The sequence below is a fragment of the Bison bison genome, unplaced genomic scaffold, assembly GCF_000754665.1.
Source record: "Bison bison bison isolate TAMUID 2011002044 unplaced genomic scaffold, Bison_UMD1.0 scf7180017864518, whole genome shotgun sequence".
Classification (NCBI taxonomy): domain Eukaryota; kingdom Metazoa; phylum Chordata; class Mammalia; order Artiodactyla; family Bovidae; genus Bison; species Bison bison.
Window position 1 is genome coordinate 13776295 of NW_011495071.1, and position 64265 is coordinate 13840559.

The 64265-nt window shown below is 51.1% G+C and overlaps 1 protein-coding gene across 1 annotated transcript; it reads left to right on the forward strand.

Moving 5' to 3' along the window:
- Positions 1–3429: 3429 nt before the first annotated feature.
- Positions 3430–51719, forward strand: USH1C (Usher syndrome 1C (autosomal recessive, severe)). Its single transcript, XM_010830522.1, is given in 27 exon segments — positions 3430–3553; positions 15140–15207; positions 15990–16133; positions 16276–16414; positions 20673–20781; positions 20909–20933; positions 21110–21167; positions 21463–21557; positions 22980–23064; positions 24006–24065; positions 24227–24283; positions 24581–24723; positions 25769–25834; positions 26433–26557; positions 30756–30805; positions 34605–34757; positions 35780–35896; positions 36455–36937; positions 40138–40257; positions 41400–41450; positions 44174–44215; positions 44679–44732; positions 45069–45168; positions 48115–48221; positions 48686–48688; positions 49587–49642; positions 50524–51719. Coding segments are annotated over 27 exon segments (2673 nt in total). The 5' UTR covers positions 3430–3517; the 3' UTR covers positions 50651–51719.
- The last annotated feature ends 12546 nt before the right edge of the window (positions 51720–64265 follow it).

The window sequence follows — 64265 nt, forward strand, 5'->3', positions numbered from 1 at the left end:
TGGCTGCCCCTCCCCGAGGGAGGTTGGATTCAGATCACACTCAGCGCTAAGTCCCTTGGAGGAGCAAGGAGGCAGGCAGTCTGTGCAGCTTCCAGCATCCCTTGCTCCTCAGAGATCCCTGGTTCAGGAACCTGGGTTCTGGAAGCCCCTTACTGGGTTCTTGGAGACCCAGGATGCTGGTATAAGTCTGGTCCTATGCATTCCTTTTACAGACGTCCCAGGAGGCGCAACTCAGTGATCAGTGGCAGAGCCATGGCTCAGGCCTGCAGAGTCCTAGCCTGTGCTTACACCATTTTCCACTACAGCTTCCTGGGTCCCCAAGACCCCACTCTACCCCTAGTTTTGAGCTGGGGATCCAACCTCTAGAAGCTAGATCATGCCTTAGTCCTCTGTGTGTCCAGCACTAGCTCAGGCCCCAGTTCAGGATATGTTGACTAACAGAAATGCCTTACACTCAGATATTATTGGTTCCATTGAGGCCTGACTTTGACAAAAGCAACTTTAGTTTTGTGAATAAGATACACTCTGCCCAGGAAAAATTTTGGAATGGTAGAAATGTGGGCCTGAGAGCCTTGGGAAACTTTGCATCTTTCACTTGGCCAACTAAGTGTTAGAACACCAACCAGATGCCAGGCCTTGTAGACGGTGATGAAGATAGCGTCAGCCCTCACAGACCCCTGGGCAGAGGTGTATATTTGGGATGCTTTACTCATTCATCCTGTCAACAAATTTATTGAGCATCTACTCCTCGCCACACACTATTCTGGAAATATAGCAGTAAATAAAGCATGGATAGCTATCTCCACACAGCGTATTTGAAGCCATGGGCTTAGGTGGGACGATGAAGAGGAAAAAGCCAAGGATGGAACCTTAAAGAACACCAGTTAAGAAATGGGTGAAGGCAAGACTGTCTTAGAGAAAGCTTGAAAAGGAACATTCATGGTGTAATAGGGAAGGACGAATCTGACTCCATATTGAATCTGTTTCCTTTACTTTAACCTTTGTATTCTGTTGCTTTTGCTCTAAGTCAAAAATGTAACCAATAGCGTGAAATATACAGGATAACCAATTTTCAGGGCTCTGACTATTAAAGGTCTAATACTTTCCCACTCATATAGAGATAAAAGTTTCAGAACAGAGAATAACATTTGTCTTGTTTGATGCTTACAGGAACATTGAGACCCAAGCTATGTGGACAGCTATAAGAACAAAGGTTTCCAGCATTAAGAAGTTTGCAACATCCAACCACACTCCCTCCCCGTTTAGTATAAAAGATGCCTGCTTTCTCTTTCAGTATAAAGAAGCCTGAATTCTAACTCAGGGAAGATGGTTCTTTGGAACTCTAGTCCACCATCTTCTTGGTCTACTGGCTTTACAAATAAAGTCACCGTTCCTTGCCACAACAAGTCATCTCTCAGTTTATTGGTCTGTTGTACAGCAAGCAGTATGAGCTTGGGCCTGGTATCCATGGGAAAGGAGAACCAGGACTCAGTTTTGTCCCTAAAACCAAGAGGGAGGCATTTAGAGAAGAGTGTCTGTGTGGGCAATGTTCAGGTAAAAGAAGGATTAGGGTATCACTGGATGTCATTCACCCTCATAAGGGCATTTGCTGCTCTGCTTGAAATCTATACATGAAATAAACAGCCATATGACATAGTTATGAAATGCAGAAAGTCAAAAAAGTCAGTGGGAGGGGAATTTATTTTGTGCACGTTTCCTAGACCTTTGAAAATCCCACAAGTCTTTTATCGCTGATATAACTAATTAATACCAAGGGGAGACTATGGATGCTATTTTAAGGTTCTTTTCCAGAAAGGATTTACATCTCAAATTAGGTCATAATTTAGATAAATAAACATAGTCTGCTGGCAAAACTTCAGCTATTCCAGGTGGGCTGCAAAGAATGAGGTCTCTAGGTGCCTCTGCAATTACAGCAATTTGCTGATTTGGGCTGCAGTCCATCTCCTGTCCCCTCGCCCTGGGTTGAATGCAGAAACAAGTAAACAAATTCATAATTAAAGGTGCCCACTCTTTCCATTCACAACTGTCTTTATCACCCCTCACCCCCTCTGTGCTCTCAGGCTGTCTCAGGCTTGGCTTATCATTATCTTTGCACCCCAGCACTAGACCTGATCTGGGTGGGGCAGCAGAGACTGGTGGCCTGAAACGAGATCTTCACTCCCTGCCCAGGAATTGAATCTGGGTAGCCTGGGTGAAAACCAGGAATCCTAGCCACCAAACCAGCAAGGGCTAGAGGCTAGAAGCTAGTTTTCCCTGGATCTTTGCCCCCAGTGAAAAGTGCATTTATCACGGAGGCAGAAACTGTCAATGCAGGTACAAAGTTTATTTTAGAGACATAGCACAACAAATGGGAGAGCACATAGAGAAGCAGTTTGTTTAGTTGAGATAGAAGCAGGGCTGAGATGCACACCCAGACAGAAAGGGTGTAGGGGTCCCCCCTAAGGAGGAGGAGCACAGTAAAAAGGAAGTTAAATCATTTATATAGGTCAGTATTTCCAGGCCTTTGTCTTCTTTCAGGCCAATTGTCTGATTTCTTTTTCCATACCTGGCCTACGCTGGGACCCTCCCCTGGGGTGTGCACACACCCTATCAGCCAAGATGGATCTCAAAGTGAAGGCTTCTGGGAGGAGCCTTCTTCTCAGACTGGACTTTTGCCTTATTCCCTTGAGATGTTTACAGGAGACAAAGACTTTCTATTTACCCGGTTTCTGTTGTTGCTTCCATTTGTGAGAGCAAAGAGGGGGCTGGTGGTCCATTCCTCAACTGCAGCCCACCTACCTCTTGCGAAGAGGAGGCAGGCTGGCTGATTGTAAATGTCCAACCTGGAGCCCGTCTATCTCCTACCTCAGATCTTAGTTGAATTGAATCAAATGAACCAGACGGGCGTCATCCCCCGGGTAAAGGTCGGCTGTAAATCAGGATGTCATTTCCAGGCCCTTCTATGCTTGTGTGTTTGTGTGTGTGTGTGTGTGTGAGTGGCAGGGAGCTAGGGAACTGTGGGAGAGGAAGTCAGTGGAGAAGGGGCCCTCCTACCCACTGTTCAGGTTCCTGTGGGCTACAGTAACACCCAACCCCAAGGAGTTCACAAACAGGTTTCTTCCAAGTTGGAAAAGTCCAGGGAAGCCACTACTATAAAATGTACAGTGAAGGTGAGATGCTTGGCAAGGGGTGACAGACAGCTTCCTGAGATCCCTTCAGTTAACCGCGTGTGTTTGAGAACCACTCCAAGGGCAGGGCCAGTCACATGTCCAACCATCGTTGCCGCCACCATAGACACGCCCTCCTGGCCAGCGGCTCTCAGGCTTCAGAGAGAGGCGGCGAGATTCAGGACAGGTGCCTCCCGCCGCCCCGCCCCGTCCGCCCCAGGCCCCACCCTCTCCTCCCCAGGCTCCGCCTGTCACGGTCGCCGCCTCTGCGGGCTGGAGCAGCCCGTCACCCAGCAGCCGCACCTCGAAGGAGCGGAACTGTGTAGCAAGCGACTCGATCCAACCCAGCCATGGATCGGAAGGTGGCCCGAGAATTCCGGCACAAGGTCAGAGCCACTAGCGGCCCTCCAGCGCCCCCGCGGAGTCCGGGGGCGGAGTGGGTGGGCGGTGGATACCCACGGCACCACCTCTCCCTTTGCCGGCCGGTCCTGGGGCTCTGTGTGGGCTGGGATCCTGAGGGTCCTTTGGTTACCAGCAGGAATCCCCAGTAAAATGAGGGAGGAGCACTGGGACTCTAGGTGTGGAAGCCACTAAACCGAGTTCCTTCCTGAAAGTGTCCGTTTTCTTAATACGCAGCGGGGGTGGGGGTAGGGGGTTAGAATTCCTTCCGATCTTGGCTTGAGATGGGATATTTCTCTGAGATGCCCCATAGTGGGCAACGCCCACCCCACCCCTCTGCCCCGCTCCCTCCTAGCGCCCCCAGCTCTGGGGTGTTGGAGGGTGTAGAGAGGCTCTGGGATAGTGTCTGAGAGGTGAGGACTGGGAGGGAGGGCAAGTGGATGCCTCAATCTGTCTTCTGACCTGAAAATTCGAGTTGGAGGCATGTCAGGCAGCCCACTCCCCACCTAAGGGCATTTCTTAGGACCTGAGAAATAGTGGAGGGAGCCGTGGGAGTCAGCCAGGCCCTTTAGGCTCTCCACCAGTGAGGGGCCTCATTGGTGGCCCAGGACTGTCAGAGACCATTGCTGGAGACCACTGGGTTTGACCCAGGCTTCCCAGAACTGTTTCCAGAGCTGTGCAGGAGTTGCTGAGCCTGAGGTCAGAGAGGACCCTTTGAAGAGATCCAGTGTACATCCCCACTAGGCCTGAGGATGCCTCAGAGCCCAAGGGTGCAGCCAGGGGTGTCTGGAGCTACCCACAGGCCCTGCCTGAGGGAAAGGTGACTGAGCCTTGAGACCCACCCAGAGAGACAGTGTCTTTAGACCCAGCCAACCCCCTTCCCAAGCCTGAGTGGGCAGAGCTCAGGTAGACAAGGTCCAGGGGCTGGCCCCTCTCTCACCACAGAGAGGCCCAGGGAGCTTAAGGAGCCAGCCAGTATGGAGGCCACAGGGGCTGAGCGTTGTGGCCTGGGACTAGGGACCAACGGTCAGTTGTTCACTTAAGAAACATGTTTTGAGCACCCAGTCTGTGCCTTCAAGTTGCTGGCCATGTGGGTGGAATACAGACCCTATACTAATAACTACCCACACCTGGGTGCTGAGTGTTGGAATCAAGGTTTGGTGGGGGCACAAAGGGGACAGCTCCTGCTGGCTGGAGTCTTCTAAAAATGAGGCCTTGGGATCCCAGGGATGAGAGATAACCGGAAGTTCGCGCAGGAGTATGGGGGCTGGGAAATAACAAGGGGAGTGTGAGACATGTTCACCAGCGCATCCTGTTGCAAAGGGACCCAAGGGGAGAAATTTCAGCCGCCGGGGACATTTGGTGAGTGTAGATTTCAGGCAACCCACTTGCCCATCCCCTACCCCAAGATGACTCAGGCTTGAATTTCACTTTCTTGCCCTGGGGTTGAAAGTAATGTCGGGTCCTCTTTTGTCTTCTCCTCATGAGGTACTTTTCTTTGCCTCTTTGAGAGAGTTGTTTCTGGGGTCCCCGGTGTCTGACTCAACCCCTGGGTTAGCCCCTGTTTCTCTTCCCCAGGCCCCATGCGCCCCAAAGGGCCCCAGGCCTCTGTGTTTCCACCGCCCTGCTCTTCCTCATCACAAGAGTCATTACCTATTAATGCCCTGAGTGTGCAGGCGGGGCATGCTGGGCAAGGCCGGGGCTGGACTTTGTGCCCCATTGCTTCAGAAGCGCAGCAGCCTTCCCCTCCCAGGTTGGAGATCATCTGGGAACTGAGGAGAGAGGATGAAGCAGCCGAGGAGAGACCTTGCTGTTGATTGCTTTCTAGATGCCCCTTCCTTAGTGTTTCAGAGCAAATTTACCCCCTTGAGAATGATTTGTAATCTAAATAAATCCTTAGTCATTGGAGGTAATATTAAAGGTACTGTGTTGTTACAGAAAGTGCTGCGTGACCTGGAGATAGTTATTAACTTCTCTGTGCCTCAGTTCTCCAATTTGGTTAATGAGGATCACAGTAATACTTAACTAGTAAGTTTATTGTGAGAGATAGATGAGACCTACACATGTGTAGAGAGCTTAAATAGAGCCTGTTACTTAGTGAAGCCTCAGTAAATGTCTACTGTTGTCTGTTGTCTGGAGTTAGGTAGTTGTTGTTTGGTTGCTAAGTCGTGTCCAGCTCTTTTTGACCCCATGGACTGTAGCCCACCAGGGTCCTCTATCCTTCACTCTCTCCCAGAGTTTGCTCAAATTTATGTCCATTGAGTCAATTATGCTATCTAAACATCTCAGCCTTGGCTGTCCCCTTCTCCTTTGCCCTTCAGTCTTTCCCAGCATGAGGGTCTTTTCCAATGAGGTAGTCAGTGTGTGTGTTAGTTGCTCAGTCGTGTCTGACTCTTTGCAACCCCATGGACTGTAGCCCACCAGGCTCCTCTGTCTGTGGGATTCTCCAGGCAAGAATGCTGGAGTGGTTTGCCATTCCCTTCTCCAGGGGATCTTCCCCACCCAGGGATCGAACCCAGGTCTCCTGCACTGCAGGCAGATTCTTCACCACCTGAGCCACCTGGTGTTCTACCCAGTGAGGTAGAAATCGGCTCAAATCTCAGCCCTGTCCCCCTCTGCAGTGAGACCTTGGGCAAGCCGCTTAACCTCACTGAGCTTTAGTTTCCTTCACTGTGAGATGGAATTCGTTGTGCTCACCTCACAGGATGGTGAGGATGAAATAGGTGTTCAAATACTGGCTGCTCTGGTTGTGCAGCAGCTATTTGGTAAAAGCCTCACTTTTCCCCACTGATGCCTACAGAGCATCCTAATGGATGACCCAACAGTCTCCGGACCATTGAGCGGGGACTGTTGGGCTTGTGCAGTTTCCCCAAGGCCATGAGCAGCACTTGCATGCCCTTCCTGGACACAGCCTTCAGCCAGGACACCAAGGCAAGGGGAGGGGGGCATCAGAGACTAAGGCTTCCCCCCAGGAGAACCAGCTTTTCAAAAGAAACCTGCTCTTGCACACTGCACCCGCAGGTTGCAGGAACTTGGTTACTCATTTGCTCAAAAAGTATTTATTGACTGTTTAGCAATCATATATTCATGGGCATCTGTAGTGTACCCTGCCCAAAGCTAGACATCTGGCTTGGGGGATTTGGGGGATAAATAAGGTCAGGAAGAGCCTCTGCCTTCTAGGGATTTGCTAATCTTTCATTCATTCATGCACACATTCAATAAATATTGACTCAGTTTCTGATACATGCCAGGCAGTACTCTAGCCACTGAATAACAAAACAAAGTCTCTGCCCTCTTAGAGAGTACATTCTAGTAGGGAAGACAGACAGTTAACAAGCAAACCAATGGAAGTATCATAAAATGTCAAGTAGCAATGAACGCTATGAAAAAAATAAACTGAGTGAGGTGAAGGGATAAAGAGTGATGAGATAGTACTTTTTATAGGGTAGTCAGGAAAACCTCTCTGAAAAAAGTGATATTTCAGCAAAGACATAAAGACATAAAAGAAATGAGGGAAGGAGTCATGCAGATATATCAGCATGCAGTCACTTCTGCCTCATGAGCCGATTTCTACCTCACTGGGTAGAACGCCTGGTGTAAGAAGAACATTCCAGGAAGAGGGAACAGCATGCCCAAAGGCCCTGAGGCAAGCATCTGATTGCCTTCTTTAGGAACAGCAAGTCGGATGGTGTTTCTGAGAGGACTTACGGAATGAAGAGTGGTGGGAGATGGATCAGAGTGGTGGTAGAGTCCTAATGGGCCATACTCAGGATTTGGGGTTTTGTTCTAAGTGAAAGAAGCCAGCAGGGGAGTGATATGATTGACTTACATTTTAAGAGGATTGCTCTGACTACTGGTAGAGAACAGACTGAGAGGGTAAAGGGGAGGAGGCGGACCCTCCCTTAGGAGGCTCCTGCAATGGACTAGATGGAGTGCCAGACCCAGGATATATGCTCAAGGTAGATCTGACAGGCTTTGCTGATGGGATGGTTGCGGGTGTGGAGAGAAAGGTATCAAGGGTGAGACTGTGTTGGGAGGAGGAGGAGGTTGGTGGAGACAGAACTCTTGGTGGAAACCAAGAGTTCCATTTTGAATGTTTTATGTTTGAAATACCTTTTAGATCTCCAAGTACAAAGGTGACTGAGAAGATCAGTAGATGTAGGAGTGTGAAAATCAGGGAAAAGTTCTGTGCTGGGGATGAGCCTCAGTGAATTCTTATGGTATAAATGGTATTTAAACCCCAGAAACTGGTGAAGTCACTTAGGGAGACGGTGCTGATGGAGAGAAGACTCAGGACAGAGCCTGGGGCACCCCAACCTGTAGAGGAGACAAAGAGGAGAAGGAACCTCAAGCAAGGCAAGAGAACCAGCAGAAGGGTGTGATCTGCTGTGCCTGGCACTGGGTCAAATGCTACCAACTAGTAAGCATGACACAAGTCTCTTGAAAAGACGAAGGATAATAAAACATGAGTCAGATAAACCCAGTGCTCTCTGGGATGCCCACAGTGGTCACGTATGGGTGTGACAGTTGGACTATAAAGAAAGCTGGGCACCAAAGAATTGATGCTTTTGAACTATGGTGTTGGCGAAGACTCTTGAGAGTCCCTTGGACTGCAAGGAGATCCAACCAGTCAATCCTAAAGGAAGTCAGTCCTGAATATTCATTGGAAGGACTGATGTTGAAGCTGAAACTCCAATACTTTGGCCACCAGATGGGAAGAACTGACTTATTGGAAAAGGCCCTGATGCTGGGAAAGACTGAAGGCAGGAGGAGAAGGGGACGACAGAGGACAAGATGGCTGGTTGACATCACCGACTTGATGGACATGAGTTTGAGCAATCTCCGGGAGTTGGTGATGGACAGGGAAGCCTGGCATGCTGCAGTCCACGGGGTCACAAAGAGTCTGACACGACTGAGCGACTGAGCTGAACTCCAGGATGCACACTGTGCAGGCCTGGGTGGAAGTGGAACTAGATCCCAACATCCCAACAACACTTACGGAGGTCCAGTCTCTGCCAGCTGCTGAGAACAGGGGACTTGTATTCATTTATGCTTACTTAGTTTAACTAACAAACACTTAGAACCTGCTACTTTCCAGGCACTGTTCAAAGTAACAACTATTCACTCAATGAAGAATTTTTTAAAAAGCCATTTTTAATCTCTCACAAAAGGATGGAATCCTACGAGATACTTTTATTCCCATTTTACAGAGGAGGATACTGAAAGCAGGGAGACATGCAGACCCACGTGGGGAAGGGGGCGTGGCCTCACTGCCCGCCTTCCTCCTGCTAGAAATGTGTTGTGACCACATAGGGATTAGTGAGGAGACAGGCAGGTGAAGAAAGGAAGTCCAACACAGCTTGGTGAGTCCCACAGCAGAGGTGGGGACAAAGTGTCATCCTGTGCAGAGAGAATGACAGGGCAGGCTTTGTGTGGGAGCCTGAGGAAAGGCTTGACCAAGGGGAGCTGGCATTTGAGGAGACTTGGGCTTCCTTGGTGGTTCAGATGGTAAAGAATCTGCCTGCCATGCAGGAGACCCAGGTTTGATCCCTGAGTTGGGAAGATCCCCTGAAGGAGGGAAATGGCTCCCCAATCCAGTGTTCTTGCCTGGAGAATTCTACGGACAGAGGAGCCTGGTGGGCTACAGTCCTTGGGGTCGCAGAGAGTCAGACACGACTGAGCAACTTTTATAGGTAGAGGAAGAGCTCACAGAGAAGAAATACTGCTGGTACCACCAGTGCTTATAGCTAAGATTTCACACCACCCAGGGCTTCAGCAGGAAGCAGGTGGCTCACTCAAATGGGAGACTGAAGAGTTTTATGAAGGCACTGCTTACAGGAAAGGGCGGGATGGCTGAGCTGCCAAGGCGTGGTGACACAGCCTGGGAGCAGCAGCTGGAGGCCAGGGGCTCCCCAAGGGGCAAGGGAAGAGGGTCCCAGAACAAAGGAGAGAGTGGCTGCAGAGAGATGCCCAGTCAGATGCTGCAGCCTCAGGTGGGGGCACCTGCCTCATGGCAGTCTGGCACAGAGAGAGCCAGGGAATCAGAACCCCACTCCCTTTCTCCCCAGGCTGTCTTACCGCCCTCCTTGGCTGAACCCAGAGGGAAGTAGAGGGCAGGGAGCCCAGGCAAAGCTTCCTGGGACACTCCTCTAGGTGGAGGAGGCTGGGTTGTGGGTCTGGAGGCAAAAGGGAAGCGATGCAGCACACATTTTAGAGCCCTTGAAGTTTCGGAGCCCTGGGCACTGTCTTACAGTAAATGTCTTTACAGTGAATGTCTTTACAGATATTCATTCATTTAATCCCGACACAGCCCTAGGAGGGCAAATGTCACCCAGTGGAACAACATGCATTATTTAATCTGCTTCTTGCTCTCTTTCTCCGTCTTTGGCTGAGTGCATACATGAATTTTCATGAGCGGAAGGTTGTGTGCTTCCCCTGTGAGGCCAATCTGAAAGGGCAGTCCATATGGAGGAAGGCAGGGAGGTGAGGTTGGAGAGACCCAAGGCCAAACCCAGAATCTACTTCCAGTGCCCTAGACAAGGGCTTGTACCTTGTGAGGAGGGAGATATCCCTTACCATGCAGGCCGATAGCACTGAGCCAGCTGAACATTGGCCAGAGAAGTCTCATGCTGGACAGAGGGGGCCAGACACAGGATGAGTGGGCACAAGATGAGTGGGCATAGGGTATTGATGTGGTAAAGGGACCCCCACACAGTTACTTGTACATGGTGGTCTACTTAGGGCTTCTATGTCCATCAAGAGGGATCCAAGAAAGGGAGAGACTTTTTATATCTAGTTAGAGAAAGAAGACATGGTGTCTTGCACACAGTAGGTGCTCAATTAATGTGTATTAGGCAAATGCAAATAAGGAGGTTCTAACTGGTAAGTGGATACAATGTGGTAGTTTGGAAAAAAGCAAGGGTTTTGGAGCCAGCAGTCATCTCATCTCTACTACTTCTGAGCCTTGATTTCCTCATCTGTCAAATGGGGGTAATATCCATCCACCTCAGACGGTTTTTAAAGACAATACAAGTAAAGTACTTCAGATGTGGTGGCCTGTCTGTAAGCAGAGTCTGGCCCAAATAAGGGAGCCAGTCAAGGGCCTCAGGCTGGGAGGCTGGTAAGGAGGCTCTGGGCTGGGCATGGTCAGGAAAGACTCTAGAAGAGGGGGCTTGGACTCCCCTTAAATGAAAACAGAGGTCAGTGGGAAGAGGGAGGGCAGGCCATCTTGTGTGGGTCTGAGACTGGAACTGAGCTAAGAGGAGACAGATCCAGGAGGCTGTGTACTGAGGAGTGATGGGAAGGTGACTCCGGACTGGCGGAGAGGATAGAAGGAAGGCTCTAGACTAAGGCTGTTGGAGTTCATTCAGCAGACACCACTGAACACAGTGCACCTGTTTGCATGGCATGGTGCTTTAAGACCTACTATGTACCAGGTGTGTTACAGGTAGCTGAGCACAAGTTTTTGGGAGAATGACACACAGCCATTCCAACACACATCCCATTCAGGGACAGGATCCCTGAAGCTGCCCCTTGGACTGGTACAGGGGGGACCCTCCTGAGGAATTTGCTTGAACCTAGATTCCAGGAGGAAGAGACATCGTATAAGTTTGTTAAATATTTACAAGCAAAATTTGAATTACAGTGCTGATGTTTCTGCACGTTCAGGCTTCCAGAGAAAGTTCCATCCTTATCAGCTGTCTTTCCTGGCGCGTGTGTTTTCACTCAGGTGTGGTCAGAGAACAAAGTGGTGCTGTCATCTCAGAGTCTTTTTGGAGAGATTCCTGGGTGGGAAATGGTCAGGGTCACGAGACTCCCACCATTTTGATTTATCCCTTACGCTGGTGTTTAAAGAACATTCTACATAAGCCAGATATGATTTCCCAGATATTATGGTAAATGGATAATTTTTTTAAATGGACAAGTTGAATTGCTGGGGATAGATGGGACAATTCTGAATGAGGTCGAGGAGGTTCCAGTGTGTTAGGGGAAGGTCTGTTTGGCCGCAGCCTGAGTCACACTTGGGAGGTGATAGAGATGACCCTGGAGGGATAGGGAAGGGCAGAATTGAAAGTCAGGGTTGGAGTGACCTAGGCTCTGAGAATGAATGGAGCTAAAGAGCTGAACTTTGCAGGCTGCCTCAGCAGGAGACTGATAGGATGTAGTTTCTGGGTGGGGACCTCTGGATGCAGGGGTCAGCATTGGAGGGCTGCCCACAAGGACCAGAAGCCTGGGACCCCCAGGAATAGGATCTGTCCTCGAAGAGCATCTCCAGGTGATCTGTGCTTGGGATGCAGAAAAGCAGAACCTTAGACTCTAATATTGGAAATGGCCTTTGTCTTCCGTTTCTACTTTCCACCCAGTGCATAAACGGTGTCTGTGGAGGACAGTGCCTCGCTTCTTACACCTAATGATGCAGCGGGAGGCGTTTCTGCAAGGAGAGGTTGAGGACAGTGCCTCGCTTCTTACACCTAATGATGCAGCGGGAGGCGTTTCTGCAAGCTCTCTCTGCAGAGAGCTTCAGTCATAAGGCCTCAGTCAGGAAGGGATTTCCCTCTCCTCTACTTTGTCTTACGTCACCACCCATGGCTGGAATTGAGCTAGAAGCCCTTTGGTTGGGCTCTCCTCACTGCAGTCAGAGCAGATGGGCTTTTTATGCTTTCATAGAAAGCAGAACATCTGCAGTTCCAGGAGTCATCCAAAAGAGATATTTTCTTGCTTGTTCTAGACCAAACCCAAAGGGATTTCTTAAGAGTATGAAGGAGAGAGATGGGGATTTGAGATAAGGGGAACCTGTTTGAGAGCAAAAGTTTTGAAATTTTGGCCTGAAGAGCCCTTGAAGTTTTTTCCCTGGAAGTCCTGACTCACACAGGTAGTGGTATAGCAGGGAGAGCATAGGCTTTGGAATCAGATAGCATGCATGCATGCTCAGTCACTTCAGTGACTCAGACTCTTTGGGACCCCATGGACTGAAGCCCTCCAGGTTTCTCTGTCCGTGGGATTCTCCAGACAAGAATACTGAAGTGAGTTGCCATGCCCTACTCCAGGGGATCTTTCTGACTCAAGGATTTTTTTTTTTTTTTTTCTGACTCAAGGATTGAACCCATGTCTCCTGTGTCTCCTGCCTTGCAGACAGATTCATGACCGCTGAGCCACTGGGGAAGCCCCAGAATCAGATAGACTGAGGTTCAAATGTTAGCTCTGTCTCTGATTAGCTGTGGTACCTTGTGTGACATGTTGTAACCTCTCTGGTCTTCAGTTTCCTCATCTGCAAAATTGGCCTTGTAGGGCTGGTGAGATAAACAAGTGGAGTAGGGCCCAGAGAAGCTCTTGGTGCCATCCCATGATGCAAATGTTATTTCCCTTCCCCTTCTGCTCCCATGATTCCCTTCCTCCCATCTGACTGTGCATGGACCAGGAGGCAGGGGGATGGAGAAACCCCTCTGATACTTCTTTACTGACCACATTCTATGCATTAGGCTCAAGAGACTTAGAAAAAATAGGCTTCATCTTTCCTTTGTGGGGTTTTTCTGTCTGATGAAGGAAACAAACCAATTCACTAAAAAGCAAGCCTTAATTAATTGCAAATTGTGACTGTTGTAATGAAGGAATTGAAGCATCTTTGGGGTGATGGAGTGGGTTCTGTTTAGGTTGGTGAGCAGGAAGACCTCCCTGGGGCAGAGGCCAGCCATGCAGGAAAGGAGGAAAACCATCCAGGCAGAGGGAACAATATATATGATGGCCCTGAGGCTAGAGCGAGTGTAGCCTGTGGGAAACACTAAAAGGAGGCTTGTGTAGCTAGGAAGAGTGGCAGGAGCTAAAGTTGGGCCTTGATCAGGTAAGGGATTTGGCTGTGCCGGGTCTTGGTTGCGGCATGCAGGGTCTAGTTCCCTGATCAGGGATTGAACCAGGGCCCCCTGCACTGGGAACCTGGAATCTTAATCACCAGACCACCAGGGAAGTTCTTGAATTTTGTTTTAAGTACAATGAGAAGCTATTAAGCACGAAAGTGATATGATCCAATTTATTTAAATATTTCTGAATCTGATCCTAGAGAATTTTTCTCTGCTCAGACTCCTGCACCGCAGCCACATGTGGGCAGTCCAGGTCTGTCTCGGTGTGGCTCCCCACCCCTCTCACGCAAGCCCAGGCAGAGTGCGGAGAGAGTCCAGACTGGGTCCTCACAGATGTGGGCTTTTCGAGGTGCCCACTTCTGTGGTGTGTGGAAAAGCCAAGGCTACCACCTGAGATTCAGTGCTGCCCACTCTAGCACGTGCTTCTGTCCCCCATCTTCTACTGGCCTGAAGGAAAGGGGCGCTGAAGCAGAGGAAGTAGGAATGCCCTCCTTGGAGTGGGTAGGATAAATTTTGAAGCTGCTTTGAGTCAGTGCAGGGCAAGCCTCCTAGCTTATTCTCATCTCTAATCAAATGTTCAGCTTGATTTTAAGAGGGAAGAAGGTACTGCTAGGTGAAGACCAGAAGTCTGCATTCTGTACCCATCTGCTCAGGCCAGAAATCCCAAGGGGCTTGTATCTGGGACAAACAGATTTCCCCCCAACTTCCCAGAATCCTAAAGATACCCACAGAAAAGGCAAAGGTGCTCCGACTTTCCTCTGAGGACCAATCAGGTGGGAGTTTGCAGCTTCCAGCAGCATCTTCTCCCTTATGTGGGCTGAGGCCCTGGACTCTGCTGCTGGGCCTGGAGAAGGGAGGGATCCAAGGACCCCTCAAGCCCCCACCCTGTCCTCTCACTCAGTCCTGGGCTGAAGAGAGAGCTCAGGACACAGTGCAGAGATACATAGTGAGCTGTCTGAGGGAGTGGAATCCGGGGCTCCTGGCCCACCAGCTCCCCTGGGATTGAGGTGCTAACGAAACAGCTCTTGACCCTGACCCTGGACTCCCAGCCATTGACGTCAGGGAAGCTGAAAAAATGTAATCTGATTCTCCCCCTCCGGTGGCAGAGGAGGCACACAGGGATGTGGGAAGGGGAAAGAGTGATCAGAAGTCAGGGCTGACCCAGCTTAGGCCAGGACTGGACAAGGGAGAATTCAGTGCTAGGGGCTCTGGCGGGGGCGGGGGATGTGCTATCTGAGTGAGTGGCCTAAATCCTTTCTGAAAGCAGTCATCCGGCACTACAGCCACCATCAGGTAAGACAGTGGGCTTCCAGACCGGGGAGCTGACAGTCGCGTTGCTGGCCTGGACACAGGTGACATAGCCATGGAGGTGATCGGCAGTACGACTGCCATGGGGGTGCATCACCGTCACGGGGGCTTCACAAGTATGATGCGCATATGCATCGCTGTGTGCATCACCGCCCTGGGGACGAGGCTCAGCCTGACCACATCCAGACCCGAGGCAAAGGGACTCCTGTGGCCACGTCAGGGTGGTCTGCACTTCTGATGTGTTGCAGTCAGGTGCCAGCCTGGCCTCTGGTTTCCGCCCTCTTCTTACAACCCTGGAGAGATGCGGAGGAGGGCCACGCCGCTGCCACCACCGTCAGTGCCCTCCCTGTCCTGGGATCTGCTGTAGGGGTGCTGGGGCTGGACATATAATTCTGCCTTGGGGTTTTCCAGGTGGACTTTCTGATTGAAAATGATGCAGAAAAGGACTATCTCTATGATGTGCTGCGGATGTACCACCAGTAAGTGTGCAGGGTCCAGGTTCCATGGACAGCCCGGGTACCTCTATCTTCAGGAAGCCCTGGGATGGGTTGTTCTGAGACAGGACGACTTCCCTCTTAAATCCTGGGGTGGCTCAGGGAGCCCAGTGCTCAGTGTTCCTGGGAATCAGGCAGACACGCCGTTCACTTGTGTCAGCAAATATTTACACAGCCCAGGCAGGTCCACAGAGACAGGTCATGGAGACCCTGAGCCTGCCAAAGAGGATGGACCGCATCCTTTGGGCAGTGGGGAACCGTCAAAGGGTTTTGAGAAGGGAGCAACTTATATTTTTAAAAGTTGGTGGTGGACTGAGAATAAACAAGTCAGTTGGTAGCCAGAAAAGTGTCAGCCCTAGACATGGAGGGTCTGAACGGTGTGAGGTAGACGCTCGTGAGATATACTGTGATTTCAGGATTTACAGAGCTCAGCTGCAGCTTGGAGGTGAGAAGCAGGGGTATGAGAGGGCTGGCCACCACCTCACAGACGTTTCCTGTCTGGAAGGACCCTGGGCTTTGGAACTAGGTAGAGACGAGTGAGAATCCTGGCTTGATTTCATCTACCTGGATGGTTTCCTTGGGATACTTAGATGGGAGAACAAACCCTTCTGAGGCACCTGGCCCAGGGTTAGGGGCTCTAATCTTTTATCCACCCAAGGTCTGGGCCCAGGGGTGGTGACCCAACCCAGGACTGCTTCCTCTGGGAATCCTTGGGTCTCAGAGGCCATGGCTATGGATGAGGCTCCAGGGCCCCCGTGCCTCTGCAGGACCATGGACGTGGCCGTGCTTGTGGGGGACCTGAAGCTGGTCATCAACGAGCCCAGCCGTCTGCCCCTGTTCGATGCCATCAGGCCTCTGATCCCACTGAAACACCAGGTGGAGTACGACCAGCTGACCCCCCGGCGCTCCAGGTGTGGAACGGAGGGAGCTGCAGGCTGGAGGCGGGGGTGGGAGAGGTTACCTGAGGATGGACAGGGTCTCTGACAAGTGGATGGGGCAGTGCTGGCCATTGGACCAGAGCTGGGCTGTCATCGGCCCTTCCTTCCACGGCAGGAAGCTGAAGGAGGTACGTCTGGACCGGCTGCACCCCGAAGGCCTCGGCCTCAGCGTGCGTGGCGGCCTCGAGTTTGGCTGTGGACTCTTCATCTCCCACCTCATCAAAGATGGCCAGGCCGACAGCGTTGGGCTCCAGGTGAGTGAGCAGGGCCCAGGGGTCGTGGGCACCAGGCCCTCAGGCTTCCTGTCTCCCCACACTAGGCTGTGTGGTGTCACGTGGTCACCTCACCCTTCTGAGCCTTTGGGAGAGGAAAAGGCCTCTGTATCCTGACAGATTGTCCTCGCGGCCATAGAATCTGGCTGCAGGCACTTGTCTGTTTTCAATTTTTAACTTTTATTGGAGTGTAGTTGATTTACAATGTTGTGTTAGTTTCAGGTGTGCAGCAAAGTGAACCGGTTATACATATAGATATATCCACTCTTTTTTAGATGCCTTTCCCATATAGACCATTACAGAGTGTTGAGTAGTATTCCCTGTGCTATACAGTAAGTTCTTATTATCCACATTATATCTGATAGTGTGCTGCCTGTTTTCTTGAGGGGAGCAGAGAACCTGGCTCCCAGCTGCTGCTGCCCCTGCTGCTCCTGCTGCTCTGCACCCACCTCCCTTATGTCTGAAGGAAGAGCATAGTTATGCCCTGACACCTGAAGTTCTGGATACATAGCCTTCTCCCTGGAAGGGAAAAGGAAATCCTGGCACAGTGCAGTGCTTCAAGGATAGACTTTGGAGCCAGAATATCCTGGCTTTGCTCTTCATTAGCTGGATGCCTTTGGTGAAATTACTGCCTCAGTTTCCTCATCTGTAAAATGGGATGACGAACAACCTACCTCATCAGGTTGTTCTGACGGAATAAATGAATTCATATTACAAAGTACTTGTATCAGTACCTGGCACGTGAATGCTATGTGCGTGTATTTTATGCTCCTAAAATATGTGTGACTTCTATTTGTATTTGTGTGCGGGAACTCACACACACACACACACCAATGAAAGGCCGTCATTTGTTGGAGGAGGAACTAGAGTGGATAGGGAATAAAGTGAGAGTGAGTTTTTGAAGGCTACACCTTTTAGATTGTTTGGCTTTTGAATCATATGAATGTATTATTTTTTTTCTAAATGGATTTTTATTGAAGTTTAGTCGATTTACAGCTCTGTACTAATTACTGCTGTACAGCAAAGTGACTCAGTTATAAACGTTATACATTCTTTTTCATATTCTTTTCCATTACGGCTTATCCCTGGATGTTGAATATAGTTCCCTGTGCTATACAGCAAAATCTTGTTTATCCATTCTTCATACACCAGTAAATGCCATGTGCTTGTTAAACATGCAGAGAGGGAGATTTAATAAGCACCTGTAATGTGCCAGATAACATGCTGACAACCAGTTCTTTTTATATGCCTCGGCTGGATCATCCCCATTTTAGAGTTGATAGAAGATCAGGGACTTGACTAGAATCACACAGCCATTAAGTGGCAGAGCCAGGATTTGAACCTGGGTCTCCTTATTGCCAAGCCCAGGGATTTCTCTTCAGCACCCCAGGGTCCCTCCCTTGGGGTCTCCACACCTCAGTGTCCAAGCAGAGACGGGAAGATCTTCAGGTCTCGCTCCTGCCAGAGCCCAGAGCTGTGTTTTTGTATGTCCAGCTAAAAGAGGCCCTCCCACGCCCTCCCCAGAGCTTCCAGCATGTTTGTCATCAGCATCCCAATCTGGGGCTTCAGGGGGCCCGAAGGCTGGTATAAGACGCTGTGGACTGGGAGGTAGAAACCGGGCGCAGACAGACATCGCTTTGTTCTAAATCCCTGTCTCACGGCTGGCCGGTAGCGGCTGAAATTTCAGCCCCCTCATTATCGCTCTCCTGTGCCGCACATTTTCCAGCCCAGAAACGCAGCCAGAGGAAAAACATAATGAGCTCCTCTCTTGGCGTCATCTGAGCCCTTTCTTTTCTTCCAGGGTGAGCTCTCCTCCTAGGACAAGCCATTTCTCAACGATGCTTCCGTGCCTGGGGACTTCGGGGCATTTTAATGAATCTTAGAGTTTTCCCTCCCTGCCTGTTTCTCAGGCTTATAAATTATCGACCCTTTCTCAGGTTGGTGGGCTCATCTCTCCTTTGTGCCGCTCTCCCTCAGATCGTCATTTCACCGTGGCCCTCGCACAAAGGGCCTTTTGCAGGGCTTCATGCAGGGGCGGGAAGGAGAGGAAAGCTGATCCTGCAAATTGAGTTGGGGATTGTGTGGGAATCATCCTGCTGGGGTCCCACAAGTTCCCTTTAGGAACAAGACAGGGAGCTTCACTCAGAGGAGCTTGGGGGAAAAGGTCTGCATCCACTCACCTGTTTGGGGTTCATGTTTCTGGAGAGCTCCCATGCCTCAGGGTGGCTGGGGGAAGATTCCAGAAGGCAGGGGAGGGGCATGTTCAGACAAGCCTGGCCAAACCAGAGGCTCTGCTGATTTGACCTGTGAGTCTGGACTCCACATGGGGTCCTGGACCCTGCCCTGGAGTTCCATCTCCGCTCTAGTCTCCCTACTGGAGGTATTTTAGGTTTTTATCCACATGTATCCTCTCTGAACCTGCATCCTCTGCCCTGCACAGCTTGCTGTATAGTCCAGGGCTGGAGAATGACTCTGTGTGCCTTGGCTGTCCTAGCTGTAAAATGGACGGAGTAATCCCTGCCTTTCCTATGGTCCTCGGGGGCTCTGTCAGGTGGCAAAGATCCAGAGAGGACAGGACGCAGGGAACTGCAGCCCAGCTTGGCCAGACGCCCTTCTTTCCTGCTTCCAGACAACCATGAGACAGCGTTTGCTGTCTGTCAGGGAGACCTGACTTCAAATCTCAGCAACACTCTTTACTAGCTGGATGACCTTGAGCAAGTCTCCTCATCCCTCTGAGCCTCAGTTCCCTCACCTTATTAGCAGAAACGCAGGTTGTTGTGAAGAATGGGTGCAGGGAGGTCATCCAGCTGTTCTCCTTCCATGAGACATCCCCAGAAACACAGCAAGTTCTTTAGCAAGCCCCTCCCCTGCCCCATGTCACCTTTTTGAGCTGCTTGCCACTCCTCGCAGGCCCCTGAGAAGACTAGGGTCTGTGTCCAGGTTGGAAGTGTTTGAGTGACAATAGAAAGAAAGTGACTCTGGGGCAGGGATGTTGTAGAGGGTAGGAGTTGGTCTAGAGGACCCCTGAGAGGCTATATGCCTGCCCAGTCCTCGACCCTCCACGGAGTCAAGCTGCGTCCCCCACATGCACCAACAAGCCTCCAAAAGGTCAGCAAATGTGGTGTGAGTTAAGCCTCCAGCTGACCCGTTCTGGTCTCAGACTGGGGAGGGCCTCCACCAACCAGTCCCTGTTCTGCAGCTCAGGACCGTGACCCTGCACAAACCATCACCTCCTGGGCCTCCGTTTCAACTGATGTCCAGGCATCCTTCCAGCCTGTGGTTGTTAAATGAGGAACTTCAGGACTGGCCTCCAGAGCCAAGGTGCTCGGGGAGCCCACAGCCGTGTCCAGCAGGGAACCGACTGATGTCACCAGGGATCCGTATCCAGGGCTGGCCCTGCAGGTCCCTCAGCCCCCATCTCTCCCAATTAATGAGACTAAAGTCCTGAGAAGAGGGATCTGAGCAGAGAACTTACAGTTGAAGCCCAGCTAATGGTAACAGCAACTATTTATTGGTTATTTACAGTGTGCTGGGCACTAGCTGGCTTTACACACTCTCCTAATTCTCATGGCAGCCACAGTATTTCCCCATTTTACAGATGAGGGAAACTGAGGTTCAAAAATCTCAATGAGACTTGCCTAAGGTCACACAACTAATAAAAATAAAAGCAGGGGGTTGAACCCAGGACATCTGATGCTAGAGCCTTGTGTTCATACAGTGTTCACTGCTTTCTTCCAGAAGAGGAATTCAGAGGTCAGGGCCAGGGCAGAGTTAAAATGTTCATTGAGTTTCCATCAAATGGAACAGAAGAGATTGTGTGTGTCAGTGATGTGAACTTGAGTCAGGAGTCATGGAAGTTCTTACCCCAACTCAATTGTGGTGTTGTGATGCAAGCCTGCTCCTTGGGGTTGGGGGGATAAAGGCCAGGGAAGAAGCGCTTGAATCTGGGTGAAAGGTCGCCCTTTGCATGGATTCCAGAACCTGATGGTGCCCCCTGGATGGAAGTGACACGGGGTGAGGGTGCCAAGTTCTGACTTTTACCCCCAGTTCTGCTTCCTGCTCTCTGTGCCGCTCACCTCCAGCTTGGTTCCCCCATCTGCGAAATGGGCAGAAAGACTGCTGGGAAGTGCTGCCTGCCCTGGGGGTCCTCCAGCTGATGGAGGGTGTGTGGCTGGTGACAAGGCACTGGCCGTGAGCCTGCCCAGCCACCCAATGCATGTTCTCTCTGTCTGTGGCCAAGGTAGGGGATGAGATCGTCCGGATCAATGGGTATTCCATCTCCTCCTGCACCCATGAGGAGGTCATCAACCTCATCCGCACCAAGAAGACTGTGTCCATCAAAGTGAGACGTGAGTGAGGCCAGGACAAAGGGCTGCTGACGGTGGGGTGGGGTCCGGCAGCTGGTGGTACCCAGCTGCAATGGGAGGAAGGAAGGGCAGAGAAGCCATCATAACCCACCTTCCCTTTCTCCCACAGACATTGGCCTGATCCCTGTGAAGAGGTGAGCAGGACCCTCCTCCACAGGCAGGCTCTCCCCTGTGCACTCAGGGTCCTGGGGTCCGCCTGGGGTCTGGCCAGTGACAGTGGAGGCTTCAGAGAGGGCAGACTTGGATTCCAGGTCTGGTGCCGTAACCCTCTCTCCCTAATGACCCCTCTTCTACATTCCCATCCTATCAGCTCTCCCGATGAGCCCCTCAAATGGCAGTATGTGGACCAGTTTGTGTCGGAATCTGGGGTAAGGTCAGGACCACCGCGGTGGGTCTGGATGGGGTGGTCTTCCAGGAAGGGCAGCCCGCCTGAAGGAGGGCTTGCTCTAGGGAGGTGCTCTCAGGGGGCTTCACACAGGCTGCCAGTGCATCCAGAATGGCCTTGTGGGCGTTGGCCCAGCCGGTGCAGACACACACCCCGAGGGCCAGAACGGCAGTCAGGCTCGCATGGGTGCAGCAGTGCTCACCCTGGAGGCCTTGTGAGCACAGGAGGCCACTTGCACAGTGTGGACACCTGGTGACCTCAGCCTCTCCCTCCCCCAGGGCGGGCGGAGCAGCCTGGGCTCCCCCGGCAGCCAGGAAAACAAGGAGAAGAAGGTCTTCATCAGCCTGGTGGGCTCCCGGGGCCTTGGCTGCAGGTGGGTGGCAGGCGCACCCTGGGGCTCACTCATGGCCACTGGTCTCTCTCACCACTCCTCTTTCTCACTGCTGCTGCTGAGATTTTTGTCACTAGTAATGACACTTCTTAGTGCTTGATTTCCCCTCTGAGCTTCACCACAGTCCTGTAGGGCCAAAGGGACAGCTCAATCAGCCTCATTTACAGAGGAGGAAACTGAGGCCCGAAGGCAGAGCCGTGTTCCTTTGGTGGGCCCTCAAGTCACGCAAAAGGAGCCTGTCCAGTTGGCCACCTCTGACACAGTTCTCTTGTCACTTATTACTTTGTGACTTCCTTAAGAGGCAGCCAGAGAATTGCCAACAGGCAGAGGGGCTCACGGGACGGTCTTGTTAAGCACACAAGTGCAACAGTTAGAGATCTAGGTTCTGGGCCCTGCTCTGCCACCTATGAGCTCTAGAACCCTGGACTAATGACTCAAGCACTCCAAGCCTCAGCTTTCTCTACAAATCAGAGGTCATAGTCCTCACCTCACAAGGCTGTTGTGAGAAAGAATGCGATGACAGAGTGCCTGGCAGGTAGTAAGCATTTTGTAAATATTAGCTATTATTATTTAAGGTATCCTTTATTTTTCCTTTTTATGGCCATGCCCCACTGCTTGTGGGATCCTAGTTCCCTGACCTCAGGCCCTTGGTAGTGAAAGTGCAGAGTCCTAACACTGGACTTCCAGGGAATTCCCTAAGTGATTCTTCTTATTTCCTTTCTGTCACATTTATTTAATACTTTTCTGCCAAGCATAAGTGATAAAAAAAGTCCCTCCTTTCTAAGAAATTATAGCTTAATATAGAAGCCAACCACATAAATAGTTACAGTACTGAGGGGCTCTCATGCAAGCATGGGAAACAGATTGTCTACTCTGTGCTATCTCTAATCAGTTAGTGGTAGCTGCCACCCTGGAGTACTCTTTTGAAAAGAACTTTAAGGCTGTATCTTGGCCCAGGTAGAAAAGAGTGTTTGATTAGTGATGTCTGCCACAGACCTGGGAGGGGAGGATAATACGCCATCCTAGCTGTAGTTGTTTTAGGCGCACTGGGAAGGGAGCAACCAGCTTGGTCTTGAGAGATAATAAGGAGTTTGGTTAAAACCATGAGGAGAAGACAGCATTTGAGTTTTAAAGAAAGCTTTGGCAAATGCTAGAAAAAGAGAAGAAACAGCCTCTGCATGTGTTGGATGAGAGGTTGGGTGCGGGGAGTTAGAAGTAGCTTCCTGTGGTTGTTGCCCCAGGGGAATGAATCTGGACAGGTAGCCAGAGGCTGAGGAGGTAGATGGCAGAGGACTTGGGTGCTGAGCTCACAGGTGGCCTGGACACACAGGCAGATGGGGCAGGACATTGAATGAGCAAGCCCTTGGAGCCGAGGCTCACCTACCCCTCCCATCTCGCCCACAGCATTTCCAGCGGCCCCATCCAGAAACCCGGCATCTTCATCAGCCATGTGAAGCCTGGCTCCCTGTCTGCTGAGGTGGGGTTGGAGGTGAGTGACCCTGGGCCTGCTCCAGGGGGGCCCCGTGTGGTGCTGGATCACACTGTGATCTCCTAGGGATGGAGCACGTGCTTTCCCCCACAGCCCTCTCTCGGAACGCACTGGCTGACAATTCCCGTTAATCTGTCGAAGGGAAGGCTTCACAGAGGGGCTGACATTTGACTGTTTCTACAGCCCTTCTCCAGTTCTGGGATCCTTTGGTCCTGAGCTTGGGAATGTAGTAACAATAATCTGAACTGACATTCATCGAGTGATCACTGGATTGGACATTGTTCTAAGCCCCTTCAAATGTATGAGAACTCTGAGAATTAGGTACTATCATTAGCCTCATTTTGCAGATGAGGAAACCGAGACCCAGATAAAGTATGTGATTTTTTCCAAGATCATGTACTTGGTAAGGCAGGGCTGGGATTCAACCCTCGGTGGTCTGATGCTAAAACAAGAACTTTTAACCTCTACTTTAGATAAGTTACTTCCTTTTTCTGTGCTTCAGTTTCCTATCCCGTAAAATGGGGGTAATAGTCTTCCTTCTAGGGTCATCATATAGATTAAATTAACTAACACATATACTTCAAATGTGTCTGATACATAGGGAGGGATCAATTAATATTAGCTATTATACTAATTATTATTATTCCACACGGAATCTGCTGTATGAGAATCTTAAAGGCTCCTATGTCTACAAACTGAGATTTTTAAGCAAATGCGTAAATTCAACCAAAGGAATGAACCTCTATTGGTGTAATATTTGAGAGAGATACAGAATGGAGGGGCCCTGGGAGGACCCCGTTGGAACACTGCTCATTGGAAAGAGCTGAGGCACAGCTACTCTAAGAGCCAATGTCTGATACTGGCCTCCAGGGGGAGCCCTTCCAACAGAAAAGGTGTCCAGATAGTCTAAGTATGCTGATGCCTCTCCGTTTCTCCCCAAGACAGGGGACCAGATTGTTGAAGTCAATGGCATCGACTTCTCCAACTTGGACCATAAGGAGGTAACATGTGGGGTTTTCACCTGCCGGCCATGAGTCTCTCTGCCCTCCTCTTTCCACCCTCCTCTCCCTTGCCGCAGAGTCTGAACCCTTCTGTGCTCCCCAGAGGCCTTGATTGCTCTGGTCTGTCAGGCCTCTGCTGACTGTCTGTCTGTCCCCTGTAGGCCGTGAACGTGCTGAAGAGTAGCCGCAGCCTGACCATCTCCATCATAGCTGGAGCTGTAAGTCCAGAACGAGCTGGTGGGGGCCCCACGACCCCTACCTGCAGCCCAGCTGCTCAGACCCCTGGTCTCCACCACACTCTCCTGGCCCAGGGTCTCCATCCCTGAAGCTCTGATAGTTGATGGAAAGACCCCTGCCTAGCCAGAAATTAGGGTCACAGAGAGCAGAAGCCACATGCCTGACATGGGGGGCCATGGTGATGAGAAGACAACCCACATCTTGGCCCCCCAAAGCTCTGGCTCTGTACTTCTGGGCTCCCCGGGGACTGAGCAAGGGGCCTGTTTTCTCTCCACAAGGGCCGGGAGCTGTTCATGACAGACCGGGAGCGGCTGGCGGAGGTCCGGCAGCGCGAGCTGCAGCGGCAGGAGCTCCTGATGCAGAAGCGGCTGGCGATGGAATCCAACAAGATCCTCCAGGAGCAGCAGGAGATGGAGAGGCAGTGAGTGTGGCCAGCCAGGGAGCCCCCACCCGGCCCTCCCAGGCCCCGTACCATCCCACCTGCTTTGCTTCCTGTCGGCTGCGTCCTGGGCTGACTTCATTCTCTCCCCCTGAGGCCTGTCCTCACACCAGATGGGTTCAGTGATGCTCAGCGCGAGTATCCCCTGCCTCCAGACCACTGGGCTCCCCTCTCTTTAACAAGGAAACCCCCTGATTTCCAAGACTCAGGAATATGGAAAATGAGGCTGCTACTAGCAGTAGCTAACATTTGTCAACTACCAACCATACGGCTGGCATTGCATGAGGGCCTTGTTTATGTTCCTTAACTGAATTCCCATAATAACTGCGAAAGATACATGGTTATTAACCCATTTTACAGGTGAGGACACTGAGACTCAGGTTACACCACTCGTGTACCAAGTCAGATATGGCCAAGCTGTGGAATTCACACCCCGGCACTTTGGCCATCCCATCCGTGGTGATTAAGAACTGTCCCCCACCAACCCCAGAGTGGCTGGGATGATGACTGAGAATAAATGGAGCTAGCAATTCATAACTCAAAAACCATTGTCAAAATTCCAATCTAGCTGCATTCTACAAGCATAGTAAGAATTTGGGAAAGGAAGGTGGACAGGATCTTTCCATCTTTCCCATCACAGAATTAGCCTGGAGAACCACCCTGGCCTTGGTTAGCAGCCCCAGCATTGCTTCTGGGGTCTGGGGCCCTCCTCTGGGAGGACCTCACTCAGTCACTTCCTCTTGGTATTTAGAGGTGGCTGCATGGCATGTGGCCTGCCCTGAATGGCCTCTAGTCCCCTGCAGAGGAGCATCTCTGCTCATCAGTGCCAAGCAAAACCACACAGACTTTTTTGGGACCCAGACTTTTTTGGACCCACTTCCTCAGCATCCAAATTTGGTGCAGGCATCCTTGGAAAGGAGCCTGGAAGAAATATTTAAAGCTTTTTCTCAAATCAGAGATTAGCTGCAAGGAAGAGTTAACTTCTCTTACGTCGACTCCAGCATGTCAACCTGCATTTGTGTTTCAGAAGGAAAAAGGAAATTGCCCAGAAGGCAGCAGAGGAGAATGAGAGATACCGGAAGGAGATGGAACAGTGAGTACCTTAGCCCCATATGTCTGCACACACACATCTGTGTGTGGACGTGGGTGTGCTCACAGGAGTGTGGCCCCAGAGGCCACTTCCAGGCCCAGTTTACCTGGCCCTGGATGGAAGAGCCTGGCAGGCTGCAGTCCATGGGGTCGCGAAGAGTCAGACACGACTGAGCAACTTCACTTTTACTTTTCACTTTCATGCATTGGAGAAGGAAATGACAACCCACTCCAGTGTTCTTGCCTGGAGAATCCCAGGGACGGGGGAGCCTGGTGGGCTGCCATCTATGGGGTCGCACAGAGTCCGACATGATTGAAGCGACTTAGCAGCAGCAGCTTGCCCCCTGGTGGATTGTCCTTTATTTGCAGCCATTCCATAATCCTAGTAATGGGTCTTCCTAGGTTGGGGTGACTGGAACATGGTTTTGTTTGCCAGGGTGGCCTTCCCACCTGATTTAGAACACAAATGCCAGGGACTTGGTTCCTTCACCACAACTGGAACCACATGGCTACTCCCCAGGGTGGTTGGGGTTCTCCAATAGGCAGAAGGCCGGCCTGTGAAGGTTGTGACTCCAGTCACAGGCATGGGAATCTTATTTCAGGATCGTGGAGGAGGAAGAGAAGTTCAGGAAGCAGTGGGAAGAAGACTGGGGCTCAAAGGAACAGCTGCGTTCACCTAAAACCATCACCGCCGAGGTGCACCCGATACCCCTTCGCAAGCCAAAGTGTATGTATCATGTGCTGGCGGGGAGAGGGCTTCCTCCAGGGACCTGGGGGTGTCTCGACAAAAGTACAAGTCTCCCTACACCTACCACCACCTGCCCAGGCCAATCAGCCATGGCTGTCTTCACGGAGGGGCAGCCATGTGTAGGGGCCGTCTGCCAGGGTGTTGGGATGGGTGGAGTCTGCCTGCCCACCTTGTCCTGGGGCCTGCTGCCAGGCTCTGCCCCATGATACAGACTCCAGCATGTGCCCCTGGACCTCTGAAGAGGGACTAGAGAATGGTGGCAAAAGCAAGAACTGCTCAGGGATGATCATCTTCGTATGTCGGGTGTCACGCCCTCTTTTTGCCGGGTTCTAAACTGGGCCTGTGTTGAAACAGCAGTAAGAAAGAGGGGAAGGGATTCACGTGAGAGGCTTCTGTGATCCACGGCCGGTGGGCAGCCGTGGGAGGAGCTTCCTGGGAACACCCCTACCTCCTGCACCCCTGTGCGTGGACCGCAGTCACTCCCCTCCGCGGGTGGAGTTGGGGAGAGAACTGTGTGACCCTCCGAAGCACCAGGCTTCAGCCATCCTGGGGCGTCAGCAACCTCTACCCTTCCCATCTGTCCTCATCTATCTTATGATCCCATGTCCACTTTGAGGCCAGGCCCCCACCAACTGCTCGCCTGTCCACCTGCTGTCCACCTCAGCTCCCAGGATGTCATGTCTCTTCAAGGGGCAGAGGAGGGGGTTCAGTCTCAGTTCTTCTCCCATGCGCTAGTGGTGGGGAGTCAGGAGCAAAGCAGTGTGGGGACCGTGGCAGTCACAGGTCCAGGATTCCTGGTTGGGCCTTTACTCTGACTTTCCAGCTGTTTTGATTTGTACCTGACATGGGGCAGAATCTATTCCAGCTGACTGTGCTCAGCTGACCTGGGATCCTTCAGGTATGGGGTTGAATCTGCATTTGAGAACCAAGGTTCCCCCACTTCCGCTGTGCAACGGCCATATGGGATCCTATGATGGGGTCCAGACAGCTATGGCCCCAACTGTGGATCATACTGAGCCCTGGAGGGACATAAAATTGCCAGCACAGGCCACTTGGGTCAACAAGAGGTGCAGGGCATCTGGATAGTTCCATGTCACCCTCCCTGGAGCAGGGCAAACAGCCCCCAGCACATTCCTTGCTGGCACCAGGGCAGTGTCATCTCGGGTCCTCTCCCAAGGACAAAGCACTCTGTCATCAGCCACCCCATGACATTTTGGTGTTAGTTGAGCTAAATTCTCAGTGAAAAATCAGTGTTTTAGACAGGGAGCTAATTTGTTCTTAGGAGTGAAATAGGAGCTTCCAAAGGAGAGGAATCAATTTTAATTGCTTCTTATGAAAGTAATCCTAGTCAATTTAGTACCTTCCTAGAAACTGGATCTGGGCTTCAGAGCAAACACACCCTTTCAGAAACTGTAGAAAATAAAAACCCTTTCTCTAGCTATTTATTCAGTGCTTTTAACCCAAATCAATCTTCTTGAATAAAAGGAGCAGGAACTTTCCCTTTGCTCGAAACATAAGTGTTTTCTCAGGGGACCCCGGGAAGCACGTGACTGATGACCAGGGCCTGCCAGCCGAGCTGAAGTGGCTACACCTCCCTCCACCTCTGTTTGCATCTGCAGTTTAATTCTGCTTTGGAGATTGGTCAGGAAATACATTAAGGCGTCTGAGCCAGCCCAATTCCTGCCACTTGCCTATTGCTGGGAGGCTGGAATGCTCTCTTCTTGAGCTGATAGAACTAGGCTGCAGCCTGTCCCTCCCTGACCACTCTTCAATTTGGGGGACCAGTCAGCTGACAGGTTATTTATCTGATTCAAGTGTCTGCCTATGTGGACCCTGCATTTCTGAACAGAAAGGAAAGAGTGAGGAACATCTCTTGCCTGGAAAATAAAGCAGTTCATCCTAATGATCCACCCTGATCTTCTCCCTACTCCCTGTCCCAGGGATCTGGCTGCCTACCCATGACTGACCCAGCAGAACCCCAACATGACATGGAGTCCTCAAAGCCAGGACATGCCATCACAGAGGCCCCAAAATAGCTTTCCTTAGCAAAAGCAACAGGGAGCAGAGGGGTATTTAAGGATCCCAGAGTTGGAAGGCTCGAGAGATAAAGAAGTTTAAATAAGAGCTTTCTAACCATCTCTCCTCATCAAGGACCCCATCTGGTAGCCCCCACCCCATTAGACCCCATGGTTTAGAAGCTGAGTTTTGTTTCCTACCAATCTATTAAGTCATCCTTTTGTGTTCATTGTTTCTTTAAGTAATCCCTCTCATTAGCAAGAAAGCAAGTGTTTCACTGTGGAGTAAATATAAACTGAGCCAAAAGCAAAGGAACTTATTAATACTTATAACCTTTTCCTTTGTTAATGGGCAAGTTCTTCTCATTAATATTTTAAAATATTAATAAGCAGCTCATAACAGACTCAAATATTCCAGGGCCCCAGGGAGGCCAGAGTCCGGGTTAGAAACCACTGGAACAGATGGTTTGGTGTTCTCCACATTAGGTCGAAATCCATGTCTTCCTAACTACTTTTACTCCTTGGTATCTCCTCACCTTAAGATCCCAACTTCCATCTGCTGCCCATCCGCACAGTTCTGACATCCCCTGGGGACCCAGAGCTCCCAGGGTGATCAGAAGCAGCAGGGAGGATCTGTTCTCCCATTGCAGGCCCCTGGTAAATACTCAGGTGTTCCTGACATCAGCACCACCCCTCCTGTGTCAACCAAATACCTTGCAAAATCGTTCTCATGCTGCCGTCAGATCAGATTAGCCCAATATACAGGTGGAGAAATGAGAGCTTCTAAGGCTGAAAGCGCTGCATGCACCATCCCACAGCAAGAAACCTTTCCTCTGGATTCCTGAGCCATGTTCCTGCCCCTGACCTCCCAGGTCTCCTGTGGAATAAGCTGGTCACAGGCCCCCGGGCTCCCCCAACCACCTCTGGCCCCTTGGTCTTCCAAGTCCCTCTTGGTTCACCAGCTTCCTCCCCTTTTCCTGGGTAGATGATCTGGGCGTGGACCCTGAGTTTGACCCAGCAGATGACTTGGACGGAGGCACGGACAAGCGGGGAGAGCAGGTTTGCGGCCCCTGCTTCGCTTCCTGGCCTTGCTGCTCTGCTTGCCCTGCCTGCTTCTTCCTGCCAAACCTGCACACTCTCAGCTCTGCGGGGCCAGTACGTGGTGGGGACTCCTGGAGTCTGGGAAGCTCCTCCAAGCCCCCGACCTGGTCCAAGCACTGCCCGCAAAACCTTGAGGAAAAGACCTGTGCCTGGACTGAAATGTCAGCTGGAACCACTGAATCAAATATTTAATGCCCCACAGGCCCAGGTTCCTCCTCTGGTGGCCTGGCCTCTCCCCTAGGGCTCTCTAGACCTCCCCAACATCCAGCAACTAAGAGGGAAGTGCTGGCTCCAGCAGGGGGACTTTCTAGATCCTGTTCCAAAATTCAGGCTGGTCAAGGGTGGGTCATTAAGCCATCACCACTGGCCAGGGAGCTTTAGCCTTGCGATATTAGCCCATCCTTCATGCTGTTGTTGGGGAAGGCAGGAGCTGCGGATCTGGCCTGGGTGGGGATATGCTTTTCTGGGGGCAGTTCTTCTGCCAACTGCTGCCTGAGCATCTTTCCCAGGGCTGACCCCCTCCCCCCACCCTGCAGGGTCTCCTCTTTCGACGTTAAAACCTGAGGACATGGACCACACTGTGAGGCAGACAGTTCTGTCCTGTCTGACTGTCGTTCTAGGCAGAGACCCAGGCTCCCTTTTGTTTTGGGTTGTTTCTTGGATGGAGGGACCCGACACCGGTTAGGAGAGGCCTCACTCAATGGGGCTTTGTGTTTGCAGACTGTGGCTATGATGGGGAAAAGCTCATCCTTCTACAAGGGGCTTTGTCTTGACTTTCTGGCACTGACTTCTGAAGCCAGTGTCCAGGGGGAGGCAGTTGACAGCGGCCCAGGGCCTGGGAATCAGGCCGTTTCTCGGGTTGTCTTGGGCCTGCTTTACAACCTGGGTGAGGCCAGGTAAGTGGAGAGGCAGAGGGTGTGGTTTGGCTGTTGGATTTGCTGGGGCTGCTTTCATCTCCCAAAGCCACACATTCTTTGGGAACCCAGCTCCCGGCTGCTGCCTATGGATGCCCTGGTTAAGCTGATCTGCCTCTCATCACTTTGTTCTCTGTGTTCTTATAGCCTTTGGCTGGTTTTATCGTTACGATGGCAAATTCCCAACCATCCGGAAGGTAGGCCAGGACAGAGTGCTGTTGGCAGCTGAGTTTGCTGTGGGTTTTGACCTTTCCCATTGTTTCTTTTCCTGTTGCCTCTCAACAGTGTGACCACCTGTTTACTGGGGGAGCTAACCCCCTCTGTGCCTCTCTGATGCCTGATGTCACAGGACAGGGCGCTGTCACAGGGGCACCGTGGGGGAAGTATTCACAGGTGGAGACCTGCCCAGGTACCATCAGGCTCCGCTGGGTCGGCACCAGGCCCACTGGGCACGGGGCAGGGCAGAGCCATGGCAGGAATCTTCTGCTTTGTTTCTCTGTCAAGTAAGACCAGAGGCTAAGAGCAGAAGCCAAGGTCAGACAGAGTGAAAAATCCAATTGGGTGCATGCAGGACAGGTTATGAAGCTGACTGCACCAGACACAGACTGGCTCCAGGGTGGGGATTTTTCTGCCTCAGGCTGGATTCAAAGCCACACCAATCCTAGCTCTATCCTAGAAATTTCCCTGCATGTGCCCAGGATAATGCATTTTTCTGGGCTCTGGGGCCTTGAGTTTTCTCTCTAAATCTTATTCCTGTATCTCCAGACCCCATAAAGCTCCCTCTTTTTTTTTTTTTTCCTAAATCACTTTGGCATTTGATTAGGAAAATGTTGCTGTTAATATTTGTAGATTGGACATTCAGAATGACTTGGTATTTGGAAATCAGGCATCAGCATAAATCTGGGTGAACTAATTTAGGTGTTATCATTAGACTGGCTCTTTCTGGCAGGATGTAAATTCCCCAGAAACCAAAACACTGGCAGCTGGGTGACCTTGATGATATGTAACGTCTCCCTGTCTGGAAAATGGGAATATCTGATGTGCTGGAAACAACCACCCCCTTCCTGTAACATGGTACTGTTAAGATAATAGATGGCAGTATTGCTCTTGACAGGGGTAAATGTCTTTACCTAGGAGCACAGATAATGATCTGTATGGCACTGAATAAGCACAACAGAGCATCTCAGGGGATCCCTTTCTACACTGCCCCTCTCTCAGAAAGGTCTTGGTCTCATGGGCTGTCCTTCTCATCTTACAGGCTGACTCTATGGCTTATGATATTTCACTGGGTTCAGTTTCTAATTCTTCTCTATATGCTACCTCTACTAGACAGGATAACACACACACACACACACACATACACGCACACATATGCCCCCCACCACACACACAGAGGATTTTACTTGAAAAAATAATAAAAGGAGATGTACAGGCAAATTCTTTTCCAAGCACTAATAACTAGGTAAATCTAAAAGAATTAGTGTCTCCTTCACACACACCTCCCATCAGAAATTGCAGCACTTGAGAATCGCTGTTGGTAAAGAGGAAAGCCTGTTTTCCTCTACTCAGTAGTCTAGTCATTCTAGAAATCGCTTGTGTTTTGGTTTTCATTTCATTTCCAAAAGAGAGAAAAATCATGTGAAGGTAGAGGCAAGAGCACCCCCCCAACCTGCCTGTCCTCTCAGTCTGGACCAGAGGGAACATTTGCAGTGAATTTAACTGACCGCTAAAGGACAACAGAATTATGTCCCTCAGGCTGACTCTGAAAATCCACTGACATTTTTTTTCTAGAGTTATATGAGATGCTTTGTCTCCAAGCAGCTTGAACCAAGTCCCTAGGTATTACAAGTGGCCTTCGATGGTCGTGATCAGCAGTGCACAAAATTCCCCTTATTTGAAAAGATAACTATTCAGAGTCTTCCTGGGCCCTCTGGGGCTCAAGGAGCCCAGGCCTGTGGCCTCACAAAGTCTATTCCGGTGCCCGAAGGCTTTGTGGTTCTGACTGAGTCCTTTCCCCAGGACTGCTTTAGTAAATTATGCAGACCAACCCTACTGGTAGGAGCCTGCCCTCTGACAAGAGAGGCAGATTCACAAACAGCTAAGTAACCCATACGGAGAAGGCTACTATGAGATCAGTATGCAACGCTGTGGGGCAGCTTGCCTTCTGCATCAGTAAGCAGGTGCTCTTTTCTTGGAGATGGGACAGAAACTGCCACATCTCCCTCCCAGCCCTGGAGCCCTAGCTCTAAAATCTTAACACTGGTGTTAAACAGTAGAATGGCCATGCCTATTATGATGGTCCCTGTGGGAGGTCATGCCCTTAGTCTAGCAAGCTGCCATTGGGCAGAATGGTTCTGACTCCTCTTGGGGAGTTGTCTGAATCAATAATGCGATAGTAAAGAGTCATCTATCAACTGAGCCAAGAGTCTAGTGAACAAGGTAAGAAGGAACCAAGCAGGGCTCTGAAGCAGTGAAAACCATTTTCTCAAGTGGCGCATAGACTGCTCTGAGGGTGGGGCCCCCATCTGCTAGATGGGGGGCCATCTCCAAATCACCTGTGCACAGAGGTGGGGGACAGAATGACTCAGTCACAGGTCTGTAATGATCCAGGCCCCTCAGCTGTGGACAAAGTTGTGTGTCCATTGCTGGGAAACTCCATTTCTCATTCCTGGCCTTGAATGATGGGATGATTCAGGAGTTCTGAGAGCAGGCCCCACCCAGGAAGGCCTGGGAGGGTGGGGGTGAGTTCAGCAAATGTGTGGGTTTCCTCCTTCCCTGTTTCCTGGCCCCTGTCCTCCATGCTGTATGAGGGGCCGACACTCCCTCCTGCCTTGCTCCCCTTGCCCCCAGCTCATCAGGGTGCAGTGGGGAAACTGTGGGACCTGGAAGACTCTAGTCCAAATTCTGGCACCACCACTTCCTAAATGTTTGACACCAGGCAAGGAACTTCACCTTCATCAAGAGAAGGGAGATTGAACCTGGGTCTTCTGCATTGCAGGCAGATTCTCTACCGTCTGAGCCACCAGGGAAGCCCCATGGATGGGATAAGCAATGTAAACCTCTTGGTACATAGGCAGTCCATAAGTCTTAATTCTCTTCCTTCTTTACTCCTTGGCTTCCCTGCAAGCCCATGGGAGAAGCAGCCGGGAAAGCAGACTTTGTGGTCTAATTCAAACAGGAAAAAGAAGTCCATTTGCCCTCCATTTCCCTCCCCCAATCCTCTGGAACCCTGAGTGCCAGTGAAGAACACTTGGGCCATCCTTCCTACCTACCCCTCCACACCAACTCCCAGCCCTACAGTTTCTACCTAGTCCACCTAGTTCAGAGGAAACAGTGGGTTTGGACTCTGCAGGAGGAAAAGGTCTGCTGTTAAAGCAGCAGGACAAAATTGATGTCCTTGGCTCTGGGCTTCCAGGTCTGAGGCTGCCATCCTTCTCCTCTAGCTCAGGACAGAGGATCTCTGTAAATGAGGCTTAGCCATCTGTCCCAGATTTTCTCTAGAATCTACCAGGATGCCTCTGTGGTATCTGAACATCCAGATAATGAAGAAGGCTTATGCCCAGACACTGGGAAATAAATACAGTGCCTTTTGAAAATACAGCATTTGGAAGCTTATAAAGTGCTTTCATAGATGTTATTTCATTGGCTCTAGATGGCAAACCTGTAGGGCAGGTATTTCTCCCATTTTGGAGGTGAGATAAACCAGGCCCAGAGAGGTTAAGGAGCTTAACCAAGGTCACACAGCTTGTTAGTGAACTAGTAAGCCAGCTCTTCTGACTGGCACAGGAAGTGCGTCTTACTCTGTGATGGGTAGCAGCATCCTGCCTGTTCTAAAGCCGAAGCCCAGTGCCCCAGTGCCGAGTGTGATTGAGCAGACCTAGGAGAGGGACTCATGGGGGGAGGTGCCTGCTGTTGTCTGAATGCCCTGTTTGCTGTGCTGTGCCAATGTCAACACTGCCTTGTAACCCTTGTATAAACAATGCCACATCTGCTCAGAAAGGAAAGGATAAGAAGAAAGCCAAGTATGATAGCCTTCAGGAGTTGAGAAAGAATAAGAAGGAACTGGAGTTTGAGCAGAAGCTTTACAAAGAGAAAGAGGAAATGCTGGAGAAGGAAAAGCAACTGAAGATCAACCGGCTGGCCCAGGAGGTATGACATGTCCTGCTCCCAGGGCAGGGAGCATCCCTGGGACAGTTTGGTTGGTTCCCACCATGCTCTCAGGGAACCAGCTAGAGTAGCTATTCCCAGATGGAGTCTGAGGATCGAGTGAGCCCAGCCCCCTCCCCAGGCTGGAGGGTGAGATCTTGCCACCTCCCCAGCGTGAGACTAGCTTCTGGCTAAGGTGTGTATGTTGGGATCAAGATTCACCTCCTTGCTCAGGAGTTGGCCTCTCTGCCCAGACTGTGGGTCTCAGGTTGGCCTCGATGCACAGGGCTAGAGGTCTGTGTCTGTCCTCAACCCCCACCCCACCAGATTGAGCACAAGGCTAGGCCTCTCCTCCTTGGTATGGCCGTAAAGCTGGCCTTCCTGCTCAGGGTTTGGGTCTGAGGCTAACCCTTCTGCCCAGACTGTAGATCTGAAGTTAGCCTTCTACTCACCTGTCATTAGATCTGGGTCAGTTTGAGCTCCCACCCCACCTCCATCACCAACTCAGGTTATGAGAATGCCAAGCTGATTAGATTACAAAACCAGAGAAATCCTGGAAAATGTGAAGTGCATTAGATTTGACATTAGAACAAATTAGCTACAGAATTAAAGATAACATTGAACTTGTGCTCCTGAGGACAAGGCAGCCTGGAATGAGGGGAAAAAGAAACAAACAGTAAAGCTGGACTCTTGGAATGTGCCTACAAAAGGACCATTTTTGGAGAATCCTAAGAGCCTCAGGGTTTGTGGGAATCCTAAAGACAGCTAATCCCATGCAAGGCATGAGCCCCTTCTCGAATTTTGCCTACACCTGCTGTAAGCTAACACCCCAACATCTCTCTCCCTATTTCCCCTCCACTGGGGCCAGGTGGAATAAGCCTGGGGCTTTTTCTAGGTAGTTGACACATTCAGCAGTCCTCTGGATTTTTTAAGAAGTGCTTTGAACTGTTGACTCGAGTGTGCCGCCCACGTGTGACTCCGTGTACCCTCTGTCTTCTCCATTTTGCGCTGGCCGTGGGTCCCAGGTATCTGAGACAGAGCGGGAAGACCTTGAGGAGTCGGAAAAGATTCAGTATTGGGTGGAAAGGCTCTGTCAGACACGCCTTGAGCAGATTTCCTCTGCTGATAATGAGATTTCAGAGGTAACAGAGCCCTTCCCAGAGCCCTTCTGTCTGTGTAGACCCTCCTGCTGCCTTTGGAACCACCCACCCTGGGGACAGCGGGAGGCAGCATGTCCCCATGCTAGGGAGGCAGTCTGGCCACTGACAGGCTTCACCCTCCAGGGCTGCTGACCAGCCCATTCCCTGCTCCCCTCTTGAGGAGGGAGGTGTGTCTGTATTTCTGGGCTTATTTCCAGAGTGACCTCTAAGTCCCAGCCCATCTGAGATGATCAGTGTGGCTTGCTGTCCTGGCATAATTATTAAGAGTGTACTTTTCCCTGTCATGTGCATTCCAATTTAGATGATGAATTATATGGTTGCCTTTTCATCACTCCCATGCGTTTGGGTACCCTCTACTGGCCACCTGGTATGGGATCAGCTGGGCACCCAGGGGGCAGAGAATTGACTGCCCCTCCCATTTCCAAGGTTCGGGTTTGAGGGTGGTGGGTCTCCAGCAGCAAGAGAAACAGATGAGCATTAGACTCGGTGTATCGTGAAGTGGGGCGCTCCTCAGTGACAGAACTTCCTTGCCACCCCCAGATGACCACAGGGCCCCCACCTCCCCCGCCCTCTGTGTCTCCCCTGGCCCCGCCCCTGAGACGCTTCGCAGGCGGGCTGCACCTGCACACCACTGACCTGGATGACATCCCCTTGGACATGTTCTACTATCCCCCCAAGAGTGCCTCTGCCTTGCCTGTGATGCCTCACCCTCCACCCTCCAACCCACCCTCCAAGGTGTCCGCACCCCCTGTCCTGCCCTCATCGGGCCGCCTGAGTGCCTCTTCCTCGCCCTGGGTGCAGCGCACTCCACCCCCCATTCCCATCCCTCCCCCGCCCTCCATTCCCACGCAAGACCTCACTCCCACCCGCCCGCTGCCTTCGGCACTGGAAGAAGCGCTGGGCAACCACCCGTTGCGCACTGGGGAGACAGGCAATCCAGCAGAGGATCGGGAGGCCAAGAACCACGGGGGGAAGCCTGCCAACTCTCCTGTCCCCGATCGGAGCTTCCCACCCACCCAGAAGGTACTGCCTCAGTTCCGCATGCAATGCAGGGAAGCAGGAAGAGTGGGCCGGGCTGCTGTTTCCTACGCCCTGCTCTGCTCCTGTGAGTGCAGATGGGAGGAAACATCACCCCAGCCCCTTTTCCAGGAACTGGCTCCCAGCCTGCAGTTGTGGACTTCCTGCATGTCTATGGCTTCTGCTGATTTTGAAGTGCTGCATGGTATGGTGAATTGCCTGTGATACTTGGGGTGAGCAACAGTGTATCAGTGTTGATTGTTCTTTCTGCTCCTCTTGGCTAGTACTGGCTGGTAACCTCCACTGTAGCACTTGCAAGGCTGTGTTAATGAAGAGCCAGAGCTCTATTTATATGCCAGGTAGTCCTTTCTTGATATTAGCTCAGAAAGCCTTGAATGTGGTGAATGAATCCTCTGTTTAACAGGGGAGCGGTATTAGGCTCTGTAAATGAGGTGATAACACCGTCCACTGAAGTATTAAGACATTACCAAGCCTTTTTCTACGACACTAGCCAACTATATTAGCTTGAAGCCTAATACCCAGAAATTTCTAGCCAACTGCCAGCTAGGAAAAAAATGAAAATGGATAGTTCCTAGAAAGTTCCAAATTTGCAGCTAAAAGATTAGGGACCTTTTTCTTGGATGTCAGCAGGCAGAACAGTGATCTTTCTCAAAAAGACGTATTCCTCATTAATTGTTCTTAAGCCAAAGACTAAGAGGCAATCCACAGTGAAGACACAGAGCTTTGATCTCTGGGAGGGAAAAATGAAATATTTCTCTGCTCCAGTAGCTGTAAGGGAAGACTTCAGTCAGAACTTCAGCAGCTCATGTCGGCTAAGAGTGGGGTTTGAGGGCAGGGTAGTCAGTAGTACCCGATCAGCTGTTTTTAGTAACCTTTGCTGCATGGGTTTGGGTTCCTGCATGAAGTGCAGACTAAGCATCTCAGAGCATTCGGGGAGCACTTGGAGGAAAGAATTTGGGAACAAAGTACCAGATGCTGACAAGGCTGCAACTGCCAGCAGGGGCCTCTCAGAGGGACTCCCAGTGGGGCCCTGAGCCCTGAGCCCTGAGCCCTGACAGAAGTCTGGCATTTCAAGGATGTCTTGCCCCCAGGCCCAGCCAGAGCAGGTTTGCAGGGGGCTGAGTGAGTCTGGCACAGAAGCCCACATCCTTCTTTAGAGGGGCCCCCACCAAGAGGGGCAGCAGCTTTCCCTCAACAAATTCAGCTCCGCAATCAACTGGGCACCTTCCCTGTGCTTCTGTGTCGGGGCCGTGGCGGCAGGGTGCGGGGAGCAGAGCTGAAGACAGCACAGAGACAGTTGGCACTCTTGTGCTCTCCAGGACTTTGCCAGCTAAAGGATTAACAGCTGACCAGGCGGGAATCAGCTATAGCAGCAGCACACGCTAGGTGCTATGGGAGGGATTCATTCTAATGGATAAGCCTTGGGGGATAGTGATACATGTAGGATGGGAGAAGGCTACTTCAGGTGCCATGGACATAACAATGACAAGACGGAACTACCCAGGTTTGAATTCTGGCTCAGTCGCTGGCTCTATGACTTTGGGCATGCATTGCTTCATCTGTCTGAGCCTGGGTTTCCTCATCTGTAAAATGGGAATGCTAACTTATTATGAGGATCAAATGAATTAATACATGAACTCATTCTAAGTTAATAATTGGAGCACACAGGAGGTGCTCAATAGACATTGCCTATCATCAGTGACAGATCAGGGTACAAAAAAATTTGGGTAAAGCTGCAAATATGAGGTCTGAGGTAAACTGCAGCCTTTTGAGTCAGGGTCAAGATTCAAAACCAGGTCTCACTTTCACAGATTCCTCCAGTCATCATGAAGTTCTCACTGTTAGTTCCTGATCAGAGCAGAGAGAAAAATAAAAGCTCCCCACACACAAGGAGCCTCTGAAAAACTGGACCCTAAATGTCTTAAGTGACATAAAAGCCATGAAGGTTGGGGGTTAGCTGTCTCAGTTAGCTTCATCTCTCTACATCAGCACTTCGGTCCGTGCATCACCAACCCTGCCCATCCTCCTCCTCCCTGCACGCTCGGGCGAGGGTCATCAGTGCTGCAGTGGGACATGTGGACCACCACACGTCTGCACAGTCAGCCCTGCCCCCAGCAGGTCTTGGGTTGTGGAAACAAACACCCGTGTCAGCCCCCCAGACACCTGCCAGGGGAAGGTTTCCAGGGCACTATCTGCCCCCAGCCCCATGCGTCCACTCACCTACTAAGTTCTTCATTTACTCATGTAACTTGTTTAATGACTCCTACTCTATGCCAGATGCTGTGCTGGGCACTGAGAGCCAGCACAAGATGGACAGCCCAGTCCTGAGTCTGGTGGGAGGACAGCCAAGTCAGCAGGAAACTCCCGCACACCATGACAGATGAGGGAAATGCAGGAGGGGTGCGGAGGAAAAGCTCAAGGAATGGTCCCCAAAGGTGGAGACCCCCAAGCCAACACCTGGGCAGGTAAAGCAGGAGGCAAGAGCATGTGCAAAAGCCTCAAGGCAGGAAAGCCGAGTGCTTTGGAGGCTCAATCTAGTCAGCGTGAGGAGGGTAAGGAGTGAGGGATGAGATTGCCAAGGAAGGGAGAGAAGCCCCTGGGGGCTGAGCCAAGGAGCTTGGTAGTCAGTGAGGACCCATGGAGGGTTCGGGGCAGGGCTGTGACCCGATTTGTCTTGCCCAAGATGATCAAGCGGGTCAGAGCCAAGCAGACATGTTGCATCAGCTCTCCTGATGCTGTGCTTACTGGTCCGCTCTCCCAGCCCCCGCCTCCAGGGCCTCTGTGCCCACCCACCAGGAGCAGCAGATGCTGCGTGTGCAGTCCAGGGACTGCAGCTGCCTCCTTAGAAAGAGAAGAGGATGGATGGCACCCGTGGCCACTGAGGGGAAGCCTTGAAAGTATCCTCTGAGTGACAGTGCCCGCTGGCGCCCCCACAACAGGCTCCGGCTCAAGTCCCTGATTCCTCGGAACCACCCAAATATTTCTGTAGCCTCAGGACACACTGTGGCCGAGGGACTTCTTGTCCCTCTGCTGAAGGTCACACACCTAGGACATTCCACAAGGTGAATGGGCCAGGCTGGCTCAGTGCATGGTGTGAATTTGCCTGTGTGTCAAAGTGCCGTGGTTGGCCTGGGCCACCCATCTCATGACCTCACATGGGCTTCTCTTTAAACTAATCCCTGTAGACATTCTGCCCAAGCCCACAGCCTCCACGAGGCCCTGGCGTGTCCACCATCTCCAAGCCTGTCATGGTCCACCAGGAGTCCAACTATGTCTACAGGCCACCTGTGAAGTCCGAGGTCCTGGTAAGCCCCTCAGGTGTCCTGCAAGGCTGCTTCAGAGGAGTGGACATGGGCTGTCTCCCCTGGCTGCTGCTGCTGCCTCTAGAGGAAAAGTGAGCGGGGATTCAAACAGAGTTTGTAATAACTCTGCAATAACTCTTTGTAAGGCTAATAACCTTCTCATTAGCCAGGCGGTGAATCCATGTGGGTATAGGTGGCTGTTTCCACAACCAGTGAAATTCCTGTTCCTCACTTGATCAAATGGCCTAGAGCGCCATCTCAAAGTAAGAATAATAACAGCACTGATTATTATCAGCCTCCATGTGTCAGGTTCTGTAAGGCCCCATTTAATCTTCACAATAATCCAGTGAGATGGTTCAACACTTGAGGAAACTGAGGCTTAGAGAGGTTAAGTAGGTTGTCCAAGGCAGAGCCAAGTCTGACTATTTACTCCAGTCTTTCAGACTCCAAAGCCCAAGTTCTTATCTCCATTGCATTTTGCCAAAACCTATAGCAATTCCAGTTGCCCTGGCCTGAGCGCCTAAGGCCTGTGGTGGGTCACCCTCAGATGGGGCAGTAAGCAAAGCTGACCCATTTCCCTTCTCCATTTCATGTCTCACTCCTCACTGGGGCTGCGAGTGAGGGGTGTGGTCCTGGGGGTAGGGGGACGGTCTACTCCCTCACCCCCGTCACCTATGACTGAGCAAATTGGGACCAGGTGCACCCCCTCCAGGGGTGCCGGCCACTGACAGGCCTCCCGCCCACGGTGAGAAGAGCCGTGCTCAAGTTTATACCCCCCTCTCAAGGAAAGCCTATCCAAATGTCAGGGTGGAGCCACTTTGATAGTTACTTTGAGTTTTAGCTGTCCTCTCAGCTCCCCAAAGAGCGCAAGTTCACTCTCCCATGAAAGCCTGCAGTCGCCTCCGCATTGCGTTTTCAGGCTGATGACAAGGGGTGGTGTCTGCTTGCCTGGGACTGGTAGCTGCTGTGTCTGGGGGTGTTGAGGGTCGCCCCCCACCATAAATCAGGCTGCATCTGTCTGGGGATGGATGTTGGCCAGGCAGCCCCAGGCTGGCAGGCCCAAGGCCTGGCACCAGGGGGCAGATGAGACCAATTGGTAGAGTCCAGCATAGATTTTTTTTTTTTTTTTTTTTCTCCTCTGGCAGCCACAGGAGATGTTGAAGAGGATGGTGGTTTATCAGACAGCGTTCCGACAAGTAAAAGGATCCCCGTCGTGTGTCTGTGGTCCTTTGCACCTCCTTCTGCACCTCCCACTCTGACCTCTCTTGCGGTGCCTGTCAGCTCCAAGGTGGCCCCAAGCACCATCTGCTGGCAGCCTCAGGCCAAAACTGTGTCCCTCATTCCCTGTGGCTCTGGGCTGGGGGTTCTCATATAAGGTGGGAACCCTGGGGTGGTGAGACCCCATGCCCAAGCTGAGAAAGCCACAGGTCCCTGGGGACTCACCTCTTTTGCTGCGGTTTGTTCATAGAGGAGCAGGAAGAGGGAACGCTCAGAGTGTCACAGAGGCCAAGATGTCTGCTTGCTCCAGCCGTAGAGAGAAAGGGCCGCCTGAGGCATTTCCCTGCCCCTGCCCCTCCTTTCCTTCTCAAGGCAGATCACAGCTTCAACAAACCCCACCTGGTCCCAAACCAGCATCAGGAAGAAAGTGGGGCCCAAGGACCTCTATCTGCAGGGGGCATTCCTGTGCACGGGGCCCGCAGAAGTCCTTGCTGGTCCCTAAGTGGGTTCAGGCAGGCAACCATTTATCCTCCCGCCTCCTGGGGCTTACATCCTCAGAGCCAGCCGTTGGTTTAGCCATCTCATTGCCAATGAAAGAGCCCAAGATGGAGATCTTGCAGCCAACATCCTCGTGTGTGCATGCTCAGTCATGCCCAACTCTTTGCCACTCCATGGACTGTAGTAGCCTGCCAGGCTCTGTCCATGGGATTCTCCAGGCAAGAATATTGGAGTGGGTTGCCATTTCCTCCTCCAGGGGATCTTCCCAACCCAGGGATTGAACCCATGTCTTCTGTGTCTCCTGCATTGACAGGCAAATTCTTTACCACTGAGCCACTCAGGAAGCCCACCAACATGCTCACCAATAGCCTAATATATGACTACAGGCTGAAACAGACTGCAGGCAGGGAAGAAATGGGACATATCAGCTGTACAGTGGGACAGGGGGGCCTTCTAAGGAGGCTGCCCACAACCCACTGGGCAGTGACAGGTACCCAAGGTGTGCTGTGCCAAGCACTGTTTATAAATATGTTATGTATTTTAACTCTATTAATCTTTACCAGAACCTAGGAAGTAAGCGCTTATATCATCCCCATTTTGTAGATGCAGAGACATTGGAAATCATGCCCTTGGTGGCACAGCCAGTATCAGACCCCGGATTTGAATTTAACCTAGGAGGTCAGGCTCCACAGTCAGGCTCCTAAATCTTCCACCACCCTCTTGGGCATGAATGTCACCTCTCTGGGTCCCAGTGTCTCCAATCTGTTGGATGAAGGGCTAACTCCCTCTTCAAGGACTGACCGGCACTAGTGGCTTATAGATCTGTCATCTGAATTCATGCAAGGCACAAGTCCTTGCCACCTGGCCTGTGACTGAGAGCAGATCCTCAGAGGAAAGGAGAGAGGGAGACCCATGGCCGGCACAGCTCAGTTTTCCGGAAGAAACAGCCATGGGTAGGCAGAGACCTCCTGGTAGAAGGGAATTGACTCCACGTCCTGCTGTTACCCTTCTTGCCCATGGATTTCTCTGCTGCCCTGACACCCACATGCCAGCCCGGGAATGGCCTCAGAGCTGGGCCAGGCTGGAGACCCCCAGGCTTTTTTGGGATGAGCCTGAGTGATGAAGGCTCATGAGGAGGCAGGGGAGGCAGATGCCCAGGGACCTGTCTGCTGCTCTCTGGCCCCTGTCTTGTGCCCTGAGCTTGGTTGTTCCGTGCTGGGCATAAAGGGGGCTGTGGCCACCCATGATGCCAACCACAGGCCCCAGGGGACACGGTAGGGCCCAGGTGACTGTGTGCTGGGGGATGGCTCCACTCAACAAAGCTTGTATGGGCATTGGTCACAGGGCTTCTCCTTTGCACCCACCTTGCCAAGGGGACTGACTGAGGCTTGGGGTGCCCAGCCCCTCAGTCTGTGGACCCTGGGCTCCCGCTCTCTGTGTGTGATTCCTGGAAAGACTGTGCTTTCTGACTCTGCTTCCCCTTCTCCCTTCTCATCACTTTGTTTCTACTTCTTGGGGATGTTGTCCCCATAGCCCCCACTAAGCCAGGTCCTCTGAACTGAGGGTCTCCCTCCTCCTCCCTTGGCTAGAGTTCTGGGGGAGCCTTGCATTCTAGATAAACATGACATGAAGAATGGTACCAGGCACTGGGCAAGCACAGACACCCCCTTTTCCTCTGGGTGCCTGATGTCCCTTCCCCATGCATCATGCTGTAGCTGGTTTCCATAGGAATACCCCTAAGCTGTATCATCCTTCTTTGGGGGCCAGAGCAGTGGGTGGAGAAAAGCTGGGCTTCACCCCCAGAACCTGGACCTGGCTTCAGGTGGGCTTGGAGGGACTGAGAAAGGGCCTGAAAGACCTAAAGCTGTGGGCAAGGAGACCTTCAGCAAGGCTGCCCAGACCACCTTGACATCGGCAGGTGCCCCTGCCAGCCACAGATGCCCACCCCTCCAGAACAGTGCTGGGCCCAGGGCTGGGGTCCTTCAAATGCTTCCCGAGCTTCCTGCTTCTCCCAGACATAGATGCTCTGGCTGTTGGGGTGACCAGCCTCCTCCCCGCATCCCCCATGCTGGCCACAGCTGCCTCCTTACCCGCTACTCTCTCCCTACCTCCCAGCCATTCCCTGTCTTCCTTCACCCTAAGCTTATTTCCTGCAGTGCCCCTGGAGGAGCCCGAAGCCCTAACACTCTCACTTTGCTTCCAGGATTTCCGGAAATATGAGGAAGGCTTCGACCCCTACTCCATGGTGAGAGATGACGCTCCTGCCCTGGGGAGTAAGCCCAGGAGCAGGGGTGGGGGGTTATGGTCTATTTGGTGGCGATCCTTTTGGGCTCTGAGGGTCCTGGGGATGAGTTATGGGCTGTGAAGAGCCCCAAGGAGGCTCTTGCCTGTGAAGGCTTCTTTCAAACAGCATTCCACTGTGAACTGTGTGTGCATGTGCTTTATAACAATAATTACACTTGCTGAGCACTAACTGCATACCAGGCACTGTGCTGGTGACACCAGGCATGCTCCTCACAACAATCCCAGGGACAAACCATCTCTGTGTGTGGGTGTCCATGGGGCCCCCAGTTGATGACTGATGGGAATGGGGCGGGCAGGGTCCCCTTGTCCACCCCTTCTCTGGGGCCCAAAGTCCCGCAGGTGCCTGGCTTTCCCTCCCACCCCTGTCCCCACCTGCATCCTTCACCCCTGTCTTCTTCCTCTAGTTCACCCCGGAGCAGATCATGGGGAAGGATGTCCGGCTCCTGCGCATTAAGAAGGTATGGGGCACACGGAGGCTGGGCAAGGACCACGCTTCTCTGTCCCTGCCCCCTCCTGTCTTGGTCCCTTGTTTCTCCTACTCTCAAAGTGACTCCTGGGTGACTTCTCAGATCCCCACTCTCCTCCACCCCCATGGGGACACCCCTTCCTCTGGTGGGACCACACGCCCAGGCCCCACTTGGTGCCCACGTCCCATTTTCTTGCTGACAACACTGCCCGTCATTGCCCCCCGTGGCTTCTCCTGCCCTCTCTGTGGCCCCAAGAGGGTCCTGGGTGCCCAGGTGCCCACAGTCTGTTGTCTGCTTGGCTCCAAAGGCCTGTTTCCCTCTCATCAGGAGGGAGCTTTAGACCTGGCCCTGGAAGGCGGCGTGGACTCCCCGATCGGGAAGGTGGTTGTCTCCGCCGTTTACGAGGGTGGAGCTGCTGAGCGGCATGGTGAGTGGGGACCAGCCATGCTCAGGTTTGGGGATGGTGTAATGGTTATACCGGCTCCTCCAGGAAAGCAAACAGCAGCCTGCTGGGAGTGGGCTGACAGTTCTCAGGAATGCTCTCCCCGCTGGATCCATCCAGCAGTCCCACATGTTCCTCATGGGCACAGGAGCACAGAGCCACACAGACACCACTCTGCCCTCCAGAGGCTCCCTGTCTAGGGGTGGAAACATCCTCAGAATCACCGAATGCTGACTGTAACAGTGTGGTGTGCTGCAGGCTGGCCAAGGACTAAGAGGGTAGAGGGAAGCTGTGGGAACCCTGAGGGCCTAACCCACTGAGGGAAAGGGGGCAGCCTGGAGGGCTCCCTGCGATGGTGATACCTGAGCTGAGCCTTTAAAGGTAAGTCAGTGCTTGCCTGGAGAAGGAGAGAAGGAGCTTTCCAGGCAGAGAGGACCGCACAAGTAAAGGCAAGAAACCACTGAAACTTTACCTGTGCTTTCAACAACGGTAAGAGCCAACATCTGTCCAGAACTAACCTTGTACCAGATGCTATTCTAAGTACCTGCATATAGCCTGTGTCTAAGTACTTCATGTGCATTAACCTATTTAATCCATATACAACCCTGAGAGTAGATATGGCTATCACTCTCATTTCACATCTCAGGAAACTGAGGCACAGGAAGGGTTCAGGGCCTGCAGCCAGCAGCAGTGGAGGCAGCACTTGGACACAACTGTTTGGTCCTTTGCTTTACTGGCCAGCACAAGTGCCACCCCTGCTTGAGACTTCTGCAGCAGATCTTCTTGCTTTGCCTTGATCCCCTTACCAACAAAAAACACCCCCTGCTAATGAATGAAGCCTCTGTGGAGCCAGCACAGACTCAAACGATCAACCCATTCATGTGTCAGTGTCCAAAATGCCACCACTAATGAATTCTTCTTCCAATCCGGCAGCTTTTCAGTACTCTGACTCCTTGTGGAGGAATAGATGCCCTTGAAGGAGGAGTCCCTTTGCAGGCCAAAGAGGGCTTCCCTGGTAGCTCAGATGGTAAAGAATTTGCCTGCAATGCAGGAGACCAAGGTTTGATCCCTGGGTAGAGACGATCCTCTGGAGGAGGGCATGGCAACTGACTCCAGTATTCTTGCCTAGGAAAATCCCATGAACATAGGTGCCTGGTGGGCTACAGTCCATGGGGTTGCAAAGAGTCGTACATGACTTAGCAACGAACACACCACACACCCTTGCAGGGAATCCCTGGGTCAGATCCCTTCTTGACAGTGCTAGGCTGGAGTCTATCCCATAAGCTGTGAGAACAGAGGGCGGTGTGGGCCTGAGGAAGGAGGTGGAGTGATGGCAAGGGGACCTGGCCATGGTGGCAGCCAGGCTTCCGTGAGTTACTAGGGTGAGTCCAGCTCAGCCTCCCATGGCCTTCATGACCTCGCCCCTCACAGCCACACTCTGCACCTTCATTTCTGCTATAGGAGGGGGACCTGCTCAACCAGGCAGCTGCTGGAGCCCACCTCTGCCCACCCGGCTCACAGCCTCCTCCTCTGCCCTCCTTTCCTGCACCAGCAGAGGGAAGGGTCGATGCTCGGCCCCACCTGTCTGCCATGTCTAGCAGGGAAAGAGCACCAGGATGGCTGGGTGACTTCCTGGGCCCTCCCCTCCTTACAAAGCCCCAGCCCGAGCACTGTCTTATTGGCCCTGCGGCTCCATTTGGGTTTGTACAAAATGAAAATGTGAAAGCTGCCTCTCCCCGGGCCCACTGTCCAGAAGAAGCTGCTGTCTACAGTTTGGTCCCACACTGCTTGGACATACAAACAGCTGGTGAAAGTTCCCCCAGGAGCACATGTGTTTTAAGCCACCACAGCTGCCATCTTCAGTAGCACACGCCACAGTCTGGTAGGCCTTCACACCCAGGAGGCTCCTGGGTAAACGGTGTCAACATAACACAGAATGTTCCGTGGACACCAGGGCTGGGAGCAAGGCCTCAAAAAAGTAAGAAGAGGCTCTGAAGTTGAAGTTGTGTGGGGAAACCATGCACAATCAACTTCTTGGAGAGGCACAATGCATATCAGTATACTCAAACATACTATATTAGTATGTTCAAGGCTCTGACAAGTCCTGCAGCAATACTTCTATTTAGTTTATAACTTCAGCTTTTCTCAAACTTATCAGATCATAGGTCCACTTATCCAGGAACACCTTCAACCACACTCATTCATTCAAGAACTATCTGTTGATTCCTATTTTGTATTAGGTATTTCATTAAGCACTGGATATGTAGTGGTGAATCAAAAATACAATCCCTGCCCTTATGGAGCTGACAGTCTGATAGGAGGGACCACCAGTCAACAAACAGATATATGATTACAAATTGTGAATATGCTGTACAGGAAAGGACCAGGGGAATACTAGGTTATGAGAGAATAATGGGAAAGATCCACTTGAGATTGGGTGTGGGGAGTGAGTCAGAGAAGACCTCTCAAGAGTTTATCTCAGACTTGGAGCACATGAGGAAAGAGTAAAGGCAAGTGCCCCAGGTGAAACATCATGAGAAGGCTCTGGGGCAGGAAAGAACTCGGGCTCGGGGACCTAAAACCAACCAGAACGGCTGAAGCACAGAGAGGGAGGCTCACAGAAGTAGCTTGTGTTTCTGGTTAACCTCACCGGAAATGCAGGTCAGCCTCCCTCTGCAGTCAGAGGGACAAAAGTTGGGTCGGCAGTAATTCATCACTGGTGTCCCGATTCTGCTGAGCTGGAGGGAGAGCGTGTGGATGGGGTGGGAAGGAAGTGCTGCCCTTGAGTAACCTGGTCAATTGTCACCCCTTATGCTTTCTGAACCTATATGAGCTTTCTGAATCCAAGAGTCAGGCCCCTTCTGCAGCCCTACAGAGATGCCCTGTTTTCCACGTAGAGCCCAGTTGCATGTCAGCCTTCCTTTCCTGCAGGTGGCATTGTGAAAGGGGATGAGATCATGGCCATCAATGGCAAGATCGTGACAGACTACACCTTAGCTGAGGCTGAGGCCGCCTTGCAGAAGGCCTGGAATCAAGGGGTAAGAACAAACCCCCTCCTTTCTTCCCTCCCTCGTCTGCCTGCCTCAAACCCTGGCCTCTTCAGCCAGACCTTACAATCAGGGTACCCCATCCCAGAGCAGATATCCAAGGTCCAAGTAACTCTTGGGTGACACCCACATATCCTATCTGGCCAGTGGTCTTAATCTGACAAAACAGAATTCACAAAGTCAGTTTCTGACCTTGAGTCCAAAAGCCAAGTAGCATAAATAGACTTCACAAGACCAGATGTGGCAGCCCACCCAAGAAAAAGACTTAAAGTCTTCACTAAGTACATGCCAAACAGGAATCAAAAGAGTGCTCGGGGCTACTAGAAAGCATTAACAGAAGTAGAGGGCCCAGAATGGAGGAGGGGCTGGCAGTAATCTGCCCGGGCTCATTAGGCACCCACCTGGGTCAGGACTGCCAGGTAAGGTCTCCCAGCCTGTGCTCTGCACAATCAGAGGGGGTGCCCTCCTACAGACTACAGTGTGAATGGTGCCCGCTCGTGTTGTGCAGTGCACAACCTGTGCAACTGTATGCAGGCAGCTGAGCCTGAGCTATTAAGTTCGGTGCCAAGGATGCTGACCAGATGGGCCTGGGACCCACATGAAGGGATGTGGAGAAGAGAAGACTTACGGGTAACACGATGACTGTCTCTGATTATCTGAAGTGCTGCATTAGGGTAGAGGGAACAGAGTGTTTTCTGTGATTTTGAGGGCAGAACTGGATTGAATGGAGGGAGGTCCTGGGGAGAGATTTCAGTTCAGTATCAGGAACGATTACATGGTAGAGGGGCCTAATGATATTCCACAAAATTTGTTTTGGATATACCCAAGCCAAGGATGGACAATGAGGAACAAGATAAGGATGGAGTTGATGCCATTGAGGGGATTTAAATGTTAGGAGCAGAAAGAGCCTGAAGTTCCCTAATTGACTGTGCATCAGAATGACCAAGGGAGTTTATTGAAAATGCTGTTTCCCAGGACCTAACCTCAGATTTCTGGGGACCAAGTCCATAAATCTAGAATTTGAAGTAGTTTCCTGAGTGATTCTGAGGTTTTTGCCTGACTGTGGTCCACAGATCACCATTTGGGAATCTGGTGTCATTCAAGGACCTGGCAACTCTGGTCTCAGTGGTTCTGAAACCTCAGAGACTGGAAGCTTCCCCAGACCGAAGGATTGCACCGTGAGAGTCCTCCCCACCAGGAGGACCTCCAGCCCCACCTGGGCCCACCTTCCCATGGGGAGAAGACCCCAGCTGGCTGTTCCTGGGCCATGGTGCCCAGGCATGGAAATGGAGTGTCAGGGGCAGACACGCCGTGACCACTGAGCATGCCCCAGAGTCACACAGCTTCTCCCCACAGGACTGGATCGACCTTGTCGTCGCCGTCTGTCCCCCCAAGGAGTATGACGATGAGCTGTAAGTGTGTGCAGGCGCCTGGCCCACTCTGTTGTCTTCCTCCTCCTCCTCGGGAATCTTGGCCACTTTCTCTCACCCAGCCCCAGCCCTCTTCCAGCTTGAAGGAACGGCCCAAACACACAACATCTAGTAATAATTGATCCTAGAAAGCTCCCCGTCTAGAATAAGCCTAGAACAAAGTCACAGTCCTCAAGTATTGCCAGAGCTGTCTCTAAGTCTGTCTTGTCCAAATTCTTCTTTCCATGTGGAAAACAGGCCAAGTAAACAACGAAGTAGGGACAAGCCTCAGATTTCTGATTCTCCACGCAGCACTCCGTCTCCAGCCCCATCACCAGCTAGTTTAAAGACTTCTGTGTCTTTTGTTCTCTGGAGGGTCTTCCTGATCCTTAGTTCCTTTACCTCATGTAGCCAGGGCCATAGGCTTTGGCCCCACCCTGCAGGTTTTCCTTGGTCCAGGGTCTGTCTTTGTGTGTGTTTCATTCGTGTCTCTCTGTACATCTCTCTGTCTCATTCTGTCTCTCTTCCCCTTCCCTGCCACTTCCCCATCCTTCCTGTCCATCTCTCTCCCATTCACTCCTCTCCCCTGCATCCTTCTTCCCTTCATCACTCTCCCACTTCTCTTGGCCTTCATCCTCACTTCATCACAGCACCTCCCCACCTCCATGCTTGCCTGTCACAGCTGTGCCTGCTCGCTCCCCCTCCCAGCAGAGGCTGAGTCCTGTATGTCTTAGAGAAATCAAGGTCCTGTAGCAACTAATTCTGGAACCCAGGGTCCAGGCAGGACCCAAAGCAGGAGCCCAGTGAAGGGAGAAGTCCGGAGGCGCTCTGCCTGGAATAACCAAGCCCTGTTTTGTGTTTCCTGCTCTGCTCTGCGTATGTAGCCCCTCTCTTCCCTCTTCTGCAGCCAAAAGCCCCCAGCCAGTCTGAAAGCTCCTTGAAGACCGTGCTCCCGTGCTTAGACATGGGTTCCTCCTGCAACCGGAGCCCAGCAGCCCCCGTGGTGAATAGGCAGGCGGGCTGCATGTCGTGGCAGTCTGCTGCCCACGCTGTCAGCAGGTTCTTTGGACTGGTGTCTGGGGGATGTGCCATCCCTGAAGTGCCACCTGGGCCTGCTGGTGATGATGCTGCAATTCTGTGGGACTCAGAGGCCCTCCTGCTCAGGGAAGCCAAGCAGAGCCCAGTTTGTAGCATGCTTGAGACCTGGGTGTCCTCACTCACCGCAGCCCTGGGGATCTGCCCTTGGTCCCCACCACACCCCCGTGAGCAGGATGGAACAGGGAGCACCATTCTCAGCTGGACACAGGTAGTGCCTCAAACCAGGTGTGATGGGCTGAGAGAGCCAAAAGGAAGTGCAGCCTGGATTTCCCCTTCCCTGTGAGCCCACCCCTGGGAACTCCACCAGGACACTGTGCTGGGGTAGAGCTGGGGCAGTTTAGAAGCAACTGAAGCTGATCCAAAGAACCAGGGCTGGCCTATCTGACTGGTCCATGTCCTATTGTGACCTGTGGCCTGAGCCCGGCTCAGTGTCCTCGGCACCTTCCCTCCCCCTTGACTCTGGACTCTATCTGTGGGACACTATGGAACCCAGCTTTGGGATGTATTTCCTGCCCTGTGACAGGATGGTGCCCATGGACAGAGCTGGTAGGTGGCCATGAACCTGGGGTTTGGTGTGGCCTAAAGCCCGCAGCTGGCAGCTTCTGGGGCAGACCGTGATGACTTTTCTGTTACAAGTTTCTCAAAACATTAGGGCCTCATGCTCTTAAGTCAGTTGACCTCAACTGTGGCTGTGGCTTGTGGGGTGGCCTCAGTGGGCCTATGTTTTCTGTCATTTGCCATCTGCTCTTTTCGAGGGACCTCGGCCCCTTTGCCTTCTGGTCCCCTCTTACCTCATCCCTGGTGTCCCTTCTGCTCCCTCCCTGGCTCCTGTGTGCCATGGCTATGGCCGGGGTGTGGCTGCTCGGTGTCCGGAAGCCGGCAGGGCTTTGTGCCTCTGGGGGTGCAGTGTGTGCTCCCTGCCGTTGGCCTTGCCCTCGGCTGAGTGCCCGCCCGCAGGCCTGCACCTGCCTGGTTTGTTCCTCTTCCCCTCAGGACCTTCTTCTGAAGTTTAGAGGAGAAAACAAATTCACCCCTAGAAGCCAGTGAGCTGTGGCTCCACCTTCCTGATCATCATGCCTGGAACCGTCTGAGACACAGCCGCCAGCAGGCTCCCTGGAAACCCGCAGCTGCCTCCCAGGGATGGCAAACTTCCTCTGACTCTGAAGCAGGGCTGCATGAGGAGCACCTCGGGCCACCCTTCTGAAGGCCAACATGGAGGGAGGGAGCAGCCAGCCATCTGAAGGGGCCCTGTGGTCCAGACTCTTCGGTCATTCCTCTGCCCAGTGAATCTGGGAGACTCCTCCCTGAACTCTGCTAGGACCTGACTCTTGGGTCTCTCTCTCTCTCCTCCATCCCTTTCCTCCCTCTCCTGGTCTCCTTGCTGCTAAGATTGATGCCACAACCTTACTCTGAACTCATTAATAAAATAAGCAGCCTTCTTTTCTAGCTTATAGGAGTGAGTGTGGCTTTGGACAGCAGGTTCAAGGCTGTCAAATTAAAATTCATGTAGTTTTGCCTCCTATTCAAGAATGAGAAACAGATCCTGGTGCCGGGGTCTGGGACTGACTGGAAGGATGTGATCCAATGGCTAGAAGCTGGCTTGGAGCAGGGGGCTGGGGAAGCTGGAGACAGGCTGGGCTCTTCAGTGTCTTCTTAGCAGATGGATGGCAGAAAATGAAGCTATTGTGGCAGGGACTTTGCTCAATTCCAGAAAGTGTAGCTGAAGCCTGCAGCTCCAGAAGGTCACCTCTATGTGTGAGGTATCCAAGTTTTTCTCACAGACAGCATGGTCACAACTATTTCTCTTGAAGTCACCAAGACAGGATGTGAGCAAGGCAGCTTCAGGCAGTCCATTCCATCTATGACATTAGATCCGGCAAAACCTCACGGGAGGAGGCAAGAATGTGAGGTAGAAGGGCATAGCTTGAAGGCACTGGCAGCGGGTGAGTGGAAGCCCTCCTGGTTCAGGGTCCAGGGATGAGCTCCCAGGCTGGCTCTAAGGAAAAGAGTGGTCGGCATATCATGGGGATCCAAGATGAGGAGCTGAGGGTTCCCAGGCCTTCTGAGAAGTGGAAGGTGATTCTGATTTAAGGTGCCTCAGAGGAACAGCTCTCTCTGGCTAGGCTTCCTGTCTCTGCCACCTGCTTCTTGTGCATCCTCGGAGCTCACCTTGAATATAGCCATCACCATCTTCTACCTAATTCTAGATGATCTTTCAGCTGTAGCTCCACCACGATTTCCCAATTCTCAGTTTCAGAGGCAGAATCTGACTGGGCCAACTCACCTGAATGGGCAGTCCTGGGGGAAGGGGCCAATCTCATGTCCAGTCAGCTGCGGCTGGGGCAGAGTCACATACCACCCAACGAGGTGGGTGAGGTAAGGGCAGACTTATGGGAAGCAAGTCACGATCAACGGGAGGAGCAGAGAGAAAGGAGAGAGGGAGAAACTGTTGGATTTTCCCATCACACTAGAGACAAAGCCACGATGACCTCCTAACAGCTGGCTCCCAGAGATAGCAACCGTGCTGAGGAATTCTATGTTTTCTTATCTGGCTCTTAACCTGGCTCTGGCGACAATTCCAAAGAGAAGGTCGAAGGAAGGGCTCCCTCCTTCGAGGGAAACCCCCTATGTGCTGACACCTCCTATGTGCCATCCCTGAGCTGGACCCTGGTGCCTGCCACCTCAAACTGCAATGAGCAAGATTGCTGCAGCCCCCACCCCCCACCCCCACCCCACCCCACCTGACCAAGGACGCCCAGTGTTAACAGGCAGCACTTAGCATCAGCTGTCTGCCAGGGACTGGTCTTTCTATGGTAAGCTCCTCTACTCCCCTCAACAACTCCACCAGGTAGGGACTGCCATCATCAACCCCATCTTATTAAGAGAAGATTGAGGTAGAAAGAAGTGAAGTGACTTTCACCAAGTCCCACAGTCAAGAAGTTGTGAAGCTGGCATTCAAAGCCCAGGTGCTCTGTCTCAGGAGCCCATACCTTTCTCCACTCTGAGCTGTAGGGGGCAGGGCAGCCCTCATTGGTATGTCTCAGTTTTTAGGCTGTTAGCAGGACAATTCTTCCCACAGTTGAAGAGCAATGAATGTTTAGTCCTTCAAGGATGGTTACTTCCTCGTATGACCTACAATTACTGCTGCTGAGGCCTTCAGCTCCTTCATGCCTGGAATCTCACCCTTTGAAATTCATCTCCAGCTATTCTTAGTTATTAGCACCTCAGGGTCAATGAGTTTATCAGTGCTTATCAAGACCGGATGAGTGAGGCAAAGAGGGCTTTGAGCCCCTGGTTAGTGAAAGAAGAGCCGGGAGAGTGTGCTATTGGACAGGGCCAGAAGAGAGGATAAAGTAAAGGGAGGTTGCGGACGAGGGGAACTTAAGTCCTGGGCTTCAGCTTCCTTTTCTATGATGCCTGACTCTCATGATTCAAGGAAATCAGTTCTCGTGTACTGCAAAGCTATTCCAGGTTGAGCGCAAAGTACCCAGCAGACATTGGCATCAACCACTTAAAAATTGGAAAACTTCAGAGAATATGTATAGAAGGGAGGCTTTAAAGTAGTATTTGGCCTTCTGGGTTGGGGAGGGCGATGCATGAGGGCACAACTGAGACTCAGAGTCCACCTGGGAGACTGGGCCAGACATGGGAATCCACTTCACAGCCAAGACTGAGTACTCAGGACGAAAAACCCATCCAGGCCAAAGACCGCCGACGCACCACCCATTGCCTCCCACATGTAGGGCGGACATCACTCCTTCAATCCTAGCATTCTTTCTAATCAGCCAACCAGGCAACCGTTAAAACTGATCAAACATCTGGCCCCTAAGTAGAACACTATTTACCACCTTTGAATCTAACCCCCATTAGTGGGTATTCAAGAAAATTAGGGCCATAAAGGGGGTGTCCTGTCCAGAGGCCCCCCTAAGGTGGAGGTAGACCTGCCATTTCCACTGCACTGCACAGTGAGGGGACGGGATGAAACGGCCGGGAATTCAAGGCCGCCCTTTGACTCTGAACTTTTAGCCTTGTGTCCATGTCATTGAAGTTTCTTCCCACAGCCAGTCCCTGGGGTGGAGCCGGCTTTGAGTCTCTCACCTCTGCATCTGGAAGATGGAGTGAAAGGGCTGAGTTGACAGACTCTGTGATCCCAGGACACCCTCTTTGGGCTTGTGCAGGGCTGGGAAACTGGGTTTTACCCGATTCCAGCCTAATTCCCAAGATTAAGACTTAGAGGAGAATCTGTTTCTAGAACAAAAAGCCCTTTTCTCCTCCTGTCCCTGCAGTGACCCTTCCCAACTCCACGAGGCCTGGGCTGGCCGTGCCTCTGTGAGAACTGGAAAGGCAGACTAGGTCTCCAGGGAAGGCAGGTGGGGCTGGCACAGGGAGAGGACAGAGGGCAGGGGCCTGCTGCTGCTGGTGCCCCAGGGCCTGGGATTTGCAGCCTAGGAAGCTGCCCACTGGCCTTGGTAGGAATAAGATTGCTACTAACTACTAGGTGTGTGTGTGTGTGTGTGTGTTCAGTCACTCAGTGGTGTCCTCTCTTTGCAATCCCATGGACTGTAGCCTGCCAGGCTCCTCTGTTCATGGGATTCTCCAGGCAAGAGTACTGGAGCAGGTTGCCATTTCCTATTCTAAGATATCTTCCTGACCCAGAGATCAAACCCATGTCTCTTGCATCTCCTGCCTTGGCAGGCAGGCTCTTCCCACTGTGCCACCTTACCACATGTCAAATACTGTGCTGAGCCCTAAGTATATGATAACACGTAATCATTACAAGACTTTAGTAAGAGGTGGACAAAGATGTTACGTTCGCTAAAGAAACAGGCACTAAGACTTAAGTGACCCTCCTGGGGTTAAATAGACAGTAAGTGGCAGAGCCAGGATGGGGAACCAGGCAGGGTGGCTCCAGCAGGCCACATCATTAACCACTGTGCTTTGCTGCTTCCAGTAGATGAGAGGGAAATGATGTCTAGGATATTATTTCAAGAGCACCAGGAAAAGCACCAGCCATAAAATGATTTCTCTCTGCTTCTGTTCTCTCTGCATCCTGTGTGCTGCACACTGCTCAGTGAACCAACCAAAGCCTGAGTCAGTTCATTTAACTGCTCTGCTTAACGCTCTTCAGTGGCTTCCTTGCTGTCCTCGGGACAAAGTCCAAACTCGTCAGCCTGGCATTCAAATCCTGCATTATGTAGCCCCTGACAACGTCTCCAACCCAGTCTCTTGCCCGTCACTTTTTCCACATCCGCCACACGTGGGTTTCCTGGGCTTGCCGTGCTCCATCGCTTCCCTGTTTCTTTGCACATGTTCACTCTACCCTGTCCACTTCATGCCCATGCGAATGTCTCTGCATCCTTCAAGGCCCAGGGGACTATGAAAGGGGAGCGGTGGGCCTGGCATAGAGCTCAGTCAGTGTGAGCTCCTGCTCCCTCCTGAGATGGACCCTTTAGGAGGTAAGTGACAGAAACACAATTCAAGACGACTACTATAGTGAAAAATCCAGGCGTATTTGATGCCAGATCTGGTTGGATCCAAGTGTTAAAACAATGATATCAGGAATCTGTTCTGGCCATCTGTGAGTGTCAAGGAGGGGAGAAAGATTTTAAGGAATTGGCTCAAATGATTATGGGGCTTGGTAAGTCCAAAATCTGCAGGGCAGGCCAGCAAGCTGGGGAGCTAGCAAAGAACTGATATTGCAGCTTGAGTCTGAAGGTAATCTGTCCCCCTCTTCCTCAGGGGATAATAGTACCCTAATGTACTAAAGTAGGGTTTCTTTATTATGGATTTCAACTGATTGAATGAGACCCACCCACATCATGGAGGATAATCTTCTTTAAGTCTACTAATTTAAAGGCTGCTACTGCTGCTGCTAAGTCACTTCAGTCGTGTCCGACTCTGTGCGACCCCATAGACGGCAGCCCACCAGGCTCCCCCATCCCTGGGATTCTCCAGGCAAGAACACTGGAGTGGGTTGCCATTTCCTTCTCCAATGCATGAAAGTGAAAAGTGAAAGTGAAGTTGCTCAGTCATGTCCGACCCTCAGCGACCCCATGGACTGCAGCCTTCCAGGCTCCTCCGTCCATGGGATTTTCTAGGCAAGAGTACTGGAGTGGGGTGCCATTGCCTTCTCCGAATTTAAAGGCTAATTTCATCTAAAGAAAATACCTTCATAGCAGCATTCGGCCAAGTTGGCATAAAATTATCCATCACACCATCTCTTGGCTCCACCCTCCTCTGGTTGGCTTCATTCTCAGATAGGTTCTCCCATTTGATGCCAAGATGACCTCCAGTATTCAAAACAAATTCTACCAGGTAGTGCTCTCTCAATGGGAAAAGCACTCCTCTAACCTAGGAGTTCCAATAAATTTGTCCTGGGGGTAGGCTTTCCCTAATTGTCCAGGCCTGGATCACATGTCCATCCATGTAACCCTACCAGCACCCGATTGGACTGAGTAAAGGGGAAGACTGGGTTCCAAGAGGAAAATTGGGGTGCTGTCACAGAGGACAAGGAATAGATCTGGGCAGTCCCAAAGTAGTGTCCATAAGGACCTTGGTTCTCCAAAGCTCCCTTCCTTCCTCCCTTCCTTCTGGTCTCCCTTTTCCTCTGTTTGTGATCTACTCTCAGAGGAGGCTCAGGAGGCCAGGGGACAACTCCCTTGGTGTGTGGAACTCTCACCTATTCCAGCTGCCAGGACAGGCTGCTTGGTCACCACTAAGGGACAAGAAACATGGATGTGAAAGATCTGCTCTGACTATAGAACTCTCAGGCTGAGATATAGGGGTTCCAACACTTGATTCCAAATGTCCAGAGACATGAGAACTGAAATCTGACCTTGGGCATGTTACTTAATCTCTACCTCCATTTCTTCAACTATAAAAGTGTTATATAGACAGAACCTGGGGCCTCCCAGGTGGCACAGTCGTAAAGAATCCACCTGCTAATGCAGGAGACACAGATTCAGTCTCTGAGTTAGGAAGATCTCCTAACTGGAGAAGGTAATGTGTTCCAATACTCTTGTCTGGGAAATCCCATGGACAGAGGAGCCTGGCGGGCTACAGTCCGTAGGGTTGCAACGGAGTCAGACGTGACAGCAACTAAACAACGGTAAAACAGTACCCACTTCATAGAATTGTAAGAATCAAAAGGAATAGAGGTAAAGTGCTTAGAAATAGTTCTTGGATCTCAAATTAGCATTATTATTATTATTTTGATCTACAATGGAGAGAAAGAGGAGCTTGGGACCCATTTCAGGATGTGGCTTCCCCAAGGTGGATTCTGAGGTCGAGGTGTTGCTCAGCCTGCCTCTGTGCTCCACACTCACAACTACAGCAGCTGGGGAGGGTGGGGAGCTATCTCCCCGTCCACATGTTCTGTGCACAAAGTCCTCCTGCACCTTCCCTTACTAGGGAAGCTGCACCTGTTCCCCAAGAGGCCACCAGCTGAGTGTGTGTGTTTGTGTGCGCGCATGCACGCACATGTGCTGGTTAACATTCATCCTCATTAATTGTGTCCTGAATATGTGCAGGAGGTATTCTAGATCAGAGGCAGATTTCCTCTCAATTACCTTATAGGCAATGATAAGGGAGTCAGCCCCTCCTTCCCACTCCTCCTATTGCCCCCCATCTTACCCCTGAGGTGATGAGATGAAAACCAGATGGGAAAGTCTCCTATGTGAGTAAAGAGACAATCCATAGGCCAGGGATTGTAAACTGGGTTTTCTCCATTTATATATAGGAGGCAGATAGCCATTTCCCTCCCCTCTTGAAAGGGAAACTGAAAAAGCCTTTTCTTCTTTGAGAAGGGATGGAAAGGATTCTCAGTCTAAGCTTCTGGAATGTGCGCACCTAGGGAGCTAGTGCTCGAGTCTTCCTGGTACCTCAGGGGCTTAACCTGGGGCCCTGGCCCTGGCTATAACCTTCTGGCTCTCTTGGAGAGATAGGAGAAGCTTTGTTGTCATTTTCTAAATTGTGACACGATACACATAACCTACAATTTACTGTCTTAATCTTTTCAAGTGCAGTTCAGTGATCCTCAGCACACTCCCATTACTGTGCACCCATCACCACGATCCATCTCTAAAACTCTTTTATCTTGCCCAACTGAAACTCTGTACTCAGTAAATTTAAAATAACTCTCCGTAACCCCTATGCCCTCAGGCCCTGGCAACCACCATTCTGTTTTCTATCTCTATGAATTTGACTACTCCAAGTACCTCATATAAGTGGAATCATATACTGTTTGTCTTTTCTCGACTCCCCTGGTGGCTCAGATGGTAAAGAATTTACCTGCAATGTGGGAGACCTGGGTTCAGTCCCTGGGTTGGGAAGATCCCCTGGAGGAGGGCACTGCAACCTAATCCAGTATTCTTGTCTAGAGAATCCCCATGGAAGAGGAGCCTGGCAGGCTACAGTCCATGGGGTCACAAAGACTTGGACACAACTGAGTGACTAAGCACACATATTTCACTTAGCATAATTTCCTCAAGGTTCTTCCATGTTGTAGCATGTGGTTTTAAGGCTGAATAATGTTCCATTGTGTGGAAATGGCACATTTTTCTAATCCATTCAGTTCTTGGTGTACACTTGGGTTGCTTCTACTCTTTAGCTATTGTGAATAACATTGCTATGAACATGGGTGTACAAATATCTCTTCCAGTCTCTGCTTTCAATAATTTTGAGCATCTATCCACAGGCGGAATTGCTGGATATGTTTTGGTATCCTTTTGGGTAAAAGCAATTATGTAAACAAGTGGCTGGACTTCCCTGGTGGCTCAGACAGTAAAGTGTCTGTCTACGATGCGGAAGACCCGAGTTCGATCCCTGGATTGGGAAGATCCCTTGTAGAAGGAAATGGCAATCCACTCCAGTACTATTGCCTGGAAAATCCCATGGACAGAGGAGCCTGGTAGGCTACAGTCCATGGGGTCGCAAAGAGTTGGACACGACTGAGCAACTTCACGTTCACGTTCAAACAAGTGGCTACAGATCTAATTCTCATGGTGTGTGCGTGCGTGTGTGTGTGTGTGTGTGTGTATGCGCGCGCACGCACACGCTTAGTTACTCAGTCATATCTGACTCTTTGTAACCCTTTGGACTATAGCCCGCCAGGATCCTCAGTCCATGGGATTCTCCAGGCAAGAATACTGGAGTGGGTTGACATGCCCTCTTCCAGGGGATCTTCCCGACCCAGGAACCAAGCCATGTCTCCTGTGTCTCTTGAATTGCAGGCAGATTCTTTACTCGCTGAGCCATCAGGGAAGACCCTCTCATGGTGTAAAAAGGGCAAAATGCTTCTAGGGAAAGTGAAAGCAAAAATTTCTTCTTTACATCATATATATTTCCAAATCTCAGGAGGCTAGGGCTTCTTTCTTTTTTTAATAGACACCTGAGAAATCTAAGGGAGTTTTATTTCCCCACAGTCCATATGCTGGTCACAGGTAGACAGACAAGGGAGGTTCTCAGCGAGCATCACAGGCAAGCGATGAAGGCTGTCACCTCAGAGGAAGCAGAGTTTCTTCCTCTCTACCTGCGTGCTGCACAGTTGGCCACTCTGACCACAGACTCTTGATCAGTTTATGGTGATCCTGAGACCACTGAGTCAGCTCAGACTCTACTGTTCAGGCCCCCTTACTCAACTGACACATACTAAGGGGCAAAATTCTGCTTGATGTGGCTCTATACCTTCTGCACAGTTTGACCCACACCCACCGGGCAGCCACCTCAGGCCTGCAGTTCCTAACTCAGGGTCCACGGATAGATTTAGGGAGAGCTTAAGAACCTCAGAATGTAAATCTCCTTTTGGAGAAGTGGTCTAAATTTGATTAGATTTTCAAAAGTATTTCTGATCCAAAAGAGGTTAAATCCACTCTATAATAGGGTGATGATTAAAACAAAAAACCCTAATAATGAGATGTTGGGAACTCCCAGAAGATTAAAGAATAAGTTTACTCAAAGCAGGCCCTGTATTCACCACTGGGTCTCTGCATTTTGTAAGGGGCTGGTCATATAATATGTGTTCAATAGAGATATGCCAACAAATTAATAAGGAGGAATCTGTTAAAGACAGACAAAGAAAGTGCACCTGCCTGATACGATGTAAGTCAATGAAAAAGCTGAATCAATTCATAGACATCAATTTTCCACTTAGCTGAGCAAGCACACAGCTGTTGTGCCCATGGGGAAACATTATTGATCAACTTGTTCATTCATTCATCCACTCACTCATTCATTTAACAAGTATTGAGATTTGAGCACCCACCACGTGCCAGAAACAAAGTTACATGAGACTCAGTGTTGGCCCACAGTGGGTCAGGCAGACCAGCAAATGGCCCATCACTGCGTGGCAAGGGCAGCAACAGGGACTGTACAAAGTGCTGAGAGACCAAAAGGAGGGACCTTTAAGTAGCCTACCACGAGGGAGGGTCAGGGAAGGCTTCACAAGAGAAAGTAACATTTGAGCCCAAGGCTTAAAGCCTAGAAGCAGGCAGTCAGTGGTTCAGGGAGCCTATTATTAGCTCCCATTGCTTCCTGCCAGGCACACCCAGCAGATGCTTCCTAAATGTGGACTGTCAAATGAACAGTGGGGCAGAATCTCTTTGGGGAGCTCCACAGCTGGAAATTCCAGAGCACAAGTCATCCAGCCTCCCATTGTCCTTCCTCATGGAGCCTCATCTCTGCCAGACTTACTGGTTCCCTCACTGCATTAGGAAAAGTCTGACCCCAGCTTTCCCACCTTTACACACAGTGGTATCCCTCCCTAACCAGCCAGTCTCCCCCTTCTTCCCCTGTATAGGCTGGGCCATCCCCAAGGCCACTGTTTCCCTTAAAACTTCAAGAAAGCTAACTCTGCAAGCCCAGTCACCTTTAAAAAAAATAAACAGATGTATGTTTATCTTGTTTTCCCAAGCAGATTGTACACGCTTGAGGGCAGGGACACCTGTTATTCCTAATCAGAAGGCAATGAGGTAGAGAGCAATGGTTCTCAAACTCTGCAGGGGTTAGAGTCACCCGGAGGACTTGTTAAAACAGATTTCTCAGGACTTCCCTGGGAGTCCGATGGCTGAGACTCCAAGCTCCCAGGTTCAATTCTTAGTCAGGGGACTAGATTCCATATACCTCAACTAAGAGTTCGCATGCTGCAACTAAAGACCTCAAACTCCAAAACAAAGATGGAAGATCCCTCAGGCCTCAACTAAGATTCAGTGCAGCCAAACAAATAAATACTTTTAAAAACAAAAATAAGACAGATTTCTCAACTCCATCCCCAGAATTTCAGATTCCATAAGATTAGGGTGGACCAAAGAATCTGCATTTCTAACAAATTCCTTAGCGATGCCATTGGCCTGGGGATCTCACTCTGAGAACCACTGGTATGGGAAGCATAATGGTTCCAAATCCAGATGAACCTGGGTTTCAGTGCAGGCTATGCATCTCACTAGCTTGTGAGTTACAGCAAGTCCCTCAGCCTCTCTGGGCTTTTGCTTCCTAAGGACACAATAATACTCAGTTTGCAGGGTTTCAGGGAACAATGTAATCTGGGAAACCCAGTCTGCACCCAGCAGATACCCAATAAAGCCTATAATGGATTGACTAACTGCCTCAGATATAGATTGGAGCGGCCATGGACTGAGCCAGGTTATTTCTCCCAAATAGGAGAGCAAGCAAATTTCAATATCTTCCTCTTCCCACCCTCTCCCACCAGGGGGCTGGACCAGCAGAGGAGTTTGATTTGATTGCTCCAGCTCCAGTGGAAAAGGTGACACTTCTCTCCAAACCGCTGGGCTCTTTGCTTTTCACAACACAACTTCTCCAGGCTCTATCCTTTGCCCAAGCCCCAGAACACCCACATCATTAAATGACTGTCTTCTCAATAACCCTTCTCAGTAACCCTGGCTACTCAAAAAGCCTCAACTTAAATATATTCATGAATTTGAATGCTTAATATACTAATTTTTAGCTGAAAATAAATTTTGAGTCTGTACAGGAAATGAGGGGAGAGTGCTTCAGGAATGTCTCTTTCAAGTAAGTAGGTAAATGTTAGGTAGTGGCTGTGAGTCTGTCTCGACGCTGCTGTCTCTCTCATCCCCAGCTCTCCTTCCCTCCCTCCCTTTCAGGTCTCTGTTTGCCTGAGTGAAGAGGTCTTTCTTTGCTCAAGCACCAGAGAGAAGGGAATTCTTTCCTCCTCCCCAACAGAATCACTGTGGCAGGCATGCCCACACATATCTTAATTTATACACCAGGTTTTCATCAGTGAGCCAAGAAGTTGGCTGTATATATACTTACATATAGGCACACCCTCAAGCGGCCAAGACTAAATAAGGACCATGGACTTGCTTTGCAGAGACAACTTCCAGACTCCCCCACCACACCTCCTCGCACCTCCTTCCAACTGGAAAGCTCCCATACCCCATTTGGCCTTCCACATCTATCCCACCCCTTCACCAACCCACCCCTGCTTCTCAGCAGGATGCTCCAGGTAGGGACCTGAGTTCTTCTATCTACATGGCTGGGGGTCCTTGGGTCAGTGACTTTTCCACTCTGCTTCATGCTCACGTCTGTAATGATGATTATATCACCTGCTTTAAAGGGAGATGATGATCAAGCTAGAGAATGCTATAAGGGCCTTGGCATTTTATTCTTTCCCACTCAAGTTTTAGGTAGGAACTCAATCAACTATTAAAAATCAGTAAGTATTGCAGTATTACTTATAATAGCCAATACATGGAAAGCAACCTAAGTGTCCATCTACGCATGAATGGATAAAGAAAATATGGTCTGTATATGAAATGGAATATTAGCCATAAAAAGAAGGAAATCCTGCCCTTTGCAACAAAATGGATGAATCTTGTGGGCACTATGCTAAGTTAGTAAGTCAGAGAAAGACAGATAACTGTATGAACTCACTTATGTGCAGAATCTAAAAAAGCTGAACTCATAGAAATGAATTGGTGGTTATCAGAGATGGAGGGTGGAGGGGCAGAATAGGGAAAAAGGATGAAGGTGATCAAAAGGTACGAACTTCCAGTTATAATAAGTTCTGGGCATGTAATATATGGCATGGTGACCATAGTGAACAGTACTGTATCATATATTTTAAAGTTGCTAAGAGAGCAACTTTAAAAATTCTCATCACAAGAAAAAAAATTATAACTCTGTAAAGAGATGGATGTTAACTAAACACAGTGATAATCATATCCATATATTTAGCCATTATGTTATACATCTTAAACTTATGCATTGTTATATGTCAGTTACACTTAATAAAACTAGGAGGGGGATCAATGTCTTGTCCTTGGATAAGAAGCTGATTTGAAAATTGGAAAACTTGATACACAGTCTCCAGTTTGCCAGGCTTTCTTACACAATTGAATCGCGAGAGAAAGCTTATTTGTCCACTTTTACAGTTGAAGACCAGGGAGGCTGACTTGCCCAAGGTCACATGGCTGGTCAGGGGCTGAACCAGAACCTGAACGTCCACAGCACAGAGTTGGATCCCCTTGGCTCAGGGGAACAGGAGCTGAGGTCC